Here is a 58730-nt window from a genome sequence, read left to right as displayed (position 1 = left end):
ACACTGTTTCCACTGTTTTTCCATCTATTTCCCATGAAGTGATGGGACCAGATGCCATGATCTTTGTTTTCTGAATGTTGAGCTTCAAGCCAACCTTTTCACTCTCCTCTTTCACTTTCATCAAGAGGCTTTTTAGTTCCTCTTCACTTTCTGCCATAAGGACCTAGACCTACAATGATGTAAAGTGAGCTTTTTTTTTTAATTAGAGTATAATCGCTTTACAATGCTGAATGACAAAGTGAATCAGCTATGTGTATACATATACCCTCTCCCTCTTGAGCCTCCCTCTCAGCCTCCCCAACCACCCCTCACAGAGCATGGAGCTGAGCTCCCTCTGCAGTACAGCAGCTTCCCACTAGCTATCTATTTTACACATGGTGATGTGTATATATTAATCCTACTCTCTCAATTCATCCCCCACTCCCCTTCCCACCCTATATCCACATATCCATTCTCTACATCTGTGTTTATTCCTGCCTTCCAGATAGGTTCATCTGTACCATTTTTCCAGATTCCATATATATGGGTTAGTATACAGTATTTGTTTTTCTCTTTCTGACTTACTCGGTGTGACAGACTCTAGGTCCATCCACATCACTACAAATGACCCAATTTCATTCCTTTTTATGGCTGAGTAATATTTCATTATCTATTTATATATACTACATATTCTTTATCCATTTATCTGTTGATGGACATTTAGGCTGCTTCCAGGTCCTGGCTATTGTAAACAGTGCTCCAACAAACATTGTGGTACATGAATTAAAGTGAATTTTCTTATGTGACTAATCAGTAAGATGACATTTTCTCTCTCTCTCTCTTTTTTTTTTCCGCCTCTCCACGAGGCTTGTGGGATTTTAGTTTCCCAACCAGGGATTGAACTCTGGCCCTTGGCAGTGAAAGTGCAGAGTCTTAACCAATGGACCACCAGGGAATTCCCTACCATTCTCTCTTATTAGAAGTTACAAGTCCATCCTGTATTTTTATGATCTTTAATGTGAATAGATAAAATTAACTTTTAAGGCTTATAATATATGTTTCCGGAGAAGGCAATGGCAAGCCACTCAAGTACTCTTGCCTAGAAAATCCCATGGATGGAGGAGCCTGGTAGGCTGCAGTCCATGGGGTCGATACGAGTCAGACATGACTGAGCGACTTCACTTTCACTTTTCACTTTCACACATTGGAGAAGGAAATGGCAACCCACTCCAGTGTTCCTGCCTGGAGAATCCCAGGGATGGGGGAGCCTGGTGGGCTGCCGTCTATGGGGTCACACAGAGACGGACACAACTGAAGTGACGCAGCAGCAGCAGCATATATGTTTCAGAGACTTGCATAAAGGCACAAAACATTTTTTGTGAGAAAGAGCATTAGTCTGAGAAATATGCCAGCTGTTACTCACTTAATCTATCCATGGTCTCCGCAGTGATTTCTTTTCCTTTTCTTAACTTTCCAGCACATAGTGAAATCTCTGGGTTAGAAAGCAGTTTGACAATTCAGTCTTCTTTCTTCCCTTGAAGTTGATGATTTCAGAGTAAAGGTGCTTCTAGCTATTTCTGATTCAAACATCAAGGTGAAATGTATTCCATGCCTTTGTTTTATTCCAACAAGAAATCAAAGTGCTAGGAAGTAGAGGTTTAAACCAGAGAGGGGAGATGAAGGCTACCTAAATTTCTGGTATAGATGGTAGTGAGAAGTATGTGCCTAAGATGAACAAAGAACTGACCATCAGGTGAAGTGTCCAACTGTCAGGGCCACTTTCTAAATCAACTGTTTAGGATTGGTATCGTTCCCTCTTCATTATTCTCACCAACCAAACATTCATGGAAAACCTTGACTCCTGACTCAGTCCTCAGCCCTCATTCTATTGCAGTAATTGTCCAAGTGTGGTTCCCAGACCACCAGTATCAGCCTCAGCTGGGAACTTATTATAAATGCAAATTCTTAGGCCATCAGTTCAGTTCAGTTCAGTCGCTCAGTCGTGTCCAACTCTTTGCAACCCCATGAATCACAGCACACCAGGCCTCCCTGTCCATCACCAACTCCCAGAGTTCACTCAAACTCATGTCCATCGAGTCGGTGATGCCATCCAGCCATCTCATTCTCTGTCGTCCCCTTCTCCTCCCACCCCCAATCCCTCCCAGCATCAGAGTCTTTTCCAGTGAGTCAACTCGTCGCATGAGGTGGCCAAAGTATTGCAGTTTCAGCTTTAGCATCAGTCCTTCCAATGAACACCCAGGATTGATCTCCTCTAGAATGGACTGGTTGGATCTCCTTGCAGTCCAAGGGACTCTCAAGAGTCTTCTCCAACACCACAGTTCAAAAGCATCTATTTTGATGAGTCCAAAATTTTTATTCTAAATCTTCCTTCCAAGCTCCGGGCCTCTACATCTAATGTCAAATGCAGACTCCGCTTGGATATCCCACTGATATCTCATAACCTCAGGTTCAAAGATTAACTCCTTATCTTCCCTAAAAATTTATTTCCCTTTTTGTGTTCTCTATCGCAGGAGCAGATGCCCAAAAATGAGTTTATTTTTAAAGATCTGGACAAATATATAATTAGATGTATGAAGTTTCACTGTCCTAAAAGTCCTCTGTGTTCTATATATCCCTCTCTCCCTAACCCTGACAACCACTTATCTTTTTACTGTCTCCACATTTTGCCTTTTCCAGAATGTTGTATAGTTAGAATCATATGGCGTATGTAGCCTTTTTAGGTTGGTTTCTTTTACCTGATGAAAGTGCTAAGTAGTACATTTCCTCCATGTCTCTTTGTGACTTTGTGTGACTCGTTTCTTTTAGTGCTAAATAATGTTTCATTATCTGAAGGTACCACAAAACTAGAGTTTTGAACGTTAAGCAACCTGGTGATCTTAAGGTAAAGCTAATTCTAGACTTTATCTTTTGGTACCCTTTAGAAGAATTTTGGCACACTATGGCAAGGAGATCCAACCAGTCCATTCTAAGGGAGATCGATCCTGGGTGTTCATTGGAAGGACTGATGCCAAAGCTGAAACTGCAATACTTTGGCCACCTCATATGACGAGTTGACTCACTGGAAAAGACTCTGATGCTGGGAAAGGTTGGGGGCGGGAGGAGAAGGGGACGACCGAGAATGAGATGGCTGGATGGCATCACCGACTCTATGGACATGAGTTTGAGTGAACTCCAGGAGTTGGTGATGGACAGGGAGGCCTGGCGTGCTGTGATTCATGGGGTCGCAGAGAGTCGGACACGACTGAGCGACTGAACTGAACTGAACTGAACTGATGGCCCTCCTCATACATTTTTAATATCAGTTTAATCATTGCTTACTGAACACTCTTGCTTTGCCGTCCATCAGAAGTCCAGAACGTTCAAATTATCCTTTCAGTGATGGTCCAGACATTTTAGCCCAGGGCGATACTTTCATTGGGACTTCCCTGTTAGCTCAGTTGGTAAAGAATCCACCTGCAATGCAGGAGACCCAGGTTCAATTCCTGGGTCAGGAAGATCCACTGGAGAAGGGATAGGCTATCCACTCCAGTATTCTTAGGCTTCCCTTGTGGCTCAGCTGGTAAAGAATCTGCTTGCAATGTGGGAGACCTGGGTTCGATCCCTGGGTTGGGAAGATCTCATGGAGAAGGGAAAGGCTACCCACTCCAATATTCTGGCCTGGAGAATTTCATGGACTGTATAGTACTTGGGGTCACAAAGAGTCGGACATGACTGAGTGCCTCACTTCACTTCAATACTTTCATAGTGATAGTCAAGATTCATCAGTGGCATATCTTTCCTTTGAAGATGAGAGAAAAGTTACTGTGAAAGAGGAGAAATAAAAATCACATTATCGGGCAGATTAGTTTTAGGAAAGAATGGACACATAAAAGTTAGAGACATAGACATTTTTTATGCCTGTGTGGCCCCCAGAAATTCTTCATGAACCTCCAAGGGTGTGGAGTCCCCTGTTTGAAGTCTGCTGCTTAGGCCATTTCAGTAACCTCACTTGTCACTCTGCCACCAGTCTCTATAGAAAGAAAGTGAAGTCACTCAGTCGTGTCCGACTCTTTGCGACCCCGTGGACTGTAGCCCACCAGGCTCCTCCATCCATGGGATTCTCCAGGCAAGAGTACTGGAGTGGGTTGCCATTTCCTTCTCCAGGGGATCTTCCCAACCCAGGGATCTAACCCAGGTCTCCTGCACTGCAGGCAGATGCTTTAACCTCTGAGCCACCAGTCTCTATACATATATATAATTTACATGTCATAAAACTTACACTTTTTTAATACAAATCAGTGGTTTTTATTTCATTCAAAATCTTGTACCACCAGCACCACTAATTCCAGAGACCTGTACTGAATAGGAGGGCTTCCAGGGTGGCACTACTGATAAAGAATCCTCCTGCCAATTCAGGAGATGTAAGAGATGTAGCTTAGATCCCTGGGTTGGGAAGATCCCCTGGAGGAGGGCATGGCACCCCACTCCAGTGTGGCTGCCTGGAGAACCCCATGGACAGAGGAACTGGCAGATTATATAGTCCATAGGGTCACAAAGAGTTGGATACAACTGAAGGGACACATTACAGGTGTACTCAATAGCAGTCACACCTCATTCCTTCCTACCCCCAGCCCCTGGCAAACACTCATTTATATCTCTATGAACTTGGCTATTCTGAACATTTCATATAAATGGAATTATATGCTATGTGGCCTTTTGTGTTTGACTTTTCCCTCTTAGGATTATGTTTTCAAGGCTTATCTATGTTGCAGCATGTATCAGGACTTTATACCCTTTTATGGCTGAACAATATTGCATTATGTATTCCATATGGATGGACCATATTCTGTTTATTCATCAACTGATGAATATTTGGATTGTTTCCATTTTTTGGATATTATGAATAACGCTGCTATAAAACTGCATGTAAATGTTTTTATGTGAAAGTATGTCTTCATTTCTCTTGAGTATATAACTGGAAGTAGAATTACTGGGTCATATGGAACTCTATATTTAACTTTTGATGACATGCCAAACTGTTTTCCAAAGCAGCTGCATCATTTTAAAATCCTACCAGCAATGTATGAGGGTTCCAAATTCTCCACATCCTTGCCAACACTTGTTGTTGTTCATCTTTTTTTATTATGGGCATCCCAGTGGGTGTGAGATGATATCCGTTACGGCTTTAATTTGCATTTCTCTAATGACTAATGATATTGAGTATCTTTTCACGTGCTTAAAAGCTATCTATAGTCTTAAACCTCTAATTTAACCCACCTTTGCTACCAAAATTATCTTTTAAACCATATTATATTTTTGTCTGGGACTTGAGTCAATGGCTCTACATCACCTGTGAGATTAGGGCCAAACCTCAATTTGACAACTGAGGCATTTCCCCGTCTGGTCTCTGCCTCTGTCTGGCACTACCATTCCATGACTCCTGCTCTGTTCTAGCCATAGTGAACTACAGTACTGTAGTTCTTGGAATATATATTTCAAGCCCCCATTCATTTGTTCATAGCATTCCCTCTCCCAAGAAACCCCTTCTTGATGTCTTCAAATGTCTCACTTGCCCTTTGATATTAGACTTCATGTGTCTCTTTCTCTTGAAAGGTCTTCCCTGATCACTCTGTCCATAATTAAGTTAAATGTCCTTTTACGAGCTTCCCTCCAATATAACAGTGTTATATTGAGATGATTGTGAGTTCCCTGAGAGCATTGACTGGATTCAATTTGTCTCTGTCTTCAGGGCCTGACTGGACAAATTAATTTCATGAGATCTTCAAGCCCCTCAAAAGTTCTCTGGCTGAAGTGCTAAGAACTTGTTTCTGTTCCTCAGGAGGAGGCAAAACCAGCTTACCTTTCAGTTCAGTTCAGTCGCTCAGTCGTGTCCGACTCTCCGAGACCCCATGAATCACAGCATGCCAGGCCTCCCTGTCCATCACCAATTCCCGGAGTTCACTCAAACTCATGTCATGTCCACAGAGTCGGTGATGCCATCCAGCCATCTCATTCTCGGTCTCCCCTCTGCTTCCCCAGGCGTCCTTGCCTGTCATTTACTATTCACTGTCCCAGCCCTTTTCATATGCGTGTAAATAATTTAGTCATCGACAAATATTAAATGAGGTTTTGCAAAGCTCTTCTATCTTTTTTTAAAACAAGTACTCATTTTTTAAAATTTAATTCATTTTTAACTGAAAAATAGTTGCTTTACAGTGTTTTGTTGGTTTCTGCCAAACATTAACATCAAAACAAGTACTCTTAAATTAACTTAAAAACTTGGAGTTAATGTTGAGGTCTCTTTGGGTCTTTTGTTTGCTTGGTTTTTTTTTTTTAATATTTGTTTATTTGGCAAAGTTGGGTGTAGTTGCCACATGTAGGATCTTCGTTGTGTCATGCAGGACCTTTCATTGTGGTGTGTGGACTCTAGTTGTAGCACATGGGTTCTGCATCACGCTGGCTTCAGTAGTTGCAGCATGCTGGTGTAGTTGCCCTGTGACATATGGGATCTAAGTTCCCCAACCAGGGATCAAACCTGTGTCCTCTGCACTGCAAAGCAGATTCTTAACCACTGGACCACGAGGGAAGTCCCTGCAAAGCTCTTCTTAAACGTGGAATTCTATGAGTGACAAAGGTCCTGACTAATGATAACTCTTTTACTCTCCATTGCTGGATAATGTGTCCAATAAATGTCTCTCCTTTCTGTCATGTCATATACTGGACACTGAGGACATAGAAATAAATCAGACTTAATCTCTGTCCTCAGGTGCTCAAATCTTTGGGGGGAAAAGGTAGACAAGAGCAAAAGAATATGATCAGTACTCATGAAAAGGAGGTAGGCACATACCAGAGCATGGAAGAGGCATCTAGCCCAGTTGTGCAGTCAGAGCAGGCTTCACAGGAGAGGTACCATTTAACCAGGTCTTTGAAAGACAAATAAGAATTACCTAAATTAAGAGGGGAAAAGAAAGGACTCTAGGTATAGGAAAACATGTGTGTGAAGGCACTGGAGCATGAAAGCAGATGACATGTTTAGGGGCTACAGATTTTTTGGGACGAGGAAAAATTGTATGTATGGGAGGGGAAGAGACAAAGCTGGCAAGGCAGGCTGCGTCAGATTGCACAGGGCTTGTGGGCAAAGGTAAAGAACTTAAACACTTCACCTTTCATGCTATGTGACATCTGGTATAACTCTCCCTGCACAACTGCTTCTTTCTCTCTTTTTTTTTTTTGGCAGAGCCATGTGGCTTGTGGTATCTTAGTTCCCCTACCAGAGATTGAACGCGAGCCCTCAGAAGTGAAAGTGCAGACTCCTAACCACTGGACCATCAGGGAATTCCCACAACTGCTTTTTTTGAAAGCATTTGGTTACATTTAGAAATCCAGAACACTTGACCCATTGAATCGTTTATTCATTCATCAACATGTACTGAGCACCTACTTGTATCAGTTCTTGTATGAAGATAGGAGGCCTCAGGAATTGACTTTGGGACGCAGCTTGAAATCTTGAGAACACTTTTTAAAAATTTTTGCAAAGTACATAATTTTATTCTGTACATTAAAATTTTTATTTTAGTTTTTAAATTGAAGTATAGTTTATCTATAATGTATTAGTTTCTAGTATACAAAAAAATGATTCAGTTATACATACATGTACATATTCTTTTTTGTATCTTTTTCCATTATGGAGCCTCATGAATGAGATGGAAAGAGAAGGAATATCAAGTCCCTGCTCTCTGGGGTTTCACAGTTGAAAAATGTAGAAAGTTGGACCTGGAAGACATGCTAGAGAACATTAGTCACATTGGGATAAATTGAGGTCTTACAAAGTGCCTGCCTCTGTGTTAGGACCTGAACCCTGGTTTCAATACTTAAGGAGCTCACAGTCTGGTAAAATAAGTAATGTAAGAACAGATAATGACCACAGTGCTTCAGGAGGCAGAGGAGACCTCAGCTGGCTAGCCATGCCCGCTGTCAACCGTAAAGGTTAGATAAGTGTCCTAAATGAGAGCTGGGGGCTGTCATAGTCTGAGCTGGTGTCAAGAGCCTGGAGTGAAGTGGAAAGGGAAGCCCACATAGAGAAAATAGCCTGAAGAGTTTATAGCAGAGGAGTAGGGGTCAGAGTGATTGGTTTGTCTAGTCTGTATGGGGAGGTATCAACTGAGTAGTCAGCAGCAGCCAGATGATGCTGAGCTAAGGATATGGGCAATGTGAAACCACTGGTTTGCAACGTGAAGTGTGGGTGACACAGTTAGATCTGCCTTTTAGAAAGACAAGTCCCTTTCATTGCAGGGCTCCAGTGTACTCATCTGTAAAATGAGAGAGTTGAAGATGATCTTCAAATCTTTTCAATGCTTATGTCCTATAAGTCTGATTGACAGCACTTGTGCATGCTCAGTCATGTCTGACTCTTTGCGACCCCATGGACTATAGCCCTACAAACCCTACAATCCTTGTTCATAGGATTTTCCAGGTAAGAATACTGAATTAGGGTGCCATTTTCTCCTCCAGGGGATCTTCCTAACCCAGGGATCTAACCTGCATCTCTTGAGCTTCTTGCATTGGCAGGCAGATACTTTACCACTGAGCCACCTGGGAAGCTCCTGATTTACAGCAGTGCTTCTAACTTCACTGTGCATTTGAATCACCAGATGGTGGTGGTGGTGGTGGTGGTTTGGTCGATAAACTGTGTCTGACTCTTGAAACCTGCCAGGCTCCTCTGTCCATGGGACTATCCCAGCAAGAATACTAGAGTGGGTTACCATTTCCTCTTCCAAGGGATCCTCCCGACCCAGCGATCAAACCCCAGTCTCCTGCGTTGCAAGCAGATTCTTTACCACTGAACCAGAGGCAGGTGTTGTTAAAATGAAGATTCTGGTTTAGTTGGTTTGGGTGGGGCTCAAGAGTCTGCATTCCTACAAAGATCTCAAGCGGTGCCAAGGCTGCAGATCACCCTTTCAGTTGCAAAGATAAGGAGATTTACCATACGACAACTACATTTCAGACCCATAACACATGTTAATGTGGAGAAAATTACCTTTCAATAACTGGACCGAGTGAAATAAACAAATGGAGGAAGAGAGGAAGGTTTATGGAGGGTGTGACTTATTGGTGAGCTGTCAACTCTAAAGGATTATAAAAGAAACCAGTCAGACAAAAGAGATATCATTAATCCCTGACTTTTGTATATATATTCATCAAATATTTACCAAGTTCTACTCAGCACCAAGTCCAGTGTAAGATTTTGATGACATGGGCATGAATCATACATTTCTTAGTTCACAACTTAGTCTAATAGAACATTTCACTCCTTCCAAGTGCTTTTTCCATCATTTATAATAGCTTCCACTTGCTGAATGCTTAATATGTCCCCATGTTATACTAAGCCTTATGCTGCTGCTGCTGCTAAGTCGCTTTAGTCGTGTCCAACTCTGTGCGACCCCATAGATGGCAGCCCACCAGGCTCCGCCGTCCCTGGGATTCTCCAGGCAAAAACACTGGAGTGGGTTGCCATTTCCTTCTCCAATGCATGAAAGTGAAAAGTGAAAGTGAAGCTCAGTTGTGTCCGACTCTCAGTGACCCCACGGACTGCAGCCTACCAGGCTCCTCCGCCCATGGGATTTTCCAGGCAAGAGTACTGGAGTGGGTTGCCATTGCCTTCTCCACTAAGCCTTATACATGATCATAATTATATTAATTAATCCTCAAAAGTCTCATTAGAATGTACATTACATGAGGTCACAGATTTTTGTCTGTTTTGTTCACTATTGTATCTGTAGAACCTAGAAGAGTGATTGTCATATAACAGTCACTCAAAAAAAAATGTGTTGAACAAATGAATAAACAACACTGTTTTGTAGATAGAACCAACTAAAGCGCATGTAGGTGACATGCTTTGCTTGAGGACTCCCAAATAGTACTGGGCAGAATGAAGACACTTTTAGAAAAAGACACTTTTAGAACTGATCACTGACTCCAAACCCAGCAGTTTTACCGTTTGTATACTAGTGGTTCTCAAACTTTAGCATGCATCAGAATCACTTGGAGAATTTGTTAAGACATAGATTGCTAGGCTCTGAAGTTTTTGATTCAGGAGATCTGTTGTAGGGTTGGAAAGTATTCATTTCTATCAAATTCCTGGGTGATTCCAGTGGTGATGGTCCAGGGATCATACTTTGAAAATCACTGCTCTCTAACAAACTGCCTCCCAATTTCTCATTTATTCTCATAAGGTAGAGTAGAGAACAATATCCCACAGCAGAGAGGAAAATAAGGGCAATTAAGTCCAAGGTCTTACAGGAAGTGTGGGATTCTAAAGTCGTTATCATTCTTCATAAACATTGCTGTTTCAGATGTTTTGTGGGCTTGAGACACAGAGGAAGTCAGAGACAGAGAAGAATGAAGCTGTTTGTTAGGAGGAGGTGAAGATAAAGTTGGAAAGGTTACCATCGAATTTGCTGTCCTGATGGAAGGGGCCATGGTTCTGTCATTAACTCACTGTGTGCTCTGGGCCAAACCCCTTCCTCTCTCTGGACCTCCCTCCCTCCTTTTCTCTATAAAGCAGGGGTCTTTCCAGCTCAGCAGCATAACCATGGGAGGTTCAAGGATAGGCAGGGAAGCAGAGGTTGCGTGAAGCCTGTCTCTGATCGCTTGTGCTGGCTCCAGATCAGGCAGGTCATACGGAGACTGGGATGTGTAATCACCGCTGCTGAAAAGGAGTCTGAGCAGGGCTGAGACCTGCCTTTTCCTGTGCTCGGTGGGAGAGAGGCAGGAAGAACGGCTGCAGACTATGCGGGCAAGGGCTCGGGGGACTGACTGGCCACAGCCAGAAAGGCAGGGTGTCTCTACGGCTAGCCCATCCGATGCTGAGGCACGGAGTACTGGTGCCCCCAGATCAACCCCCAGGCCTCCCGCCACGCTCAAGAGCTTTCCTCCACGCGCAGCTGTCCGGGTTGCTGACCGCCGGCTCCGCTTAAGACACTAGCACCAATCCCAGGCCTTCAAAGTGACCTCACAGCAAACGTGATTGGTCCCGTCTCTCTGCTCGGGCGGGTCCTGTCAGCTCACTGTCAAGTGACCTCTGGGGGAGAATTGGCGGGCTCTGTGACCTTGAAATCACTTTATTTCTCAGAACCTCGTTTATAAAATGGGTATGAAACCTCTGAAATGACCCATAAAAGTGAACATGTCTAGTAAAGACATAATCACCTTAAAATTTTCTTGTATTGTTGTCTGCTTACAAAAGTAATATAGGACTATTACAAAAATAAAAATGTAATATAAATACTGGACATTCCTTATGCACCACTCCCTCTCTTTTTCCCAGCCCATAGTTAACTATTAACAGTTCAGTGTATTTTCTCTCAGGCTTTTTTTTTTTTCCTATGGATATACATAGAATCAGTTCAGTTCAGTTCAGTCCCTCAGTGTGTCCGACTCTCCGCGACCCCATGAATTACAGCACGCCAGGCCTCCCTGTCCATCACCAACTCCCGGAGTACACTCAAACTCATGTCCACAGAGTCGGTGATGCCATCCAGCCATCTCATTCTCCGTCGTCCCCTTCTCCTCCCGCCCCCAACCTTTCCCAGCATCAGAGTCTTTTCCAGTGAGTCAACTCGTCACATGAGGTGGCCAAAGTATTGCAGTTTCAGCTTTAGCATCAGTCCCTCCAATGAACATCCAGGATTGATCTCCTTTAGAATGGACTGGTTGGATCTCCTTGCAGTATAAGGGACTCTCAAGAGTCTTCTCCAACACCACAGTTCAAAAGCATCGATTCTTCGGCGATCAGCTTTCTTCACAGTCCAACTCTCACATCCATACATGACCACGGGAAAAACCATTGCCTTAGAAAAGGAAAAAAAAAAGCCTGAGAGAAAAATACACTGAACTGTTAATACTTTGACCACCTCATGCAAAGAGTTGACTCACTGGAAAAGACTCTGATGCTGGGAGGGATTGGGGGCGGGAGGAGAACGGGACGACAGAGAATGAGATGGCTGGATGGCATCACCGACTCTGTGGACATGAGTTTGAGTGAACTCCGGGAGTTGGTGATGGACAGGGAGGCCTGGCGTGCTGTGATTCATGGGGTCACAGAGTTGGACACGACTGAGCGACTGAACTGAACTGAACTGATGCATTTACAGAAGGTTATTTTTTAAACAAAAATTAAGTCATTTATATAACTTTCTTTTTCACTTAACAATATATTTGAATATTTTCAAAGTTGGTGTGAAAAGACCTATTTCAACTTTTTAAAATGTCTACCTTGTAGTTAAAGCTCTTATTCTTGGATATGTGTTGCTTCTATTACAAAAACAGCAGCAGCAACAACAAAAATGGCAGTAAATATTTATTTGTTTATGTAAATTGCTTAGGATACATTTTTGGAAGTTAAATTTCCAGGTTAAAAATGTAACAACAGTTTTTTTTTTTTTTTCTGGTCACATGGCTTGGGGGCTCTTAGTTCCTGGGCCAGGCAGAGAAAGCGCTGAGTCCTAAGTACTGGACCACTAGGGAATTCCCTGTAAGCACATTTTATTTTTTTATTTTTTAGCACATTTTAATAACACCAAAAGTACAGGCAACAAAACCAGAAATAAACATGTAGAACTACATCAAAATAAAAAGCATCTGCACAGCAAAGAAAACAGTCAGCTTAATGAAAAAGCAATCTATGGAATGTGAGGGAGTGTTTGCAGACTAGATATCTGATAAAGGGCTAATCTTCCAGATATGTGGGGAACTCCTATATCTCAATAGTAGAAAACTAATAGCATGATCTAAAAATGAGCTAGGGACTTGAATGGACATTTCTCCAAATAGGATGTGCAAATGGTTGACAGGCATATGAAAAGATGTTTCAAAGATCTAATCATTAGGAAAATGCAAATAAGAACCACAATGAGATATTAACTTACACCTGTCAGGACAGCAAGCAATATCAAAGATATGGGGAAATTGGAATCCTTGCACTCTTTTTTCCTTGCACACTGTTGATGGGAATGCAAAATGGTGCAGCTACTATGGAAAACAGTATGGAGATTCCTCAAAAATTTAAACATTAAATTACCATTTAATCCAGTGTCCCCACTCCTGGGCATTTATCCAAAAGAGCTGAAATCAGACTCTTGAAGAAATATTAGCATCCCCATGTTCATTGCTTCACTATTCACAGAATTTGGTTTTTGACAAATTCAAACCCCGCATACTGAAAACAAAACAGCAGAAAGATGAGTTTATTGTAAGGCTTTCAACATGTAAGCCGGGAAAGTCAAGGCTACAAGGAGCAATGAGTTCTGAGTTGCTCACAGACTAAGGAATTTTTATGGAATAAATGTGGGACTTATTTGGTTTTTTCAGCTAAATGATTGGTGGTCTTCCTTATTTGGATCAAGGTAGCTGAGTTGGGGGGAAAAAAGTCTAGAAATTAGTGTGAACAGACTTGGTGTTTGAAGATTGGGTGGCGTATTCTGCTGACTTCTGAGAACTGTAAATTTCTATAAGGTTAAGTTTTCCTTATGTGCTTGCATTGACCATCTCCATTTTTTCCCTGACATAAGTTATTCATTTCAGTTTGGTTCCACAACAGTAAGTAACTAAGATGTGGAAACAACTAAATGTAATTGACAGGTGAATGGATATATATATATAATCTATAGATTATATATATATGATCCCCTGGAGAAGGAATTGGCAACCCACTCCAATATCCTTGCCTGGGAAACCCCACGGACAGAGGAGCCTGGAGGGTTGCAAGAGTTGGACACAGCTTAGTGACCAAACAACAACAACAACAAATAAATATACATGGGATACTACTCAGCCTTAAAAAAGAAGGAAATTCTGCAATATGCTATGACATGGATGACACTTCAGGACATTATGCTAAGTGAAATGAACTAATTCTAGAAAGACAAATACTGCATATTTCCACTTACATGACGTATCTAAAACTGTCAAATTCATAGACTCAAACAGAAGAATGACGGTTGCCAGGGGCTAGGAAGAAGGGGAAACTGGGAGCTACTAACCAAGGGGACAAAGTTTGACTTAAGCAAGATTAACAAGCTCTTGGAAATCTTCTGTACAACACTGTACATCATACCCACAGTCAATGGTAATGTATCTGTATACAAAATTTGCTAAGAGGGTAGATCTAATTTTAAGTGTTCTTACTACAAGATAAAATTCAAATAAACAAAAATACAAAGTGACTGCAGCATTTTACATTCTGACCAGAAATGTATGAGTTCTAGTCTTTTTTCATATCCGTGTAAACACTTGGTATATTTGGCTTGTTGATTATAGCCATTCTAGTAATTTTATAGCGTTACATCATTATAGATTTTTCCTTGCATTTCCCTGTGCTGGGTGTTTTTTTGTGTGCTCATTACCTATCCGATGTCTTTGGTGTAATGTGTACTCAAGTATATTGCCTATTTTCTTTCTTTAAAAAAAATGTGTTTATTTATTTGTCTGCCCTAGGTCTTAGTTGCGGCATGTGGTATCTTCCAGATTTGGCATGGGAATGTTTAGTTTCAGCATGTGGAATCTATTAATAGTTCCCCGAACAGGGATTGAAACTGGGTCCCCAGCATTAGTAAACTGGACTCTAAGCCACTGGACTACCATGGAAGTTTCTGTTGCCTATTTCTTAATAATTATCTTTCTATTGCTGAGCTGTGAGTGTTCTCTATATAGTCTGGATACAAGTCTATTGTGGGATGTGCTGTGTGCTTAGTCACTCATCTGTTAGACAGTTTGCAATTATTTTCTCCCACCGTCCAAAAATATCGAAGCACACTTTAAATGTTAATATATATTACCAAATTACTCTCTAAGGAGGAGGTATCAATCTATTATTTCCAACAGCAGTGTATGGGAATGCTGGTTTCTCAGCACTCTCACAAATATAGGATGCCAATTTCTGCTGATCTAAAGATTAAAAAATACCACTGTTTTAACTTTGTCTTCCTTTAATCATTAAAAGGAGCATTTCACCATATACTTATTAACAAGTGCTTTTCGTCTTCTAAAAGTTGTATGCTGTTGTTGAAATCTTGCTTTCTTCAATTCTGCACCCCTTCAGTTCAGTTCAGTCGCTCAGTCGTGTCTGACTCTTTGCGACCACATGAATCACAGCACGCCAGGCCTCCCTGTCCATCACCAACTCCCGGAGTTCACTCAAACTCATGTCCATCGAGTCGGTGATGCCATCCAGCCATCTCATTCTCTGTCTATCCCTTCTCCTCCCGCCCCCAATCCCTCCCAGCATCAGAGTCTTTTCCAGTGAGTCAACTCGTCGCATGAGGTGGCCTAGGTACTAGTTATTATTAAACATCCAGGGAATGTTTGTTGAACAAATGAAGTGTAATTTTGTAAAGAATAAATTAGATACTCAGCTATAAAAAGTAAGGAAATTGGACTATTTGCAGAGATGCGGATGGACCTAGAGACTGTCATACAGAGTGAAATAAGTCAGAAAGAGAAAAACAAATACCATATATTAACATGAATATGTGGATTCTAGAAAAATGGCATAGGTGATCTTATTTGTAAAGCAAAAGTAGAGACAATGATGTAGAGAACAAATGTATGGATATCAAGGGGAAAAGGAGGGTGGTGGGAAATCTGGGAGATTGGGATTGATGTATATACGCTATTGATACTATGCATAAAATAGATAACTAATGAGAACCTATTGCATAGCACCGGGAACTCTACTCAGTGCTTTGTGGTGACCTAAATGGGAAGGAAACCCAAAACAGAGGGGATATATGTATATGTATAGCTGATTCACTTTGCTATACAGTAGAAATTAACACCGGAGAAGGCAATGGCAAGCCACTCCAGTGCTCTTGCCTAGAAAATCCCATGGATGGAGGAGCCTGGTAGGCTGCAGTCCATGGGGTCGCTAAGGGTCGGACCCAACTGAGCGACTTCACTTTCACTTTTCACTTTCACACATTGGAGAAGGAAATGGCAACCCACTCCAGTGTTCTTGCCTGGAGAATCCCGGGGACGGGGGAGCCTGGTGGGCTTCCGTCTATGGGGTCACACAGAGTCGGACACGACTGAAGTGACGCAGCAGCAGCAGCAGAAATTAACACAACATTGTAAAGCAACTATACTCCAATAAAAATTAACTTTAAAAAAAGTTTTAAAGGACAGGACTGAATCTGTGAACATTAAAAAAATAAGATAGGATGTGTGAAGTGCCTAACATGTTGTGTTAGTCGCTCAGTCGTGTCTGACTCTTTGTGACTCCATGGACTCTAGCCCACCAAGCTCCTCTGTCCATGGGATTCTCCAGGCAAGAATACTGGAGTGGGTTGCCATTTCCTTCTGCAGGGGACCCAGGAATCAAACCCGGGTCTCCCACACTGCAGGCAGACTGTTTACTGTCTGATCCCCAGGGATATTATAAGCATGCAATAAATGTTAATTATAATAAAAATAATATAATAAAAGAATAAATGATAATTAGTACTTTAGAGATAACATCTCTAAAGAACTAAACTCAAAAATTAATATTATTAGTTGAATTTAAATTTAGAGTCAGGAAGTGAGCACTATAATGCTCTTGAATTCTTTCCTACAGGGTCTGAGATGGTTTCTAGGATTCCAAGAGGCCTGGTTTCTCCTGGTCCTCTCACTGTGTGTCTTAAGATAAATCACTTAACTTCTCAGGCCTTCAATTTCTCTGCAACCATCTACAAGCTATATCATGCTTATCAAAAAGGGTTTTTAGGTGGAAAACATGAGATTAACCTGCAGTTAAGCACATATTCATGAATCACTTGAATAATTAAAATAAATAATTTTTCAAAGTAAATGCAAATATTTATAAGACTAGAAGGGAATAAAACTACATACATAAGGACAGGACTAAAAAAAGGAATCTGGTTGCTGTTTTGATGACCTTAAACGTCTTTTAAAAATATGACTTCGTACTTGGCTGACTCTCTTCCATCTTTTACCCAAATGTCTATCGCCCTCTGCTGCTCAGGTTGTCTCATTTCAATGTAGTTCAACTCTGCAAATAAGATTAAGGGAAAAGCTGAAATTCCAATACTTTGGCCACCTCATGCGAAGAGTTGACTCACTGGAAAAGACTCTGATGCTGGGAGGGATTGCGGGCAGGAGGATAAGGGGACAACAGAGAATGAGATGGCTGGATGGCATCACCGACTCGATGGACGTGAGTTTGAGTGAACTCCGGGAGTTGGTGATGGACAGCGAGGCCTGGCGTGCTGTGATTCATAGGGTCGCAAAGAGTCGGACATGGCTGAGCGACTGAACTGAACTGATTACATATTTGGACTTCCCTGGTGGCTCAGACAGTAAAGAATCCACCTGCAATGTGGGAGACCTGGGTTCAATCCCCGGGTTGGGAAGATCTCCTGGAGGAGGGTATGGCAAACCACTCCAGTATTCTTGCCTGGAGAATCCCATGGACAGAGGAGCCTGAAGGGCTATGGTCATGGGTAGCAAAGAGGCGGACATGACTGAGTGCCTAAGCACAGCACAGCACATTACATACTTGTGACCCAATCCCCGACTTTGGTTATCTACATCACCCTCAACAAGCTCTGCTCTATTTTTGGTCCTGTGACCAGCCCAAGGGACATAGAGCTCACATTACGTGGGGGGACACAGAGTTTCATGTCTTTTTGGACTTAACAAACATTTCTAGAACAGGAATGATTCTGAGGTAAGCACTGTGCTAAGCATACTGCATACATAAAATTTTAGTCCTACTGACAGCCATATAGGGAATGTGCATTTAGAGATGAGGAATCAGGTTCACAAATGTAACTAGCTCAAGGACACAATTTTGTATACACAGGACATAGATTCTGACTGAGATCTGTCTGCCCCTCAGTACCAGTCATCTCCTATCACATTATATCAGAATAAACCAAGTAGGATGGAAAATTGAAGTGGGAACATCTAAATCTACTTTGGGAATGTATGGCTGTTGCATCAAAGACTTTACAGAGGAGAAGTTCTCTAATTTGAGAAGGGTAGTCAAAGCATCAGGAGTAACAGTAAACAGGGACACAAACCTGGGATGGATTCAGAGAACAGAAAGCTGGGTGTGGTATAGGGGAAGGGAGGCAGGAGGTGAGGCTATAGTCATATTATGCAGGACCTTGGAGGACAGGTGAAGGAAGGTGAACTCATAGTCAAAGTTCAGTACATGTCTATACTGAGAGATCTTTGAAGGTAATCAGGGGTTTGAGAAACCGCTAATAAATGTGACACAGCAACTGGAATATGCTATGCTATGAATATTATGGAGTTGAATGTAAAATCATATTGGGGCTTCCTTGGTAGTCCAGTGGTTAAGACTTTGCACTCCCAGTGCATGCAGCACAAGTTCAATCTCTGGTTGGGGAACTAAGAGTCCACACTCTGCTTGGTGTGGCCAAATTAAAAAAAAAAAATCCTATGAATTTTTAAAACAAAACTGGGATTTCAAAGACATTTCCCATGTACAGTAAGCAGCTCTTCAATAAGGAAGCAGTCGAAGTAGTCCACTCTCTGATGGCTTTCAGTTCAGTTCAGTCGCTCAGTCGTGTCTGACTCTCCGCGACCCCATGAATCACAGCACGCCAGGCCTCCCTGTCCATCACCAACTCCCGGAGTACACTCAAACTCATGTCCACAGAGTCGGTGATGCCATCCAGCCATCTCATTCTCTGTCGTCCCCTTCTCCCGTCCCCAACCTTTCCCAGCATCAGAGTTTCTTCCAGTGAGTCAACTCGTTGCATGAGGTGGCCAAAGTATTGCAGTTTCAGCTTCAGCATCAGTCCTTCCAATGAACACTCAGGATTGATCTCCTTTAGAATGGACTGGTTGGATCTCCTTGCAGTACAAGGGACTCTCAAGAGCCTTCTCCAACACCACAGTTCAAAAGCATCAATTCTTTGGCGATCAGCTTTCTTAACAGTCCAACTCTTACATCCATACATGACCACGGGAAAAACCATAGCCTTGACTAGACGGACCTTTGCTGGCAAAGTAATGTCTCTGCTTTTTAATATACTATCAAGGTTGGTCATAACTTTCCTTCCAAGGAGTGCCTTTTAATTTCATGGCTGCAATCAGCATCTGCAGTAATTTTGGAGCCCCCCAAAATAAAGTCTGACACTGTTTCCACTGTTTTTCCATCTATTTCCCATGAAGTGATGGGACCAGATGCCATGATCTTTGTTTTCTGAATGTTGAGCTTCAAGCCAACCTTTTCACTCTCCTCTTTCACTTTCATCAAGAGGTTTTTTAGTTCCTCTTCACTTTCTGCCATAAGGATAGTGTCATCTGCATATCTGAGGTTATTGATATTTCTCCCAGCAATCTTGATTCCAGCTTGTGCTTCTTCCAGCCCCGCGTTCCTCATGATGTACTCTGCATATAAGTTAAATAAGCAAGGTGACAATATACAACCTTGACATATTCCTTTTCCTATTTGGAACCAGTCTGTTGTTCCGTGTCCAGTTCTGACTGTTGCTTCCTGACCTGCATACAGGTTTCTCAAGAGGCAGGTCAGGTGGTCTGGTATTCCCATCTCTTTCAGAATTTTCCACAGTTTATTGTGATCCACACAGTCAAAGGCTTTGGCATAGTCAATGAAGCAGAAATAGATGTTTTTCTGGAACTGTCTTGCTTTCTCCCTGATGGCTTTAGAGATAGATTAATAGCTATAGGTGATGGGAAACCTTGGATCGAACTCCACTGAAGGCTCTAGACAGGGACTGGCTGGGACTCAGAGATGAACAGGAACTATGTTTGGACAGCTTTCAGTCTAGGCTTTATGAAACCAATGATTCTGAGGAGGAGAAAAATAAAAAACCAGCTGACGTTCCTCTCCTCTTTCCCATACCTTTGACATGTCCCTCTTGTATCCCATTCTTTTATTTTAAAAAAAATTTATAGCACAGCAACGCTCACTTCCTATATGACCTTGGACAAGTTGGTTAACCTGTTTATGCCTTCACTTCTTAACTGGAGAAATGAGGATAATAATGTGACCACAAGGTCACAGTGAGTGGCATGAGAATTAAAAGAGAATTATTTATCAAGCTCTTAGAATCTGGAACAAAGTTCAGCACTGTTTAAGCATTAACAGTCTTATTATAACTACTACAACAGCCTTATTTTAACAGTCTTATTACTACAACCAGTACAGCTACAGTGTTCTAGCTATCACCTTCCATAGCCGTTCATTCCTTAGGTCATTCGATCATTCATGTTGGAGGCAGTGGGTAGGTCTGGGAGGAAAACAGAGATGTATCCGTCCTTTCATTGTGCTTGTACTGACTTATGAATACTAGTTTGTCCAGCTACACCTGGAACATAGTAGGTGCTCAAAATACAAAGGTCTTCCTACTAACCCGCAAGTTCTTTAAAGGCAGTAACCATACTCCCTCCCATACTCCCATTGCCGGAGAAGGCAATGGCAAGCCACTCCAGTACTATTGCCTAGAAAATCCCATGGATGGAGGAGCCTGGTTGGCTGTAGTATGTGGGGTCGCTAAGGGTCGGACACGACTGAGCGACTTCACTTTCACTTTTCACTTTCACACATTGGAGAAGGAAATGGCAACCCACTCCAGTGTTCTTGCCTGGAGAATCCCAGGGACGGGGGAGCCTGGTGGGCTTCCGTCTATGGGGTCGCACAGAGTCGGACACGACTGAAGTGACTTAGCAGTAGCAGCAGCAACCATACTCCCTCAGCTGTTGTAATACTAAAACCAAGCACTTGGTGACGCTTAGGGAATACCGAATTAACGAATGTGATGAACGACCGCAGGCAGAGAAGCATTAACACCATAGGGCTGGCACAAATATAAAGTGCTGCAGAAAGACTGCTACCGGGTTCACGTGTGGGCTGACCAGAGGAAAACTTGGGACCGCCGTGAAGACATATGAGTGCCCAAAGGTCAGGACGCTCCGCCTCCCCAGCGCAGGGCTGAACGCGGACCTTGGCGGCACGCCCCTCCAAGGCCCCGCCCCTTCGCCGGTCACGTGACCGTGGGGGCGGGAGGACGTGCGGCGCGGGCGGGGTCGGAGCGGCGGGGTGGTTTTGACTGGGCCAGCGAGAGCCATGGCCGGCTTGGTGGACTTTCAGGACGAGGAACAGGTGAAGTCCTTTCTGGAGAACATGGAAGTGGAGTGCAACTACCAGTGCTACCGCGAGAAGGACCCGGACGGTGAGCGCCGCCTGCAGGGCCTTTAAGGACACGTGGGGGCTCCGGCCTCAGGAACGGGGACTGACGGGTCACGCGAGCGACCTCTGAGGGGATCTGGAAGGGGACGCGGGTGTCTGTGGGTCGTTGACTGCCGTGTGTGTGTGTGTGTGTGTGTTGGGAAGGGGCGGGTTGGGGTCCACGAGAACTTGCGGGGCACGCAGCGGGAGCACGCTCTGGCCGCACCGAGCCCGGAGGACTGGCGAGAAGGAAGAGAAGCGCTAGGGCATTTGGAGTGGAGAGACTACGGCTACATCAGTGAACTGATAAAATGCTCTGTCCTCGTGGAGCTTACATTCTCATGGGGGTTATTGGAAAATAAGCCTAATAAATGAAGTAATGTGTTAGAAGGTAGTAAGTGCAGGGGGAAAAAGAACTGACTGAGAGGTCTCAGCAGTTCAGGAGGGCAACTTTAAATTGAGTGGTCAGGGTGAATTATTGAGAAGGTAGCATTTGAACAAAGTGTTGAAAAAAGTAAGGGAGGTGCATGCCAGGCAGAGGTAAGGGCTAGTGAAAAGGCCCTGAGGCATGAATGTGCCCAGTGTGTTCTGGGAACCTTGAGTTGACTTCAGTTGTGGGTGGATGGTGATGTCCAGAATGGACCATCCAGAGCAGCCAGTGCCTTTGGGTGGTTTTCTTCTTAGTGCTTTTTCCCTTTTATTTATTTATATGGCTTAGTTGTGGCATGCAAACTCTTAATTGTCACATCCAGAATCTAGTTCCCTGACCAAGGATCCAGCCTGGGCCACCCCTGCATTGGGAGCTCGGGAGTCTTAGCCACTGGACCACCAGGGAAGTACCCATACTTTAAAAGGAAAAAAAAAAAAAAAAGCTATTGGCCCTGCCTTCTAAAGGCTTGCAGCCTTGCTCCAAGCTGACTAACTACACAGAGTTGCTCTGAAGTAGGATGGCTTAAAAGAATCCATGAGGTGCAGAATGGTTGGGGAAGACTCCTGGAAGAGGTCAGGAAGAATAGGCTAGTAATGATGATTAAATGGAGCAGAGGGAGTGAAGAAAATGCTCTTTCAGAAAACTGGAGTCAGACATAGTTAGAAATAAGACTGAGGAGGGACGGACCTTGGGCCACAGTGTGTCAGATCTTGAATGCTGGGGTAAGGTATTCGAAAGCCTTTATTGTGTAGGCAGTGGAGAGCCATACATGTGTTTTTGTACCCTGGAGATACACTCAGCAGTGAAGGAGGGGTAGATGGGCATATAAGAAGTGCAGGATGCTGCTCTTGAAGAGAGTCTGAGAGGAGGCAGTTTCCATAGCTAGTTCTGTAGTAGTCTTCAAAGTCATCATTTCGCAGCCATCGGATTACTGAAGTAACTTTCTAACTTGACTCTCCATTTGTACCCTAACTCTCTTAAATCTATTCTCTACTCTTAAACTGATACTTAAAATTTAATTTCGTTACGTTATTTACTAGATTTTCAGATGACAGAAATAACACATTTTTGTCATTATCAGTGTTGGAGTGGGTCCCCTCACACATGACTTCCTCCATATTCATCTAGATACATACAAACATTTATTAGAGTGACCTTTTAAAAATGCAAGTTGAATCATATCACTTCCCTTCATAAATCCTTCCAATCGTTTGCCATTGACTTGGAATAAAATTCCAGTTTCTTCCTATCTAATGTAAGGCCCTCCGATTGGTCCCTGCCTTTTCCTCTTTTCCTGCCCCTCCTGGATCCAGCTACATTATACCTTATTTGTGTCGAGCTTATTCTCTTTTTTGAGTCTTTTTATGTGCTGTTCCTTGTGCCTGAGTCTTTCTGTCTCCTTCCCATTTCATTGTCTTTAAATAGGTAGTTCATTCTGGTTATTCACATCTCAGCTCACACATTGAAGTCCTCAGTGAGGCCCTACCTGATTACCCGGTCTGAGGTAACCATTTCCCCCAAAATGCACAACAAACTGTCATATCATCCTGTTTTATTTCACTGATGGTGTTTATTAAGGTTTGAATTCATCTTGTTAAGCTATTTATTTATTGTGTTTCCTCCTCTAGACTGTAACTTTTAGGAGGACAGGTAACTATATTCCCAGCAACTAAAGCAGCGTCTCGTATATTGTTACAGATAGATGCTCAAATATTCATTGAATGAAAGTTAACAAGAGATGGGTGTTATTTTGGATGAAGAAAAGGTACAGAGGGGAGAGTTGTTAAGGAGAGGCTTGCTGGAAATAGAAACTACCAAGGAGAGGGAGTCTTATTTCTAACTCCTTTGGTAACTGCAATTTTGACTCTTTCTTCATGTACCCTGCCTGGCCAAGGATTAAAATATAGTCATCAAAGAACTGCTTCTTGCTGCCATGAAGACTGGCCTATTGACCCTTTTGGTTCTCACTGTTTAAATGCTGAACTTCCTGAGAAGTTCCAAAGCTAGCAAAGTTTCATCATTGAAGCCAGTGGATCTCTGGGCCTTCTTGACAGGGAATAGAAGGGCTGGTGAGTAGTAGAGGCAATGTAGGGGCCAAGGTCTTCCCGGTTTATACATTGCTCAGTCCCAGGCTGCCATTTGTAGGAGTAGCTGAACATGACCTGCATTTTTTGTGGTGAAGTCACCTTGCCACACCTCAGGAGGACAGAGGCTTGTCCTAAATAAAAGGCACATCCGGCCTGCCACACCTGGACCCTCCCCACTCCCCCAGACTTGAATGACAGCTTTTGCCCTTTCCTCACAGGTTGCTATCGGCTGGTGGACTATTTGGAAGGGATCCAGAAGAATTTTGATGAGGCTGCCAAGGTGTTGAAGTTCAACTGTGAAGAGAACAAACACAGTGATAGCTGCTACAAACTGGGGGCCTATTATGTGACTGGGAAAGGTAAGGAGTGGCCTGCTTTCTTTGGTCCTTATCATCGATGGTAGTGGTGAGGCCACAACCTGAGGCTCATACTGAGGTCTCTTTACAGATGGGTCTTCACAGGCATTGGGGAAGCATGTTGTAGGAAAATTTGGAGTCAAAAGTTCAGCAAAGTGCTGGAGGGAAGAGCATAGCCTTTCAAGTTAGGTAGACCTTGTGTGCGCTTAGTCATGTCCAACTTTGTGACCTCATGGACGGTAGCCCGCCAGGCTCCTCTGTCCATGGGATTTCCCAGGCAAGAATTTTGGAGCAGGTTGCCATTTCCTTCTTCAGGGGATCTTCCTCACCCAGAGATCAAACTGACATCTCCTGCACTGGCAGGCTGATTATTTTATCACTGAGCCACCTGAGGAAGCCCTCAGGCAGACCTTAGGGAATGTTAAGTCTGTAGTCACGTTAACTCTGTGTATCAGTTATATCACCTGTAAAATGGAGAAAAAACAATACTTTCTTCATAGGTCTTTGTGAAGATTAAATAGGGTAATGTAGATAAAGGTATCAGCATGTGCCTGGCACAGAGGAAGGGACTAGTAATCAATTCCTTTCCATCTGTCTTTTCTCCTCATGCCTTAATTGCAGTTGGTATTGAGTAGTGTTTAAGTTGCATTGTGTTGCGTGTGTGCTTATCATGTCCAACTCTTTATTGCCCCATGGACTGTAGTCTACCAGGCTCCCCTGTCCATGTGATTTTTCGAGACAGGAATATTGGAGTGCATTGCCGTTTCCTAATCTAAGGGATCTTCCCAACACAGGGATTGAACTCACGTCTCTTGTGTTTCCTGTATTGGCAGGCAGATTCTTTATTCTGTGCCTCCTAGGAATTACCTATTGCTAAAAAGCAGAGACATTACTTTGCCAACCAAGGTCCGTCTAGTCAAGGCTATGGTTTTTTCCGTGGTCATGTATGGATGTGAGAGTTGGACTGTGAAGAAAGCTGATCACCAAAGAATTGATGCTTTTGAACTGTGGTGCTGGAGAAGACTCTTGAGAGTCCCTTGGACTGCAAGGAGGTCCAACCAGTCCATTCTAAAGGAGATCAATCCTGGGTGTTCACTGGAAGGACTGATGCAGAAGCTCCAATACTTTGGCCACCTCATGCGAAGAGTTGACTCACTGGAAAAGACTCTGATGCTAGGAGGGATTGGGGGTGGGAGGAGACGGAGACGACAGAGAATGAGATGGCTGGATGGCATCACCGACTTGATGGACATGAGTTTGAGTGAACTCCGGGAGTTGGTGATGGACACGGAGGCCTGGCGTGCTGTGATTCATGGGGTCACAAAGAGTCGGACACAACTGGGCAACTGAACTGAACTGAACTGAAATAACAAATTATCCCAACAAACCTATCATTTCACACAGTTTCTTTGGGTCAGGAATTCGGGTGTGGTGAGCTGTGTGCCTCAGGGTCTCTCAATTAGGCTGCAGTCAAGACACTAGCCAGGGAACCGGGCTGTAGTCTTTTGAAGGCTTGACTGGAACTAGAATCTCCAGTCCTAAGCTGGCTCACTAACTTGGCTGTGAAGGCTTCCATTCTTTGCCAGCTGTTGTCAAGAGACCTTGGTTCCTTGTGACATGGATCTCTTCATGGGCTACTTGTATGTCCTTGTGACATGGCATTTGGCTTCCTCCAGAGTGAGTGATCCAAAAGAAGGAGCAAGATGGAATCCACAGTGTCTGTTATAACCTACTCTTGGACGTCACATGCTTTTCATTTCTATCCCATTCTGCTTATTTGAAGTGAGTCAGTAAGTTTAGCCTACACTTATTGGAGAGAACTAAAATTCTACCTCTTGAAAGAAGGACTGTCAAGAATTGATGGGCATATTTGAAAACCACCACAAGTTGGGAATATAACCTAAGACAGGCAGCTCTTCTTTTTGCTGACTAGTTCATAAGCTTTTTGAGGATGATATAATTCATTCATCACTTATTCCTAGTGCCCAGTGAAGCCTGGTTAGAAGGACGTTCAGTGAAAGTTTGTTGAAGAGGATGCCTTTCTTAAATCTCTGGAACTTTGTGGACTATTTCTGCCTTCACATGGAACATATGGTCTGTGGTAGTCTCAAATTTGAAGAAAGTTTAGCATTAACAGGAATATAAAGTTCTCTTTCTTAGGCAGAGGGGCATTTCTTTAGCCCATTTTCATTAATTTATGATTTGTAAGTAATATATAGCTGCATTATTATTTCTTTTTAATCTGTGTGCCACCAGTAACAGTTTAGTTAAATAATGTTACTTCCATCAACTGGAATGTTATTTAACCCATTAAAAAATAATGTTTCTAAATGGTTTTTGTTGATGTCAGGAAGAGTTTATAATATAATATTCCCTGAAGAAAGCTGAACACAAAATTATGTGTGAACTCAGCTGTACAATATAGCGTGGAAAAATAAAAATGTTCCTAGCTGTTAGTTTCTGAAAATATATCTTATATCATATTTTATTATATTTTTCATAAGGACTTTTGTTGTTGTTCAGTCCCTCAGTAATCTCTGACTCTTAGTGACTCCATGGATTGCAGCACGCCAGGCTTCCCTGTCTTTTACCATCTCCCGGAGCTTGCTCAAACTCACGTCCATTGAGTCGGTGATGCCATCCAACCATCTTGTCCTCTGTTGTCCCCTTTTCCTCCTGCCTTCAACCTTTCCCAGCATCAGGGTCTTTTCCAGTCAGTCAGCTTTTCGCAAAAAGTGGCCAAAGTGTTGGAGCTCCAGCATCAGCATCAGTCAGCCTCCAGTGAATATTCAGGATTGATTTCCTTTAGGATTGACTGGTTTGATCTCCTTGCAGTCCGAAGGACTCTCGAGAGTCTTCTCCAACACCACAGTCAAAAACATCAATTCTTCAGTATTCAGCCTTCTTTGTGGTCCAACTCCCACTTCCAGACATGACTACTGGAAAAACCATAGCTTTGACTAGATGGACCTTTGTTGGCAAAGTGATGTCTCTGCTTTTTAATATGTTGTCTAGGTTGGTCATAGCTTCTCTTCCAAGGAGCGAGCGTCTTTTAATTTCATGACTGAAGTCACCATCTGCAGTGATTTTGGAGCCCAAGAAAATAAGGCCTGTCAGTGTTTCCATTGCTTCCCCATCTATTTGCTGTGAAGTGTTGGGACCGGATACCTTGATCTTTGTTTTTTGAATGTTGAGTTTTAAGCCAGCTTTTTCACTCTCCTCTTTTACCTTCATAAAGGTACCTTTAGTTCCTCTTCACTTTCTGCCGTAAGGGTGGTGTCATCTGCATATCTGAGGTTATTGATATTTCTCCCGGCAATCTTGATTCCAGCTTGTGCCTTATTCAGTTTGGCATTTCACATGATGTACTCTGCATCTGATTGTACTTCGTCTGTATGTGGTTCATCTGCATATGCTTGTGCTTCACCCAGTCTGGCATTTCGCAGGATGTACTCTGCATAAAGCAAAATGATTGTCTGAGGAGGCCTTACAAATAGCTGAGAAAAGAAGAGAAGCTAAAGGCAAAGGAGAAAAGGAAATATATACCCATTTGAACGCAGAGTTCCAAAGAAAAGCAAGGAGAGATAAGAAAGCCTTCCTCAGTGATCAGTGCAAAGAAATAGAGGAAGAAAATAGAATGGGAAAGACTAGAGATCTCTTCAAGAAAATTAGAGATACCAAGGGAACATTTCATGCAAAGATGGGCTCCATAAAGGACAGAAATGGTATGGACCTAACAGAAGCAGAAGATATTAAGAAGAGGTGGCAAGAATACACAGAAGAACTATACAAAAAAGATCTTCATGACCCAGATAACCATGATGGTGTGATCACTCCCCTAGAGCCAGACATCCTGGAATGTGAAGGCAAGTGGGCCTTAGGAAGCATCACTACAAATAAAGCTAGTGGAGGTGATGGGATTCCAGTTGAGCTATTTCAGATCCTAAAAGATGATGCTGTGAAAGTGCTGCATTCAGTATGCCAGCAAATTTGGAAAACTCAGCAGTGGCCACAGGACTGGAAAAGGTCAGTTTGCATTGCCATCTCTCCAAGCCACTCTACAACAGTACGTGAAGTGTGAACTTCCAGATATTCAAGCTAGATGTAGAAAAGGCAGAGGAACCAGAGATCAAATTGCCAGTATCTGTTGGATCATTGAAAAACAAGAGAGTTCCAGAAAAACATCTGCTTCTGCTTTATTGACTATGCCAAAGCCTTTGACTATGTGGATCACAGCAAACTCTGGAAAATTCTTCAAGAGGTGGGAATACCAGACCACCTTACCTGCCTCCTGAGAAATCTGTTTACATGTCAAGAAGCAACAGTTAGAACCCAACATGGAACAACAGACTGGTTCCAAATTGGGAAAGGAGTACGTCAAGGCTGTATATTGTCACTCTGCTTATTTAACATATGCAGAAGCACATTATGTGAAATACCAGGCTGGATGAAGTACAAGCTGGAATCAAGATTGCCGGGAGAAATATCAGTAACCTCAGATATGCAAATGACACCACCCTTACGGCAGAAAGTGAAAAGAGCTAAAGAGCCTCTTGATGAAAGTGAAAGAGGAGAGTGAGAAAGCTGGCTTAAAACTCAGCATTCAAAAAACGATCATGGCATCCGGTCCCATCACTTCATGGCAAATAGATGGGGAAGCAATGGAAACAGTGACAGACTTTATTTTTGGGGGGGCTCCAAAATCACTGCAGATGGTAACTACAGCCATGAAATTAAAAGGTGCTTATTCCTTGGAAGAGAGGCTATGACCAACCTAGACAGCATGTTAAAAAGCAGAGATATTACTTTGCCGATGAAGGTCCGTCTAGTCAAGCTATTGTTTTTCTAGTAGTCATGTATGGATGTGAGAGTTGGACCATAAAGAAGGCTGAATGCCGAAGAATTGATGTTTTTGAATTGTGGTGTTGGAGAAGACTCTTGAGAGTCCCTTGGACTGCAAGAAGATCCAACCAGTCAATCCTAAAGGAGATCAGTCCTGAATGTTCATTGGAAGGACTGGTGCTGAAGCTGAAACTCCAATACTTTGGCCACCGGATTCGAATAATTGACTCATTGGAAAAGACCCTGATGTTGGCAAAGGTTGAAGGCAGGAGAAGGGGACGACAGAGGATGAGATGGTTGGATGGTATCACTGACTCAATGGACATGAGTTTGAGCAAGCTCTGGGAGTTGGTAATGGACAGGAAAGTCTGGCATTCTGCAGTTCATGGGTCGCAAAGTATCAGACATGACTGAGCAACTGAACTGACTCTGTATATAAGTTAAATAAACAGGGTGATATATACAGCTTTGACATACTGCTTTCCCAATTTTGAACCAGTCTGTTGTTCCATATCTTGTTCTAAATATTATTTCTTGATCTGCATACAGGTTTTGCAGGAGGCAGGTAAGGGTGGTTTGTTATTCCCATCTCTTTAAGAATTTTCCACAGTTTGAGGTCCTTATAAATTAGAACAAAAGAGATTGTGGAGGTTGTGAAATTGTTTTCCCTTCTCATTAGACAACGCTTCCCTGGTGGCTCAGTGGTTAAAGAATCTACCTGCCAATGCAGGGGACATGGGTTAGGGAAGATACCCTGAAGAAAGAAATGGCACCAACTCCAGTATTCTTGCCTGGGAAATCCCATGGACAGAGGAGCCTGGCAGGCTACAGTCTGTAGGGTCTCAAAGAGTCAGACGTGACTTAGTGACTAAACAATAACAACAACAGGTGTGATTAATGATTGTGCACTGAGACAGTTTTTTTGGTTTGTTTCAGTGCCCCTTTGTTGAGCAAACTTATTATTTACTGTGTGCAGTGAAGCATAGATGGATCAGTGTGGGGGAAGAAATCTTTTTTTTTTTTTTTTTACCTCCTTCACAGGGAAGAACTATTTAGACTCATTCCTGCTTACTTTGGAGAGCTTGATAATTATCTTCATAGAGAGACATGTAAAGTACCTTGAAGGTTCAGTTCTGGGAGCATGTCATCAACTGGGGTGCTGTCATAGAGGAGGAGATATTGAAACTGGTTCTTAAAAGACAGAGCAAACTTTGTTTGATAGAAGTATAATAGAGTTATGTCTTCTCTCTAGAATAGAGAGAAAGTGAGCAGGTGAAAGAACACAGTGTTTAGAGAGTAATACTTAATGCTGTTAAGCTAACATTCTTAACTCCCTTCAGGTCTAGTGTGGTCACCGGAGATCCCATTAGCTGATATTGACTCAGACCCTTTGGATTATTGTTTAGCAGACCTTGGGCTCTACCATGTCTAAAAGCCAGTACTTTTGATTCCCTCTGCCTGGTTCTGAGCCAAAAAATGTTCCCTCTGTTCTGAAAACATGCCCGGTGTTCTTTCTTGACAAAGACTAGTTAATAACTCTCCTTTTATCAAGGATAGCTTGGGGCAAGGGGAAGAGTGGGAGGTCAGTTTTCATACTGAGGACTGATTAACACTGTGGCATCAGGCAAGGCATTCTTCTTTTCTGAGCTACAAATACCTCAGTGACAAAATTGGAGTAATAATAGCTCAGAACATATTCATAGAATTTTTATGAGCATCAAAGAGCACACATGTATAAATCAGCTATCAGTTCAGTTCAGTTCAGTCGCTCAGTCGTGTCCGACTCTTTGCGACCCCATGAATCACAGCTCTCCAGGCCACCCTGTCCATCACCAATTCCCGGAGCTCAGTCAAACTCATGTCCATCGAGTCGGTGATGCCATCCAGCCATCTCATTCTCTGTCGTCCCCGTCTCCTCCCACTCCCAATCACTCCCAGCATCAGAGTCTTTTCCAATGAGTCAGCTCATTGCATCTGGTGGCCAAAGTATTGGAGTTTCAGCTTCAACATCAGTCCTTCCAATGAACACCCAGGACTGATCTCCTTTAGGATGGACTGGTTGAATCTCCTTGCAGTCCAAGGGACTCTCAAGAGTTTTCTCCAACACCACAGTTCAAAAGCATCAATTCTTTGGTGATCAGCTTTCTTTACAGTCCAACTCTCACACCCATACATGACCACGGGAAAAACCATAGCCTTGCTAGATGGACCTTTGTTGACAAAGTAATGTCTCTGCTTTTTAATATGCTGTCTAGGTTGGTCATAACTTTCCTTCCAAGGCGTAAGCGTCTTTTAATTTCATGGCTGCAGTCACCATCTGCAGTGATTTTGGAGCCCAGAAAAATAAAGTTAGCCACTGTTTCCACTGTTTCCCCATCTATTTGCCATGAAGTGATGGGACCAGATGCCATGATCTTAGTTTTCTGAATGTTGAGCTTTAAACCAACTTTCTCACTCTCCTCTTTCACTTTCATCAAGAGGCTCTTTAGTTCTTCTTCACTTTCTGCCATAAGGGTGGTGACATCTGCAAATCTGAGGTTATTGATATTTCTCCCGGCAGTCTTGATTGCAGCTTGTGCTTCTTCCAGCCCAGCGTTTCTCATGATATACTCTGCATATAAGTTAAATAAGCACAGTGACAATATACAGTCTTGACGTACTCCTTTACCTATTTGAACAAGTCTTGTTCCATGTCCAGTTCTAACTGTTGCTTCCTAACCTGCATACAGGTTTCTCAAGAGGCAGATCAGGTGGTCTGGGATTCCCATCTCTTTCAGAATTTTCCACAGTTTATTGTGATCCACACAGTCAAAGGCTTTGGCATAGTCAATAAAGCAGAAATAGATGTTTTTCTGGAACTGTTTTGCTTTTTCGATGATCCATCGAAGTTTGATCTCTGGTTCCTCTGCCTTTTCTAAAACCAGCTTGAACATTTGGAAGTTCATGGTTCACGTATTGCTGAAGCCTGGCTTGGAGAATTTTAAGCATTACTTTACCAGCGTGTGAGATGAGTGCAATTGTGTGGTAGTTTGAGCATTCTTTGGCATTGCCTTTCTTTGGGATTGGAATGAAAACTGACCTTTTCCAGTCCTGTGGCCACTGCTGAGTTTTCCAAATTTGCTGGCATATTGAGTACAGCACTTTCACAGCATCATCTTTCAGGATTTGAAATAACTCAACTGGAATTCCATCATCTCCACTAGCTTTGTTCATAGCGATGCTTCCTAAGGCCCACTTGACTTCACATTCCAGGATGTCTGGCTCTAGGTGAGTGATTACACCATCGTGATTATCTTGGTCGTGAAGATCTTTTTTATACAGTTCTTCAGTGTATTCTTGCCACCTCTTCTTAATATCTTCTGCTTCTGTTAGGTCCCTACCATTTCTGTCCTTTATTTATTTAGGTATACATATATCCCCTCCCTTTTGAACCTCCCTCCTATCTCCCACCCCATCCCACACCTCTAGATTGATCCAGAGCCCCTGTTTGAGTTCCTGAGCCATACAGCAAATTCCATTGGCTGTCTATTTTACATATGGTAATGTAAGTTTCCATGTTACTCTTTCCACACATCTCACCTCCTCCTCCCCCCTCCCCATGTCCGTAGGTCTATTCTTATGTCTGTTTCTCCATTGCTGCCCTGTAAATAAATTCTTCAGTACCATTTTTCTAGATTCCGTATATATGCATTAGAATACAATTTTTATCTTTCTCTTTCTGACTCCCTTCACTCTGTATAATAGATTCTAGGTTCATCCAACTCATTAGAACTGACTCAAATGCGTTCCTTTTGTGATTCATGGGGTCGCGGAGAGTCGGACACGACTGAGCGACTGAACTGAACTGAACTGAACTGAATATTCCATTGTGTATATGTACCATAGTTTCTTAATCATTCATCTGTCAATGGACATCTAGGTTGCTTTCATGTTCTAGCTGTTGTAAATAGTGCTGCAATAGTGCTGTTTCCTCAGGGTATATGCCTAGGAGTGGGATTGCTGGGTCATATGGTGTTTTTATTCCTAGTTTTTTAAGGAATCTCCATACCGTCTTCCATAGTGGCTGTATCAATTTACATTCCCACCAAGAGAAGTTGGTGGTGCAAGAGCGTTTCCTTTTCTCCACACCCTCTCCAGCATTTATTATTTGTAGACTTCTTGATGATGGCCATTCTGACCAGTGTGAGGTGATAACCTCATTGTAGTTTTGATTTGCACTTCTCTAATAATGAGTGTTCTTGCCTGGAGAATCCCAGGGATGGGGGAGCCTGGTGGGCTTCCGTCTATGGGGTCACACAGAGTTGGACACGACTGAAGTGACTTAGCAGCAGCAGCAACAGCAATAATGAGCGATGTTGAGCATCTTTTCATGTGTTTGTTAGCCATCTGTATGTCTTCTTTGGAGAAATGTCTGATTAGGTCTTTTTCCCACTTTTTGATTGGGTTGTTTGTTTTTCTGACATTAAGTTGTATGAGCTGCTTGATAATTTTGGAAATTAATCCTTTGTCCGTTGTTTCATTTGCTATTATCTTCTCCCAACACCTTGCTTATAATTTCCTTTGCTGTGCAAAAACTTTTAAGTTTAATCAGGTCCCACTTGTTTACTTTCTGTTTTTATTTCTGGAACTGTAGGAGGTGGGTCATAGAGGATATTGCTTTAATTTATGTCATCGAGTATTCTGCCTATGTTTTCCTCTAAGAGTTTTATAGTTTCTAGTCTTACAAATTTAGATCTTTAATCCATTTTGAGAGTGTTAGAAGTGTTCTAATTTCATTCTTTTACATGTAGCTGTCCAGTTTTCCCAGCACCATTTATTGAAGAGGCTGTCTTTGCCCCATTGTATATTCTTGCCTCCTTTGTGAAGAATAAGGTACTTATAGGTGCACGGGTTTATTTCTGGGCTTTCTGTCTTGTTCCATTGGTCTGTATTTCTGTTTTTGTACCAGTACCATACTGTTTTGATGACTGTAGCTTTGTAGTATAATCTGAAGTCAGGAAGGTTGATTGCTCCAGCTCCATTCTTCTTTCTCAAGACTGCTTTGACTGTTCTGGATCTTTTGTGTTTCCATATGAATTGTGAAATTTTTTGTTCCAGTTCTGTGAAAAATGGCATTGGTAATTTGATAGGGATTGCACTGAATCTGTAGATTGCATTTGGTAGTATAGTCATTTTCACAATATTGATTCTTCCTATCCAGGAACATGGAATATCTCTCCATCTGTTTATGTCGTCTTTGATTTCTTTCATTAGTGTCTTATAATTTCTTGTGTACAGTTCTTTTGTCTCCTTAGGTAAGTTTATTCCTAGATATTTAATTCTTTTTGTTGCAATAATGAATGGGATTGGTTCCTTAATTTCTCTTTCTGATTTTTCATTGTTAGTATATAGAAATGCAAGTGATTTCTTTGTATTGATTTTGTATCCTGCAACTTTGCTAAATTCATTGATTAGCTCTAGTAATTTTCTGATACTATCTTCAGAGTTTTCTATGTACAGTATCACATTATCTGCAGACAGTGAGAGCTTCACTTCTTTTCCGATCTGGATTCCCTTTATTTCTTTTTCTTCTCTGATTGCTCTAACTAGGACTTCCAGAACTATGTTGAATAATAGTGGTGAAAGTGGACACTCTTGTCTTGTTCCTAATCTTAGGGGGAATGCTTTCAGTTTTCACCATTGAGAATAAAGTTTGCTGTAGGCTTGTCGTATCTGGCCTTTAGTATGTTGAGGTAGGTTCCTTCTGTGCCCATTTTTTGAAGAGTTTTAATCATAAATGGGTGCTGAATTTTGTCAAAGGCTTTTTCTGCATCTATTGAGACGATCATATGGTTTTTATCTTTCAATTTGTTCATATGGTGTATCACACTGATTGATTTGTGTATATTGAAGAATCCTTGCATTCCTGGAATAAACCCAAGTTGATCATGGTGCATGAGCTTTTTGATGTGTTGCTGAATTCTGTGTGCTGAAATTTTATTGAGGATTTTTTGCATCTATGTTCATCAGTGATACTGGCCTGTAGTTTTCTCTTTTTGTGTTATTTTTGTCTGTTTTTGTCTTTCTTTGTGTTGTTTTATCAGGGTGATGGTAGCCTTGTGGAATGAGTTTGGAAGTGCTCCTTCCCCTGCAATTTTTTGAAAGAGTTTTAGAAGGATAGGCATTAGCTCATCTCAGATGTTTGATATAATTCTCCTGTGAAGCCATCTGGTCCTGGGCTTTTGTTTTACAGGAGATTTTTGATCACAGCTTCAATTTCAGTGCTTGTAATTGGAGTGTTCATAATTTCTGTTTCTTCCTGGTTCAGTCTTGGAAGATTGAAGTTTTCTAAGAATCTGTGCATTTCTTCTGGGTTATTCATTTTCTTGCAATACAATTGTTCATAATAGTCTCTTATAATCCTTTGTATTTCTGCATTGTCTGTTGTAACTTTTCATTTTCCATTTCTAATTTTGTTGATTTGATTCTTCTCTCTTTTCTTCTTGATGAGTCTGGCTAAAGGTTTGTCAATTTTGTTTATTTTCTCGAAGAACCAGGTTTTAGTTTTATTAATCTTTACTATTGTTTCTTTCATTTCTTTTTCATTTATTTCTGATCAGATCTTTTTGATTTCTTTCCTTCTACTTATTTTGGTTTGTTCTTCTTTTTCCAGTTGTTTTAAGTGTAAATTTAGGTTGTCTATTCAATGTATTTCTTGTTTCTTGAGATAGGATTGTATTGCTATAAACTTCCCTCTTAGAACTGCTTTTGCTGCATCCCATAGGTTTTGGGTTGTCATGTTTTCATTGTTATTTGTTTCTAGAAATTTCTTGATTTCCCTTTTGATTTCTTCAGTAACATGTTGGTGATTTAGAAAAGTATTGCTTAATCTCCATGTGTTTGTGTTTTTTACAGTTTTTTTTTTTTTGCTTGTAATTGATAGTCTCATATCATTGTGGTCGGAGAAGATGCTTGATATGATTTCAGTTTTCTTAAATTTACTGAGGTTTGATTTGTGATCCAAGATGTGGTCTATCCTGGAGAATGTTCCGTGTGCACTTGAGAAGAAGGTGTATTCTTCTACATTTGGATGGAATGTCCTGAAGAAAACAATGAGATCCATCTCATCTAATGTATCATTTAGGACTTGTGTTTCCTTATTAATTTTCTGCTTTGATGATCTGTCCATTGGTGTAAGTGGGGTGTGAAAGTCTCCTAATATTATTGTGTTACTGTCAATTTCTCCTTTTCTGTTAGTGTTTGTCTTATGTATGGAGGTGCTCCTATGTTGGGTGGATAGATATTTACAGTTGTTAATGTCTTCCTCTTGGATTGATCCCTTGATCATTATGTAGTGTCCTTCCTTATCTCTTATAATATTCTTTATTTTAAGGTCTGTTTTGTCTGATACGAGGATTGCTGCTCCAGCTTTCTTTTGCTTCCCATTTGCATGGAATATATTTTTCCATCCTCTCACTTTCAGTCTGTATATGTCTTTAGGTCTGCAGTGGGTTTCTTGTAGACAGTTTATATATGGGTCTTGTTTTTGTATCCATTCAGCCAGTCTGTGTCTTTTGGTTGGAGCATTTAATCCATTTACACTTAAAGTAATTATTGATATATATGTTCCTATTGCCATTTTCTTAATTGTTTGGGGTTGATTTTGTCGGTATTTTTCTTCTGTTGTATTTCTTGACTATAGAAGTCCCTTTAACATTTGTTGTAAAGCTGGTTTGGTGGTACTGAATTCTCTTAACTTTTGCTTGTCTGAAAAGCTTTTTATTTCTCCATCAATTTTGAATGAGATGCTTGCTGGGTACAGTAATCTTGGTTGTAGGTTTTTCCCTTTCAGTACTTTACATATATCCTGCCATTCCCTTCTGGCCTATAGCGTTTCTGTTGAAAGATCAGCTGTTAAACATATGGGGTTTCCCTTGTATGTTACTTGTTGCTTTTCCCTTGCTGCTTTTAATATTCTTTCTTTGTGTTTAGTCTTTGTTAGTTTCATTAATATGTGTATTGGCGTGTCTCTCCTTGGGTTTATCCTGTATGGGACTCTTTGCGCCTTTTGGACTTGATTGACTATTTCCTTTTCCATGTTGGGGAAATTTTCAACTATAATCTCTTCAAAACTTTTCTCATACCCTTTCTTTTTCCCTTCTTTTTCTGGGACCCCTATAATTCGAATGTTGGTGCATTTGATATTATCCCAGAGGTCTCTGAGACTGTCCTCAGTTCTTTTCATTCCTTTACTTTATTCTGCTTCTCAGAAGTTATTTCCACTATTTTATTTTCCAGCTCACTGATTCGTTCTTCTGCTTCAGACATTCTGCTATTGATTCCTTGTAGAGTATTTTTAATTTCAGTAATTAAGTTGTTTGTCTCTATGTTTATTCTTTAATTCTTCTAGATCTTTGTTAATTGATTCTTGCATTTTCTCCTTTTTTGTTTTCAAGGTTTTTGATCATCTTAACTGTCATTATTCTGAATTCTTTTTCAGATAGTTTGCCTGTTTCTTCTTCATTTATTTGGGCTTCTCTGTTTCTAGTTTGTTCCTTAATTTATGTAGTATTTCTCTGCTTCATTTTTTATTTTTAACCTTACTGTTTGAGGCCTCCTTTTCCCAGGTTTCAAGGTTGAATTCTTTCTTCTTTTTGGTTTCTTACCTCCTCAGGTTGGTCCAGAGGTTTGTGTAAGCTTCGTATAGGGTGAGATTTGTGCTGAGTTTTTTTTTTTTTTTTTTTCCCCTCTCTGATAGGCAGGCTGTGTGAGGGAATCTGTCTGCTGATGATTGGGTTTGTATTTTTGTTTTGTTGTTTAGATGAAGCGTCCTGCACAGGGTGCTACTGGTGGTTGGGTGATGCTGGATCTTGTATTCAGGTGGTTTCCTTTGTGTGAGTTCTCACTGTGTGATGCCTCCTAGGGTTAGTTCTCTGGTAGTCTAGGGTCTTGAAATCAGACCCCACTCCAAAGGCTCAGAGCTTGATCTCTGGTCAGGAACAAAGATTCTACAAATGGTTATGGCATTAAGTGAGATTAAAACAGATATCCAGTAATCAGAAACCAAAGATGAACCTCAGACAAATGGCAATTACAAAATCAGGCAAATAATAATTAAAATAATGGAATATACACGTATACATTTACACCCCTGAGTAAAGTCAAAACAGTCCAACAAAAATAAAGTACAGTTGATTGAATTGGCAAACAAAGGAGATAAAAAATTGTATTTACCAGTTAAGAACAAAACTAACTAAAGCAGAAACTGGAAAACAAAACTAAAGCAAGGTGCTAAGTGGGGAATAAAGCAATGAAAACAAAACTAACAAATATGTTGAGAGGAAAGGAAAGAAAGAAAGAATAGATATGCAAAGTCAAATAGAGGTAGATAAAGAAGATTTATATACCTTAAAGATTAACTCCATGGGGAAAGGAATAGTAGGAAAAGCAAGCAAAGGAATAAATTTAGAAAAAATAATAATTGGTTTAAAAAATTAAAATTCAAGAAAGAGAAAAGGAAAAAAAAAAAGGAAGACTCCACAGAATTGTAGAAGCCTAATGTAGAGACAGAGGTTTATAACAATAAAAAATGTGGCTGAGAAAAAGCTCAAAAGCTTAATTAGATTTCATAGTACCAATAAAATTAACTACCACAGAAGGAGGAAAAAAGAAAAAAAAAATTTTAATCCAAAAGAATCTACAGAACAAGTCAAAACATAAGAATAATAATTGTTTTTCTTGAGTCACTATTGTCAGTTCTTTCCCCAGTCCACCTCACCTCCCTAGGATGCCCTTCAACTCTGCTGATCTCTGGACCTACTATGGGGCAGCTCACATTCTAATCTGGTCCTACTCCTGTGTGTTCATGCCTCCAATGTCCACAGCTGTCAGAACTAGTACGTTTTCTTTTGTGGGAGCTCTCAGTGACCTTTATATCTTCCATAGACACAGAGTCTGCCTAGTTGATTGTGTGGATTTAATCTGCAGCTTATACAGCTGATGGGAGGGTTTTGGGTGTTCTTCCTTATCCATACTGCTCCTGGGTTTCAATTGTGGTTTTATTTCCACCTCTGCATGTGGGTTGTCCTCTGGGGTTGCTCCTGAGGCTGCCCTGGAGGACTTGGGTTTGTCCCTGTGAGGACCATGTGTGGAGGTGGTGCAGCTGCTTGGGTCGCAGGGGTTCTGGCAGCACCAGGTACTCAGGGGAGTTGGCGGCTAGGGCAGCAGGATATGGTATGGCAGCTCTAGAAGGGTATGGCAACCAGTATTGGCCAATATGCTCCAGTATTCTTGCCTGGAGAACCCCCCTCCTTGACAGAGAAGCCTAGCAGGCCACAGTTTACAGAGTCTGAAAGAGTCAGACATAACTGAAGCAACCCTGCATGCATAGATGCAAGACTTTTTTTGCCTGTGGCACCTCTGCCCCAATGAGAGTTGAGCGTGAAGGTGCTGCAGCTGCTTGGCTTGCAGGGACCCTGGCAGCACCGAGTGTGCAGGGACATGGACTGCCTCAGCTGCAGGAGTTCTCACCTTATCAGAACTTTTTTGTGAGCCTCTTGTAGCTGATGATCAGAAGGCCTCTTTGACCAGTCTTTCTCTGTAGCTCTGCCTGTTCAGGTGCTTAGAGGGCTCCCTTGCCTGGGGTCCTTCTCTGTTGTTCCACGCATCAGGCACTTAAAGAGGCACCCTGGATGGCGTCCTGCCCTGTAGTTCAGTGCATCAGGCATTTGATGGTCCAGCCTCTCTATTGTTCAGCTGCGGATGCTGGCCTGTGGAGAGAGGCTGTGGAGATGGCTCCACCCACCAGGCATGACTCAGCAGTATTGCCTTGCTTCCATGGCTGTCCAGCTTTCCTCTACAGGCATTTCCCACCACAATCTCCTCCCTCACATCCTCTCAATCCATCTCTCCGCAGTCAACAGTTGGCAGCCCTCGTCCTGGGGTTGCTCCACAATCCCTAACTCCAGCTCTCAGCCACTGTGCCTTCCAGGGGACCTGCGTCCCTGTCTGGAGTATGTATGGCTGCGGCAAAGACTGTCTGATTCTCATTCCATTTAGGCTGCCACAGATCAGCTGTTTCACTCTCGGCCTTAAATGTTTCTCCTCTGGCTCAGACAAGTGACCCGATGTGGGACTTGGACCTTGCTTCAGTTCCCCCACCTGCCACGGGCAGGTCTAGTCCTACTGACACTCCTGTTTTTCCCCCTAGTTCCTTCTCCTACCAAGTTTTGCTTGGTTCTATATATTATTTTCCTCTGGTCAGGTACTCCTGTCCACTCCCAGCTGGTGTTCTCTATGCATTTCTGTGTCTGAAGGTGTATTCCTGATGTATCCGTGGAGCGAGAGGGACTCCACGTCCATCTACTCCTCCGCCATCTTGTTCTTCCATGAAATTCTTAATTGTTTTCTCTCAAATTATCACACCCCTGTTGTCTTTCAGTTTAGCAAGTGGTGTCTCTCCCTACTGAGTAGCTCGTGACCAGTTTGTCTTTAAAATATGTTTCAAATCTATCCTCTTCTTTTCCTGCTAGTACACTTATTCAAGCCACCTTTCTTTCCTGCATCATTAATTCAGGTCTCTAATCATCTTTACATAAAGCAACTGAAATGAACTTTTAAGGATATAAACCATGGATTCCACAAAATATATGAAGCAATTGTTTTAAGACTTTGGAAGTTAACTCAGTGCAGTAGTGTGATCCCTGAGAAAAGGGGAACACACAGGATGAGCCCCATGCTTTGGCTTTCAGCCTGGAGGTACTTTTCAGACTAGGCAGAAGGAGGTAGAAGCCAAGTAGATTATGGTATTCTTGCAGAAAGGATGAGGCATAGGTCAGAGTTTCTGGCCACTGAGGCTACTGGAGGATTAGGCCTCAGAAGGATCAAACCTCAGAAGGATCAGGCTGATTCACCAGTGAACCTGCCAGAACAAAACTCAGCAGTCTTTGGTAAAAGGTGAGAGATTTATGTGATATGAAGAGAAACCAGAGTATAGTAGTTTGTAAGGGAATACAACAAAACCCAGACGGAATAAAGTATCATCTACAATGTGCAGGAATAAAGGAATTATTAAACAGAAAAAAAAAATCAGTCAATAGAAACAGACCCAGATGTGACAGGAATGTTGGAATTAACAGTCAAAATATTTTTTAAACAGGGAAATAAACATGTTAAAGAATTTAAACAAAAGATGGACACCATGAATGAACAGATGGGCAATCGCATTAGAGAAACTGAATCTATTAAGAAGAATCAAATGAACTCCTATGATTGAAAAATATAATATTTGAAATGAAAAATTCACTGGATGGACTTAACAACAAATAGAATACTTCAGAAGGAAATAAGCAGTGAATCTGAAAGATCAGTGAACTTCGAGGATTGTAGATGTTCTCTTAAACTGAACCACTGAGACAAAAAAAGCAGAAAAATTCCCCAACCCTCAGAGTCTCAACCTGTAGGGTTCAGTGTCCCTTAATCTAACACAGCATGTATTGGAGCCCAGAAAGAAAATAGATTGGGACAGAAAAAAATGTTTGAAGAAATAATAGTATAAATTTTCCAAATGATGGAGCCAGGACTGGAGCCTCAGTTTTCTGCCTTCAGAGCTCAGGCTTCATTAACCTCTGTTTCCTGTATCTCCCTGAGTTGAAATAACATATCTAACAAAAAGTAGAAGGCAGGAGAAGAGAGATGGGAAGAAGGATGAGAATTCCCCTTTTATAGTTGTGAGTCAATACTGTCTGAAATTTGGTTAAAACAAAATAAAAACGGAATCCCCTGGCAGTCCAGTGGTTAGGACTCTGTGCTTCTGCTGCAGAGGCCACCATGAAACACCCCCCCGCCCCAGGTCCTTGCCCCGACCCCAGCCCCTTGTCCCCCCCCCAAAAAAAAACCCAGTGACTTTAACCTTTAAATATTATTGATAATTTATAACTCTAGGGCCTCATTTAGGAAATTTCTCTGTTGAAGAAATACTCATTTGAAGTTAGCAGTTTCTTCATTTTCACTTGTCTTAATAAATGCAAGTAAAATCAAAGTTAATTTTTTTATTTACAAGTAGCATGTGTAATCTGGTTTTCCAAAGTGCAGTTGACCATCAAACAACACAGGTTTGAATGATCCATGTGGATTTTTTCAACAATAAATAGAATAGTAATGCTCCATGATTTCTATCCCCCATTGGTTTAGTCTGTGGGTGCACAGGAGCACTTTTAGGGAAGGTTGACTCTTAAGCTATTCTCGGATTTTTGGCTGCATGGAGAGTGGATGCCCCTCACAGCTTTCAAGAATCAACCGTACTTCTATCTAGCTGTCCATTCAGCCAGCCAACATTTAATTCAAACACATGCTACAAAGATGACTGGAATGGTGTTCTCTTAATGGTGGTTTTTTCTAGGTGGTGTATTTGGGATGTCTTCTTTAAAAACTAATGTTGAGATATGTTTCTCTTTTTTTTAGGAATGACGGATTTTGAGAATGGGGGATTTGAAATGTACCATTAAAACAAAAAAAAGAAAAAAGTGGGCCCTGTCACCACCTCTATTTAAGATGATCCATTAGCAGTTTTCCATTGCTCGGAGGTTAAAGTGCAAGGTCCTTAAGAAGACCCATCAGACCCTGCATGAGCTGGCCCCTGCTTGCCTCACCACCCTTCCTTAGTGATTTCTGAGTTCTAGCACATGGGCTCCTTTTCTCTTTGTATTCTGTTCCTGCTGTCAGGAACAGTTTTCTTTGCCATTTTTTCCCCCACTCCATATTTTTCTTTTCATTCTTTTTTCCATTGTTTCACAGCTCAAATGTTACTTCTTTGGAGAAACTTTCCTTTACCTCACCTCTTACTTCAGAGCCTTGATCATTCTCTTAGCATCCTGTACTCTTTCTCCATATGCTTGTCACACTTAGAATCATACATTTACTTGTGTGGTGTTTAATGTCTGTTTTATTACACCAAAAAATTCACAACGGCAGGGTCAGTATCTGTTTATTCCTTAGAACCTAGCGTAGTTGGCAATTAATATATATTCAGTATATATTTAAATTAACGAACATTTGGCGAAGTGCTTATAAGATGCCGTGATCTTGCTTTTATCCCCAGAGGTAAATATCATTTACCAATAAGGACGAATAATCATTTCACCCTTTTTACCTGTTTGGGCTTCCTTATAAGATACCATTTGAGCAGAAGATTCCGTGGCTGAAAAAGCTGTAAGGTCTGTGTACTGTAACAGGCTATCTGCTTTTCGTGCTGCCGTAGCTCACAGTATATAAACTTTTATTTGGAAATTGCTTCCTGATTTTGTCCTGAGACATTCAGCTTCTGTCCTGGCTTGGATTGACTTTTTTGCTTTCTTCCCAGGTGGACTGTCCCAGGATCTGAAAGCTGCGTCCAACTGCTTTCTGATGGCATGTGAGAAGCCAGGAAAGAAGTCCATTGAGGCATGCCACAATGTTGGTCTCCTGGCACATGATGGACAGGTCAATGACGATGGCCAGCCCAATCTGGAGAGGGCCAGAGACTACTACACAAGGGCCTGTGATGGCAACTATGCTGCTAGCTGTTTCAACCTCAGTGCCATGTTCCTGCAGGGTGCCCCCAGCTTCCCCAAGGACATGGGTCTGGCATGCAAATACTCAATGAAAGCCTGTGACTTGGGCCATGTCTGGGCCTGTGCTAATGCCAGCCGCATGTACAAGCTTGGGGATGGTGTTGATAAGGACGAAGCTAAGGCTGAGGAACTAAAAAATCGGGCCCGGCAGCTGCACAAAGAACAGCAGAAAAATGTCCAGCCTTTAACATTTGGGTAGGGTGGCCCACCCTCCCATGCTACAGACAGCTTGATGCTGGCACCTCCTATTTCTGATGCAGCCCTTGAAGGTCGACTTGCTGGAGAAGAAAGACTTGGTATTTAATATCAGTAACTCTGATTACATAGACCCATTGCTCCCCAGTGTCACCTGCTCAGATGTAGTCTGAAATGTTTATTTTGGTCAGTATTTGTCTATCTGGTGTGATCCACATTTATAAGATCTTGGTTCTCAAACTCTTCCTGTTCTGTGAAAAATAGCAGACTAGTGAGCCATAAAGATTGTGGGGGTGGGAAGGACAGACAGAGCAGGAAACTGGAAAACTTAGTAGCCACAGGGCCTGAAGGAATCACCATCGTCACCATTGTTTTAGTTGGGAGAGCTTAAAAAATCAAAGTATCTTGATTTATATAATAGTGGGTTTAAGGAGCTAAGAACAGTTAAATAGTCAGGACTGCCATTTGCTGACTTATGTAATCATTGGTATGGGCTGTTTTTTTGTTTTTTAGAGTCAGATTTTTCAGTAAATTCAGAGATTGGGAGTTATGTGTGATGTAAAGATAAAGGTCATTATGCTTCTGAGTTGCTCAAGAGGATATAACAGAAAACTTCCTTTGGTGGAGACATTCACATGTTAAAAATTGTATCCTCAGGCCACTCATTTGGTACTGTTAATAAAGTAACTTACCCCAGAAATTTGTAAGCAAGGGATTTATGATACATTTTGTCCCTCAGAACTGAACCTTTTTCACTGTTCCTATGAATAAACTATCTTGATTGGTTAGTCGTGTCTGACTCTTTATTACCCTAGGGGGCTGTAGTCCCCTAGGCTCCTCTGTCCATGGGCATTCTCCAGGCAAGAATACTGGACTAGGTTGCCATGCCCTACTCCAGGCATAAGAGACGTGGGTTCTGTCCCTGAAGGATCTTCCTGACCCAAGGATCTTCCTGACTTGAACCCGAGTCTCTTATGTCTCCTGCACTGGCAGCTGGGCTCTTTACCTCTCTCTCCACGTGGTAAGCCCTGATTGATTAGTAGTTTGTGGTATTCTCTCTAGAGTCTTGGTAGGGTAGAAATGATTTTCTTTGTGGTGGTTGTGCCTTTTAAGAATATTTGCTTTTTCTATTATCTTCCTTACTTGACACTAGGGGGCGAGCTTGTCATTTTTCTGCAGATGGCATGACCCTTATTTCTGTCATCACTTATGGTTTTAGGGCTTTCAGTTTTGCAGCTGTTTTAGAAGGAAGGCATGCTGGATGAAGGTACTTGTAAGCACAGCCTGCTTGCTTCACAAGTTGATATAAGAGAGAGACTTTCCCAAGAGCAGAGAAGCTTTAAAGAGTGACTTTAGTTTTAAAATATAATTTTTGTTGTGGTTAAGATAAATGGTGTAGACCAACAAGCATATAAAGAATTCTCAATATAACCAGTCATTAGGGAAATGCAAATCAAAACCACAATGAGATAATTACCTCATACCTGTCAGGATGGCTTTTACCAAAAAAAAGAAGAAAACATGTGTTGGAGAGTATGTGGAGAAACTGAAAGCCTCATACTTTGTTAGTGGGAATATAAAATAGTGCAACCACTACTGCATATTGAAAACAATATGGCAGTTTCTCAAAAAATTAAACGTAAAATTACCATATGGTCCAATAATTCCACTTCTGCATATATATCTGGAAGTATTGATAGCCGGGTCTCCAAGAAATACTTGTACACCCATGTTTATAGAAGCATTCACAAAAGCCAGAAGGCAGAAGCAACCCAATGTTTATAAATGGGCGAATAGACAGACAAAATGTATATACGTGCAATGGAATGTTATTCAGCCTTGAAGGGAATTCTGACGTGCTATAAAATGGATGAACTTTGACATTATACCAAGTAAAATAAGCCCATCACAAAAAGAAGTACTGTATGATTCCACTTAGAGGAGGTATTTTAATCTTAGAAATAACTTATAAATGAAAGTAGAAGGGTGGTTGCCACCTGTTAGGAGGTGGGGGAAGAAGGGAGTTGTTTAATGAGTAATACTGTTTAGATTTTGAAGATGAAAAGTTCTGGATATAAACGAGCAAAAATGTGAATATACTTAACACTACAGAACTGTATATTTTAAGATGGCTAAATTATGTTAATGTGTATTTTACCACAATTTTGGGCTTCCCTGGTGGCTCAGTGGTAAAGAATCTACCTGCAATGCAGGAGACACAGGTTCCATCCCTGGGTCGGGAAGATACTCTGGAGGAAGAAATGGCAACCCACTCCAGTATTCTTGCCTGGGAAACCCCAAGGACAGAGGAGCCTGGCGGGCTATGATCCATGGGGTTGCAAAAGAGTCAGACACGACTTAGAGACTAAACAACCGCAATTTTTAAAAAACTGTTAACATTTAATTTTTTTTTTAAATGCAGGATTTGAAGTTTATGTTCTCATGAAATACAGGTTGGAGCAGAGTAGAAGAAACCATTATCCCTCACTATATCACCTGCCAGCACATTTCATTCAGCCCAATAGCATTGTTGTTTAACCATTTTTGAAGAATCACATCTTTTCAATTGAATAGCGTGTTTTGTAATCTTGAAAAATTGGGTTAACTTGATTTTTGGTGTCAGATATGCTGGGTTACTTTTTATGGACCAGTTCCTGCATGGGACCCCTGATGCCAGTCTTCTTTGGATCGCATATTGAGATGGGGCTGGAAACAATGGAGGAGAATTAACAGTATCCAAATGGTATGTTTCACAATGGTTATTAAATGCAAATAATAATATATTGTCCAGCAGGGTCCAAGGCCATTGCATACTCATGTTGCTATGGTGAGAGATAGGTTGATAAAAGCATTATTAGGTTTTTCACTTTTGTGGCAACCTTTGAGGCAAGGTTTGAAAAGGGGTTTTCATGCTCTGGTCTGAGCAAGCAAGATCATTACTCTGTCTTCTGGCCAACAGGCAACTATTTCCAACATTTTCCCTCCATCCCAGGCGTGGGCTAGGTGGTCTAATGGGTAAGAAGTTTCATAATTGACTGGTGATTTGTGTTTTCATTTAGTGTTCTCACTAAAATCTCACAGTGTAGTGCTCATTGCTGTGAGAAAGAAAGGGAAGTAGGAGTCCCAGAGAGGGAGAGGGAGGGGGAGGCTGGGGAGGAGGGTCTCAAGATTGGGATTTTATCTTGTGGGTCATGCAGAGTCACCGATGGGTTTTGAGCGGGAGAATGAAAGCACATTTGGAAACCAGATCACTATGGTGTGGAAAATGGATTAAAGAGCCTCGTGGGAGTAGGAGGAGAAAGGAGTTAAGCATGGGGTTAAAAAAAAAAGCAGATTTCCAGCCTGGGCACATGGATGGACCCAAGAGCCATTCGTATTGATTTGGAACTCATGAGATCGAAATGGTGACAAAAAACAGTTTTGAGCTGTTTGCTGTTTTTGTTTTTTTTTTTTAATTAAAAAATGCTTTACATTTTAGTATGTCAGAGTTTTATGAAACTGCTTGAAAAATTTTGTGAAAGGCAGCTTGGCAGACGGACAATTTCTAGACTTTAGCCCCTACAGATGTGAGAAACTCTAACCTAGTTAAAGAATTACTAAGTGTGCGTGTTAAAGAATGAGAAAATACAAATTAAAAAATAATTTATGTTTTTAGAAAACATCAAGGAATTGCTTTGGGGGGAAAAAGGTCAAAACTGCTTTGGCTTCCTGACATTTATTTTGCAATTTAGATCTCTTATTTTGAATTCTACATTAAGGTTGGGGGCACCAGACTCTTTCCAGTTCTTAGGTCTAAAGGTCTTAACCTGGGTTTCAGTATGGGTTTTGCCTTTTATTGTCTCTGTGTGACCTTGGGCAAGTTACCCGACCTTCTGGGTCTCAATTTTGTCACGTCTCACATGGGGATAACGATACCTTCTACTAAGGTGGTTAGGAAGGTTAGCTGTTACAGAATGATAACTTTTTCTTTAAAAAGATGTTTATGGAACCAGATTTTACAGTAGATAATTGTTTTCTCTCCACGTGGCAACATGGGCTTGTGAGGTAGTCTAGCTTTTAAAACAGGCTGCCTCTGCTGCCATTCTTTTCACATCCAGAGAGCTGATGGGCCTCAGCTCTCTAGGGGTGTACAGGGCATAAAACAGCTGCAGGAGGCAGGCCTGGTGTGGGTGTGGGGTGGGCCTCACCCCTCCTCCCTTCTCTCTGCCCCAGTGGAGACAGAGTCACTGAGAAGACTTGCACCTGCTGGGGGCCCAGAGTGGAAACTATTCCCAGCTGGTGCCCCTCCCCAGGCTTGAGGAATGGTGATTGTGTTACAGTTTATAAATCAGGCTTCCCCACTGTCTAAAGGGGAAAGGCCAAAATTCCTTCCCCAACATATAAGTCTCCCTACCCCCACAGTCCCTCCTCTGTATTTAGCCCCATCCTGCTAACAGGCTTCTGCAAAAGGGAACTGCCTGTAGTTTCCATACTCCCCACCCCTGCTCCACCCATCCCCCCTCAAAAAAGAAATAACAAAAACCACCCAGGCTGGTTTATTCTTTTTTTTTTTCAGCCATGCTTTTTGTTTTGCTGGTTCTTCTGTAATGCCCTTCTACCTTTCAAGTAGAATACCCTTCATCTTGTAAGGTTCTGGTAGCATTTCCTTCATCCCCCAGGCCAGGATAGAGGCTTTCTCTGCCCAATAGTGGTCCAAGTATCCACTTATCAGTGCTGATCACACTGTGTTCTTTGTGTATTTATGATCTCCACATCCCTTAAGACTCTGAGTTCCTCATGCACGAGGACTTGAGCCTGGGCACGTATTAGGCCATCAGTGACTGCTTATTGAGATGAACCGCACAGAGTAGCATCTTAGTCTCCCAACCACCGCAAGACAAATCAGGCCCAGGCTCCTCTGCACAGCCAAGAATCTGTGTTAGCTGTAGGGCTGTACTGGTTTTGAAACTAACTGCTCATCAAGAAAAGCTCCTGGGGCTCCTCTGGTGGCTCAGTGGTAAAGAATCCGCCTGCTAAAACAGGAGATGCAGGTTCAATGCCTGGTCCGGGAAGATCCCATATGCTGAGCAGCAGCTAAGCCTGTGTGCCACAGCTACTAAGACTGTGCTCCAGAGCCTGGAAGCCACAACTACTGAACCCATGAACTGCAACTACTGCAGCCCTCATGCTCTAGAGCCTGCGCTGCACAACAAAAGAAGCCACTGCAATGAGAAGCCAGTACATGGCAACTAGAGAATAGCCCGCTCGCTGCAACTGGAGAAAAGCCCATGCAGCAATGAAGACCCAGCACAGCCAAAAATAAATAGGAAATAGAAAAGCTCCTGTCTAAGCTGGAGCAAGCACATGAATGGATCAGTACTCTTTCTTCAATTCTATTCAGGAAGGTGACTTTTACAATGTTTTTGAAACAAAGAAAATGCCCCAATACAGGCCACCCTGATACCTTAAAGAACATGCTCAATAACTTAATGCCAGCAAACCAATATTAATATCCTCATGGCTAAAGAATCACAAGTACAAATAAGCCACACCTTTTTCTTGGAATACTAAGAATATCTTTCTTGAATTTCTAAGAATTAATGGTCATTGCCCGTCATTATAATTACCTTTTTTCTTGTTTGTTTCCAAGTTAACCTAAGAGGTTCCGAAGATAGGGATCAAGCATTCTATCCCCTTTGAAATCCTTCGAAGACCTCTTGTCCCTCATAGCAGTGTTGACTTCTATTCCTCAATCTCTTGGGGCATCTGCTTAAAATAGAGATTCTTGGGTCTACCCAGATGTACTAAGAGAAATTTGGGATTTTTTTCTTTTTTGGCCATGCCTGTGGCTCGTGGGATCTTAGTTCCCTGATCGAGGCTCGGACCCACTTCCTACAGTGGAAGCATAGAGTCCTAACAACTTGGCTACCAGGGAATTCTGCTAAATCAGGATTTTTAAATAAGCAAATCACAGGAGATTCTTATGCACCCACTCAAGTGGTATATAGTCTGAGTTCCTTGGCATCGAGACCCCCGTGCTGTCTGAGTTCCACTGCTTCAGCTCCTTGCATAATAGTTCGATCAAAACATTTTGTCCCGGTTGGCACGAGCCCAGCCAACTCCTAACAGCCCTTCAAATCTCAGCTCAGGTGTGCAGGAAGCCCTCCTGGACCCCCAGGTCTGTGGTTCTATGACAGTGCTTGTGCTTCTCACTCTAGTTCTTTTCACATGGTCTAGAACAGGCTGTAAGTGTGTTAAGCACATGGATTATGTCTGACTCATCTATCCCCAGGGCCTAGCTCAGAACCTCACAAATAAGGTACTAAATAAATCTTTATTGAGGAAAAGGAAGGGAAAGAACTCTGGGAATAAATCTTATCTTCCAGTGGTCCACTGGGTGTTGAAAATGTAGTGTTTTGGAGAAGAATCTGGATTTAAATCATTTCTCTGCCACATACAAATGTGCTACATTACCTCTCTGAGCCTCATTTTCCTCATCTCTGATCTAGGAATAGTATTTACTTTTCAGGGTTAATGTATGGGTTAAAGGGTAAAATGAGATAAGTGAGCTGCTTAGCTTAATTCCTGACACATTCTAAATTGTGTAATAAGTCGCTGAGGGACTCTCTCCTGGAACTGGAGCTAGGCTTACTCTGTACAGCTCTGGAGAGTGAAATCAGGCCCAGTCAGTGGATGGAGTCTGCAAGGAGGAAGACTTCAGTTCATGGTCTGAGTAGAAGGAAGAACGTTTTACTCAACAATATGGAAAGACATGGGAGTAAGTGAACGTTCTATCACAGGAGCATGCAAGCCGAGGGTGGATGCTCGCCTGTCAGGGCTGATGAAGAGGTGATGACTGAACCTACATGGGGTTTGGAGTGGGGCGTGAGAGTGGTGAAAGATGGGAGCTCCATGAGGCATTTCTTTTCAGTGCCTCCGTAACTCATTATTCATTCAGCCAACACTGAGAGTGTCTGCTTGGCTGGGCCCTAGGTTGGGCACTGGAGACATAGCTGAATCTGACAAGTTCACTATCATTTAGGAGCTCACGGTCTAAATAATGATCCTTTACTGAGCATCTACTATGTACCAGTAGCTCTCATCCTCTCAACAGTCCTCTAAGGAAGCTTTTATTCTCGCCATTTTCCAGCCAAATTAAAGCCCAGGTAGACAAAATAACTTGCAAAAAGACACACAGATTCTGCAAGTATGCATCTGGGGTTAAAATTTAGTCCCTCTTTAAGGCTGTCTGTCATCCAGATGTTAAAAATTCCTTGAAATCTCTGGGAGATTTCCCAAATTGCACCCTTCTGGGCACCAAGTAGATGCTAATGAACATAGTTAAAAGGCTGAGGTCAGCTTCAGGAGGACGTGGTCTCCCTGCAGCATGTTCTGTGCCTCAGGGTTCTTTCCAGCTTGGGCTATGTGCAGGGCCCAGGAGAACATGCTGAGGTTAGAACTCACTGCTCACATGACCAGCCAAGCTGCCTGGGTCAGGTCTCCCTGAGGGAACTTGAAACCTGGCTGGGTTCCATCAGCTCCAAGAATAGCAGCTGACCCTGCTCTCCCCAAGCCAGTGGCCTCCGATCAGGTTCCAGGAGGCCCCAGCAGACTCTGGCCCTCAGCGGCAGCAATCTTTGACCTTGAAGCTGCTCTGGGGTGGAGTAATAAGGTTTATTAAGGGTCCCCTGTGTCCATGGCACTTTCTGGAGGAGGGGACATCCTTGAAGGGAGGTCTGGGAAGTATAGGATCCATTTTACAGATGAAGAAATTGGGGCTCAGAAATACTAAGAACTTGTCCAAGGTCACAGTGAGTATGTAGCAGAGCAGGATTTGAGCCCAGAGTGCCTTTGCTAGTGACCCTGCTTCTGTAAGAAGAGACCTCTTGAGACCCCAGAATCATCCTGGGCAGAGGAGACAAATGACATCAACTTTCAAAGTGATGTTATTCCTGCAAAGTGCAGACCATCTGCTAAGAAACACAGGATTTAAGAGCCAGCAGAGATCCCCATTCACTTGAGCCTGTTTCCTCACCCATAAAATGTGAATCACACCCACATGGCAGGTGAACAAGCATAAGCATACATTTTGGAGCTAGGCAGGATTAAAATCCTGACCCTGGCATTTCCTAATGATAAGACCTTGGACAAATCACATCGCTGCCTCTCTCAGCCTGTTTCCTCATTTATTTGTTCCACAAATAGCTTTTGAGCACCTACTGTGTGCCAGGCATTATTCTAGCGGTGAAAAAAATCAGACAAAAATCACTACCCCTGTCAAGTCTTTATTTTAGAGTTCTGGAAAATAACTCAGGATTGTTACGGGGATTAAATGGGGGAACATACAGTGGTGTGATATGTCTGGTAACATAATGGTGTCTGGCAAATAATAAGTAGTTAGTTTAATGATGTGATTATTATAATGTGAACCTGCCTGGTCAGTGCTCAGTGAAAAAACATTTCATTTGATATTGAATTTAACCACTTGCTTTAATAGGTAAAGGAACTGATACCAGAGAGGGCATGCAATGCCTCCAGTTGTCTAGCAAGGCAATGGTGAGTTCCCAACTCCTAGTCTGGTGTTTGCACCAACATCCACTAAACCCAGAGGGCTGTCTCTGACAATGGGAGCCAAGGAGATAGGGAGGAGGACTGAATCTTACAGCTACTGAGGTTTAAGGTAGGCTTTTAACTAACTGATAGGCTCTAGAGCCCAAGTGGTCTTTAATTCTCTTGATGTCAAATGCTTCCTGTTTCTCAGGTGTGGCAGGAGTTTCCCAGTTCCTGCCTCCATGTGGGCACATGGTAGGGTGAGCTGGTAATGGGGTGGGGGTGATGAACAGCTGAAAATGCAGGGTGCTGTGCAGTGCCAATTTCATGGATATGCCACCTGAGTGATTGCACAGGGACCCACGCTCAGTTTAATGTTCTGCCATCACCGTCTTGAGATTCTTAATGATTTTTGAACAAGGGGTCCTGCCTTTTCATTTTCATTCCACTGGACGCTACGCACTTTGTAGGTGCTGTGCTCTGGGGTGTGAGGCAGCCAGGCCTGACCTGTGGTGGTTCTGGGACTTGTCAGAGGCTTGTCAATCCTATGGGCCAATCACTGAGTCACCAAAAGACAGGAAAGAAGCCAGACCAAGTCCTACCATAACAGGTTTGACCTGTGATTGCAAATCTCTAAGAGGCGGGAACCTGGCAAGGGAGACAGCCTTTAAGGAGGTTCTGGAGGTACAACAGGAACCCACAGAGAAGGAGCTTGATCTGAGGGGGATTTCAGCTCAGTATGAGAAAGGCTTTTCTAATAGTTGAAATGTAACCCTAATATGTAAAATATAGCTCAGTAAAACTGTTAAAAATATAATCATAATACTGGCAGCTAACCTCAACTGAGTGCTTACAATGAGCAAGGAGTTGTGCTAAGCACTTCACTGAAAAACTAGAGGGTAGCAGAGTGGTCGAGAACACAGGCTCTGTAGCCATGCTGCCTGCTTTCAATCCTGGTTCCACAACTTATTAGCTGTGTGACTGGGAGGAACTTAATTGACTTCTCTGTGTCTCCATTTCATCATCTGGAAAATGGTGATAAGAATGGTACCTATCTCCTGGAGTTATTGTTACTGAATGAGTTTACATATGGAAAGGGTTTCCCACTTGGCTCAGTGGTAAAGAATCTGCCTTCCATGCAGGACAAACAGGAGACCTGGGTTTGATCCCTGGGTCAGGAAGATCCCCTGGAGGAGGAAATGGCAACCAACTCCAGTATTCTTGCCTGGAAATCCCATGGATGAAAGAGCCTGGTGGGCTGCAGTCACTTCAGTCGTGTCTGACTCTGTGCGACCCCATAGACGGCAGCCCACCAGGCTCCCCCATCCCTGGGATTCTCCAGGCAAGAACACTGGAGTGGGTTGCCATTTCCTTCTCCAGGGCTGCAGTCTAGGGGGCCGCAAAGAGTCTAAGACAACTAAGCGAACTGAACACACATATATACACATATGACATTTGTTATTGGTTTTTTTTTTAATCCTCAGGATAATCCTATAGTGTAGGTATTATTTACCATTATTTCCATTTAGCTCAGTTCAGTTCATTCGCTCAGTCGTGTCCGACTCTTTGCGACCCCATGATCGCAGCACGCCAGGCCTCCCTGTCCATCACCAACTCCCGGAGTTTACCCAAACCCATGTCCATCAAGTCGTGATGCCATCCAGCCATCTCATACTCTGTCGTCCCCTTCTCCTCCTGCCCCCAATCTCTCCCAGCATCAGGGTCTTTTCCAATGAGTCAACTCCTCACATGAGGTGGCCAAAGTATTGGAGTTTCAGCTTCAACATCAGTCCTTCCAATGAACACCCAGGACTGATCTCCTTTAGAATGGACTGTTTGGATCTCCTTGCAGTCCAAGGGACTCTCAAGAGTCTTCTCCAACACCACAGTTCAAAAGAGTCAATTCTTCGGCACTCAGCTTTCTTTACAGTCCAACTCTCACATCCATACATGACCACTGGAAAAACCATAGCCTCGACTAGACAGACCTTTGTTGGCAAAGGAATGTCTCTGCTTTTTAATATGCTATCTAGGTTGGTCATAACTTTCCTTCCAAGGAGTAAGCGTCTTTTAATTTCATGGCTGCAGTCAGCATCTGCAGTGATTTTGGAGCCCAGAAAAATAAAGTCTGACACTGTTTCCACTGTTTTTCCATCTATGTCCCATGAAGTGATGGGACCAGATGCCATGATCTTAGTTTTCTGAATGTTGAGCTTTAAGCCAAACTTTTCACTCTCTTCTTTCACTTTCATCAAGAAGTTCTTAGTTCTTCTTCACTTTCTGCCATAAGGGTGGTGTCATCTGCATATCTAAGGTTATTGATATTACTCCCAGCAATTTTGATTCCAGCTTGTGCTTCCTCCAGCCCAGTGTTCCTCATGATGTACTCTGCTGCTGCTGCTAAGTCACTTCAGTCATGTCCGACTCTGTGTGACCCCATAGACGGAAGCCCACCAGGCTCCCCCGTCCCTGGGACTCTCCAGGCAAGAACACTGGAGTGGATTGCCATTTCCTTCTCCAGTGTGTGAAAGTGGAAAGTGAAAAGTGAAAGTGAAGTTGCTCAGTTGTGTCCGACCCTTAGCGACCCCACGGACTGCAGCCTACCAGGCTCCTCCATCCATGGGATTTTCTAGGCAATAGTACTGGAGTGGCTTGCCATTGCCTTCTCCGGATGTACTCTGCATACAAGTTAAATAAGCACGGTGACAATATACAGCCTTGACGTACTCCTTTTCCTATTTGGAACCAGTCTGTTGTTCCATGTACAGTTCTGACTGTTGCTTCCCGATCTGCATATAGGTTTCTCCAGAGGCAGGTCAGGTGGTCTGGTATTCCCATCTCTTTCAGAATTTTCCAGTTTCTTGTGATCCACACAGTCAAAGGCTTTGGCATAAGTCAATAAAGCAGAAATAGATGTTTTTCTGAGACTCTTGCTTTTTTGATTATCCAGTGGATGTTGGTAATTTGATCTCTGGTTCCTCTGCCTTTTCTAAAACCAGCTTGAACATCTGGAAGTTCACGGTTCACGTATTGCTGAAGCCTGGCTTGGAGAATTTTGAGCATTACTTTGCTAGCATGTTCAGTTCAGTTCAGTCGCTCAGTCGTGTCCAACTCTCTGCGACCCCATGAATCACAGCACACCAGGCCTCCCTGTCCATCACCAACTCCCGGAGTTCACTCAAACTCACGTCCATCGAGTCGGTGATGCCATCCAGCCATCTCATTCTCTGTCGTCCCCTTCTCCTCCTGCCCCCAATCCTTCCCAGCATCAGAGTCTTTTCCAGTGAGTCAACTTGCGTAGATGAGTGCAACTGTGCGGTAGTTTGAGCATTCTTTGGCATTGACTTTCTTTGGGACTGGAATGAAAACTGACCTTTTCCAGTCTTGTGGCCACTGCTAAGTTTTCCAAATGTGCTGGCATACTGAGTGCAGCACTTTCACAGCATCATCTTTTAGCATTTGAGATAGCTCACCTGGAATTCCATCACCTCCACTAGCTTTGTTCGTAGTGATGCTTCCTAAGGCCCACTTGACTTCACATTCCAGGATGTCTGGCTCTAGGTGAGTGATCACACCATTGTGATTATCTGGGTCATGAACATCTTTTTTGTACAGTTCTGTGTATTCTTGCCACCTCTTCTTAATATATTCTGCTTCTATTAGGTCCATACCATTTCTTTCCTTTATTGTGCCCATCTTTGCATGAAATGTTCCCTTGGTATCTTGAATTTTCTTGAAGAGATCACTAGTCTTTCCCATTCTATTATTTCCTTCTATTTCCATTTAATAGGTATGTAAATTGAGACAGAGAAGCCTGGCAGGCTATAGTTCAAGGTCGCAAAAGAGTTGGACACAACTTAGTGACTAAACAACAATAAAAATTGAGCCTTGGTTTCCCAGGTGGCTAGTGGTAAAGAATCTGCCTGCAATGCAGGAGACTTGGGTTTGATCCCTGTGCCTGGAGAAGGAAATGGCAACCTACTCCTGTATTTCTGCCTGGGAAATCTCAGTGACAAAGGAGCCTGGTGGGCGACAGTCCATGGGGTCCCGACAGAGTCCAACATGACTAAGGGACTAAACAACAACAAATTGAGCCTTAGAAAATGTCAGTGACTTGTCAATCACAGAGTTGGTAATTGGTATAGCTAAGATTTGATCAGCAGTCAAGGAACGTTCACGTTCCACCTTCAGAGTTAGGTCAGAGCTCATGAACATTAGCCGACTGCTTAGACCAGAGTAGGCATCTACTCTTTGTTAATCAATTAATCATTATTTCTTTCATCTCTGAGATAGTAAGCCTCTCGGAAATGTGTGCTTTGCTGGAGGAGGAACCAGGAACCCAGCTGTTTTGGGGTTTCTTACCAATTGTTGACCTCTACATAATTATCAAATATGATCTGCTCTGTGTCTTCTTAATTAATTGCCTAAGTGTTCCCTCCTTTCCTCCATGGGTACTGGCCAGGCTCCAGTCTAATTATCCCTCTGGACTCTAAACTTAGCACCACTGTATACTAATCTTGGTCTCTCACATCTGCATAGCATTTCGTATTGTACAGACCTCTGGACAGATCCCAGTCAGCCAGGGGTGTGCAGTCTGGACACATGGTGGAGCTTGGAGGGTTGCTGCTTTCTGGGTGATACTTGGGTATCTTCTAAGGCAAGGCATGGACTGAAAGGGTCATGGCCCTCACCAAAGAGGGTTCACTGCCATTCACGCTTAAGATCTTAGATTCAGAACCAGGGCTCAAGGAGGATTGTCTGAAGGCAGGCAGTCCTCAGCTCCTCTAGAATCTTAGAGAGTATCGGTCTATGAACTTCCAGCTTAGTGCTGGGGTCTAAAACTCATCCCTGTCATTGAATTTCTTTTCCCCAAATTGCCATCAACTTATACTAGGATTGCTGTTGGACACAGAGTCGAGTGCCACTGTATCTATATTAATAACAACAGCAAGCACTCATGCTGTGTCAGGTACTGTTTTAAGTGCTTTGTAAATATTAACTCTTCACTCTCACACAAACCATGTGAGGTGGGTACTGTTTTCCTTTAACTTACAGAAATTCAGTTTTACTTGCTGTGAATAAAAAGAGAGATGGAAAGAAAAACCCCAATTAACATACTGAATATTTCACTCACTCAGCATATGCCTCAAGATGCGTGTGTCAGGGGAGGGGTAAATGCTATTCCTTCTGTTGATATCAGTCTCTATATGCCTCTGTAATCCACGGTGTGTGTGCATTTTGCCACAGTGAGTGCTCTTCTAGTACTTTTGGCCCCAAGCAAGCCAATCTCTTCATCAAATACCTCACTAAAGAAACAGAAATCTGTGCCAGGGCTAGAGGACAAACTGGCTGGGCTGTTGAGAAATGGTTCTGTACTGTATGTAGTGGGGGATCAAAAGGCTTCCCGAGGTTAATTTTTACACAGCTTTGTAGAACCTTAGCCCAGGTAAGTTTCGACTGGACTGTAGTTCACAAATAGAGTGACCAACCATCTCAGTTTGCCTGGGACTAAAACATTTCTGGGGCTTAAGACTTTCAGTGGTAAAACTGAGCAACTGGACCGAGTTGGTCTCTATCACATAACACATCTCTGGGGCTGCGTGAGAGCCCTATTGAGGTCATGGTCCACTCTGTCATTCTTTATGAGGCTCTCAGGAGAAATTCGTGTCTGACCTTCATACCAAGAATAGTTGTATGTCTCCTAAGGAATAAGTGGTTTGTTTTCATCTCATGAACACAGTGAACTGTGTAAGTGAACAGGTTTCCCTTTTTGTCTTGGCTCCTGAAAGTCTTAGAGCTAAATATGTGGGACACGAATTTAGCTGAATTCGTCACTAAGTTCTGCACTTTTTGCACCATCCCAGGCTCCACTTGGTCTCTGTTTTGTTTTTCTCAATCTTGTCTTAATGATCTTGTTTTACTTAAATGTTTTTCTAGATTTTAAGATTGGATAAAATTAAACAATTCTTAGAGTCAATGTACCTTGCCAATAGTCATTGAAAATCTGCAATGATCTGCAAAATTTATGTGTACATACTCCCCCCACCCCCGGGGAGAAGGAGCCATGGATTTTAATTTTCCAAAGGAGTCATTGGTGTAAACAAACCAAGAAACAGATGCTTTTACTTGAAGGAAGCTAGAAGATTGAAAGTTTCAAGTGTAATACATAATGGTATTTTAAAATGTTGGAGTGGTAGTATGGAGGAATGTTGGTGGGGCAGAACATTAGAACGGTAGAAAGAGGAATGCTGGTGGGGTGGAGTGCCCCCTGTAATGGAATTGCAGGGTAAAAGAATGTGGTATGCTGGGATATTAGTGTGTTAGAATATTAGTATTTCTGGAATGTTGATGTGTTTAGGTTCCTAAAACATCTCCTTCTAGATGTCCTGGCATCCTCCTTGCTTAGTTGTACCTTAGGGTTAGGCTTCTATCTGATTCAGCCTCTAAATCTTCTACATCCCCTATTCAATGCCCTACCAGAGGTCAGTGAGGGTTGGTTGCTAG

At 42.4% G+C, this 58730-nt stretch overlaps 1 protein-coding gene across 1 annotated transcript; it reads left to right on the top strand.

Moving 5' to 3' along the window:
• Positions 1-21039: 21039 nt before the first annotated feature.
• COA7 (cytochrome c oxidase assembly factor 7) lies at positions 21040-44501 on the top strand. Its single transcript, XM_055403223.2, has 3 exons — positions 21040-21203; positions 23935-24075; positions 43253-44501. The coding sequence occupies exons 1-3, from the start codon at positions 21098-21100 to the stop codon at positions 43699-43701; spliced, it is 696 nt and encodes a 231-aa protein (XP_055259198.2). The 5' UTR covers positions 21040-21097; the 3' UTR covers positions 43702-44501.
• Positions 44502-58730: the final 14229 nt, after the last annotated feature.

Source organism: Moschus berezovskii, chromosome 4 (genome assembly GCF_049115385.1).
Source record: "Moschus berezovskii isolate FMDL1 chromosome 4, NW_MosBer_1.0, whole genome shotgun sequence".
Classification (NCBI taxonomy): domain Eukaryota; kingdom Metazoa; phylum Chordata; class Mammalia; order Artiodactyla; family Moschidae; genus Moschus; species Moschus berezovskii.
This window is presented reverse-complemented; position numbering and strand designations above follow the sequence as displayed.

Bases quoted from the DNA above. Each gene is read 5' to 3' on its own strand.
- COA7 (XM_055403223.2), top strand. From the start codon at position 21,098: ATGGCCGGCTTGGTGGACTTTCAGGACGAGGAACAGGTGAAGTCCTTT. The intron at 21,204-23,934 runs GTGAGCGCCGCC...CTTTCCTCACAG, and splicing joins CCGCGAGAAGGACCCGGACG to GTTGCTATCGGCTGGTGGAC. The intron at 24,076-43,252 runs GTAAGGAGTGGC...CTTTCTTCCCAG, and splicing joins CTATTATGTGACTGGGAAAG to GTGGACTGTCCCAGGATCTG.